This window comes from Ananas comosus, linkage group 7 (genome assembly GCF_001540865.1).
Source record: "Ananas comosus cultivar F153 linkage group 7, ASM154086v1, whole genome shotgun sequence".
Taxonomy (NCBI): Eukaryota; Viridiplantae; Streptophyta; class Magnoliopsida; order Poales; family Bromeliaceae; genus Ananas; species Ananas comosus.
This window is the reverse complement of record NC_033627.1, coordinates 6,108,310-6,164,861: the sequence shown is the minus strand read 5'-3', so window position 1 is coordinate 6,164,861 and position 56,552 is coordinate 6,108,310. Positions and strand designations below refer to the sequence as shown.

At 37.4% G+C, this 56,552-nt stretch overlaps 2 protein-coding genes and 1 long non-coding RNA gene across 3 annotated transcripts; 1 reads left to right on the top strand and 2 right to left on the bottom strand.

The window, feature by feature from the left end:
- Positions 19,683–52,104, bottom strand: LOC109712547 (fatty-acid-binding protein 1). The gene is made up of 4 exons (XM_020236154.1): positions 51,684–52,104; positions 25,438–25,684; positions 23,053–23,144; positions 19,683–19,994 (listed from the first exon to the last, which is right to left on the bottom strand). The coding sequence occupies exons 1-4, from the start codon at positions 52,051–52,053 to the stop codon at positions 19,849–19,851; spliced, it is 855 nt and encodes a 284-aa protein (XP_020091743.1). The 5' UTR covers positions 52,054–52,104; the 3' UTR covers positions 19,683–19,848.
- LOC109712546 lies at positions 34,299–38,604 on the top strand. Its single transcript, XM_020236152.1, has 5 exons — positions 34,299–34,480; positions 34,943–36,614; positions 36,708–36,838; positions 36,919–36,994; positions 37,074–38,604. The coding sequence occupies exons 2-5, from the start codon at positions 34,949–34,951 to the stop codon at positions 38,531–38,533; spliced, it is 3,333 nt and encodes a 1,110-aa protein (XP_020091741.1). The 5' UTR covers positions 34,299–34,480; positions 34,943–34,948; the 3' UTR covers positions 38,534–38,604.
- LOC109712548 lies at positions 49,630–51,675 on the bottom strand. The gene is made up of 2 exons (XR_002216871.1): positions 49,913–51,675; positions 49,630–49,807 (listed from the first exon to the last, which is right to left on the bottom strand). It is a non-coding gene; the product is annotated as an uncharacterized LOC109712548 (long non-coding RNA).

Genomic DNA, 56,552 nt, shown 5'->3' with positions numbered 1-56,552 from the left:
TTTCTCAATTTTTTTTTGTTTTTTAATTTTAATTCCCTTTTTTTTATTGCATTGAAGTTGGTGAAGATCGGGACCGAACTTAAAAAATGCATAAAGAGTTGGAACCAGTTATCAATTAATATTGTATTAATCAAGCATTCTTATTTATACATCCAAAAGTTGGCATAAGTGCCGCTTAACTTTCACACCACATTCACTGAAAAATTAATTTTCTCACACTAGTCTTATCACAATTCAACTTTTTTAATATTGAAAACTCCACAAGATTGTTTAAACCTTCGATGGGCAGGGATAAGATGTACACCATATTTTTTAATGCACAAATAGTTTTTTTTTTTTTCCTTCTTCTGATGCACACATAGTATTTCTCACCTTTGTTCATCTCTCGTAGCTTGGAGTATTTATATTTTAATTTCTATCCTCTATTTTGAGAAGTGCATTATATTTTACTATCCTCTATTTTGAAAAGTTGCACTTCAATCTCTTATCATTTTTTTTCTTTTGGCTTAGATACCTAATGTTAGTTGAAATAGCAAAAATATTATATTTTATAAACTGTAGCATGATTAAAAACAAATTATAGGATGATTAAGTATTATATTATAACATCTATGATTATAACTATAATAATCCAGTCTTTTAGCCAAATTATAGCATGAATAAATCGTTGATCCCTAATTTAGCCAAATAATCAATACAATTACATTAAAGGGTGAACCTTCAACAAGCTTGAAGGCCTCTCCTTGTTTTCGGATAAGTGGATCCTTCGTTTCAGTTTTACAATACATCAATTCAGTTTTCTTTTTCTTTTTCTTTCACCTTGCTCTCTCCCTATTTTCCCACTACCTCTCTCTTTCTCTCTCTCTCTTCTCTCTTCCGCCCCCTCCTATTCATAGTTTTATCACTACAAATCCTAATACGAGTGATTCATTCCCACGATTTTCAGCAATCTTATTTGGCTGCGGCCGCCGAGGGTTATTGGCTGACGGCTATAGCTGTAATCCTACCTCTACACGATCCTAGCCTTACTCTGTTCTTTGAAGGTCAATACTTATCTCTAAAAGGATTTAAAGCAAGGAAGAAGAATGTCACCAAAAAAAGGTTTGATTTGTATTATCTATTATTTTCTTTTAGGTTATCTATAATCTATAAACTATAATTAATCCACGTATCTATTGCTGATGTGGCATTACCTTAGTTTTTTGAAATTTTATTAATTTTTTTCTTTTTTTTTGGATTGGTGAATCTAATCTCTCTCTCTCTCTCTCTCTCTCTCTCTCTTTCTCTCTCTCTCCTACCCTACCGATTCATCTCTCCACGCGCCCCACCCCCTCTCAAACTCCCCGCACGCATCGTGCCCCCCTTCCCAAACTCCCCGCACGCGTCCCCTCATCTCCTCTCTGCCGTACTCAGGGACGGAGTTATGTTGGGACTGAGGGGGGCCATGGCCCCCTCCAAATTGTCATAATTTGCATAATAGTTCTATATAAAAAAAATTTAAAAAAATATTTTTATTTAATTTTAAAAGTATGATGAGTAACTTGTTATTTTTTAAAAAAATTTGGTGCTAATATAATGCTCTCTCAACTTTGAGTTTATTTATTTATTTTTTATTTAGTACTTTCATAACTTCAAATTATTTTCAATACTTTTTTATTTAATTAAATTAAAGGTTATATTAAAGTTAATAGCTCTATCAACTAATAATTATTTATTATCACAATTATATTTATAAAAATTAAGAAATTAAATCATTCACTAAATTACTATTAGATTTAGTAAATTTCAAAGTTATTTGAGTGAAATAATATAAATAAAATAATTAGAAGTTAAGTAATTATAAATAAAAAAGGGGTAATGCTTTTTACACTAATTATTTAGTCAATATATTTTATCAGTCAATTAAGAGATTTTATCGGTCCCTGGCAGCACTCCTTCCCTATCCTCCCTCTCCATCCCTTCCTTTGCCTATCACATCTCCTCCTCCCGGCCTCCTCCTTCCTCCCTCCTCGCCCTCTCTGCCACCCGCCATTGTCTCCACTGCGTCGCCATGCTTTTCTCATCCCGGCATCAGAGGTGGTGGAGGGCATGGCGGGGATCTACTCTCAGTTAATTCATAGGCTTAGAGATTCCTATTTGATAGGTGATGAAGCCAAACTGCGATGATGCGTTCGTGGCGCCGGCAGCAACTTGCGGCGCCACGAAAGAGGATGCGATGGTGGTGGCAGTAGTTGTGGGATGTGGTGGCGGTGCCAGAGTAGAAAATGGAGGTGGTGACAACGGTGGTGGGATGCAGCGAAAGAGTAGTAGGAGGTGGTGGCATCCATACGAGAGCGACACGGTAACTATGCGGGGATCTAACACGGTTGTATCTCTTTTCATTTCACTGTCTCTTGCCCACAAACGAATGATTTAGAAATCACAGAGCATGATCCTCTGCTATTGGAGACCTTTATGTTAACTAAAACTAATAGTTAAAAGATTATTTAACTAAGTTATTTGAGGATTGTGGTAGTTCAATCTCTCTCTCTCTCTCTCTTTCTTTCTCTCTTACCCTACTGATTCATCTCCCTACGCGCCCTACCCCTTCTCAAACTCCCCACACACATCATGCCCCCCATTCCCAAAGTCCCCACATGCGTCCCCTCATCTCCTCTCTACTGCACTCCTCCCTTCTCCTCCCTCTCCATCTCTCCCTTCGCCTACCACTTCTCCTCCTCCTGGCCTCCTCCCTCCTCGCCCTCTCTGCCACCCGCCATTGTCTCCACTACGTCGTCATGCTCTTCTCATCCCGGCATTAGAGGTGGTGGAGGACATGGTGGGGATCTACTCTCAGTTGATTCGTAGGCTTAGAGATTCCTGATAGGTGATGAAGCCAAACTGCGACGATGCGTTCGTGGCGCCGGCAGCAACTTGTGGTACCACGAAAGAGGATGCGGTGGTGGTGGCAGTAGTTGTGGGATGTGGTGGCAGCACCAGAGTAGAAGATGGAGGCGGTGACAGTGGTGGTGGGGTGCAGCTGCAGAGTAGGAGAAGGTAGTGGCATCCATACGAGAGCGATCAAGGCAACTATGCGGAGATCTAACACCGTTGTATCTCTTTCCATCTCACTATCTCTTGCCCCACAAATGAATGATTTAGAAATCACGGAGCATGATCCTCTGCTCTTGGAGACCTTTATGTTAACTAAAACTAATAGTTTAAAGATTGTTTAACTAAGTTATTTGAGGATTATGGTAGTTCAAATTTATTATTAGATTTCTATGAATATTATAACATACTAGCCTTTGGTAAATTTGTTTGTTTTGTTCTTTGGTTGTACTATGTAGTTGATTGTTTTGGATTTCGGTGTGCAATGTGGTTGTTTATTATTGATTTTCTAGGGGTTGTAGTTTTTTGTGCTTTGCTCTTAAGCGAGCGGCAACAGCAGTGGCCCTGCAGCGGTTCCTTATGCATCCTCAATAAGGATGGCGCTAGCTCCTTCACCGTCTTTGGGGCTGTTGCCCATCGCCCCCTCCTTGATGCCTTTAACTTCTTTAATCCTCCTCAAGTCTCTAATGATGAAGAAGAAATCGATAGTATAATATAAGCCAAATTCTTACTACTATATTGGCAAAGTCTACAAAATATTAAAGAGAAAAAAATAGTTACTTACACATATTTTATTCTAACCATTGTTTGAATAGGCTGATCAGTTGCACAACTAGATGGAGCAGGGCTATGATATTAGGCAAATTCTTTTCTCGGATAATTAATCATTTATTTAGCATCATGCTTTTCAAAAAAAAATATTTACAGAAAATCAAATCGTTTGTTTTTATTTGCTTGAATATTCACATATTCCTAGAGAAAAATTAGGCACAGGTTGGTTCCACGCTGTTATTCATATTGTAGATTCTGAATGCAGATTTTAGAATATTATACTAATTCGCTGGTATTCTAATCTGCAGGTAAACTATAAAAGGTAAGATCATTCTACATGTTGTTTCATCGTTCATGAGAGAGATTGTTCAAGGGCAAGAATTCTATGGCATAGAAGTGGGTGACGAAGATATTGTATATCATTTTTGGCCTATAAATACATTTAATAATGGTGTATTCACTAATTTTTATTAACTAAACATTCGGTATAACCATGTGCACTAATTAGCTAATTTTCATTATTTTCTTCATTTATTTATTTGTTAAAAGCAAATTAAGATATTGCATGTGCACTAATTAACTAATATATGTACTCCACAATGACACTTTAGTTGTGAAATTGTGAATGGTCTGTGTAAAGTTGAAGAAGTCATGAAAGTAAGCACTGATGAAACCTTGGCCATGTCTACTATTTACCTACTACCCCTTATTTAAATACATTATTTTTTATATGTGTGCATGTATATATGCTTAGCTTAAACTCGAAAAAAAAAAAGTGAACTTGACAAGCTCACGATAGAAACTTCAACATCTTACCACAGTAAATATAAATTATTTGATTTATTCTATTTCATAATTGTTTAGATAAGAGTTGACGTGAATTTTGTAAATAATTTTGTAATGCTTTGTTGACTTGACTTCAAATTTGAGGATTTGACAGCCTTTTTAGATAGAAATTAGGTTTTTTGTCTTTTTGTATAGGCATTTGTTGCAGGAGCTGTATCTTTAATGCGGAGTTTCTGAGGTCATGTGGGATTCGGCTCTTCCAGTTTGAGATAAAATTTTTCTATAATTTCTATGTTTTGTTACTATTTATTTTTATTATTTTGGCTACATGTTATAAATTTTTTTGTTTCTTTTCGTTTATAAATCATAGTCTCTATTTTATAATGATTTTGTTATGTTGGGATTTTTTTATGGACATATTTATATTAGGGTTTAGGGTTTTTGGAATGATTAACTACTACGTAGCCTAATGCCTCTAATGGATATGTTGGAATTGTTTTGTTAATTAATATATATGTGGTAGAAAAATATTTAATTTTGATAAATGATTTGAAATATTGGATTAACACCTATGAGAACAAAAATAATGGAATGTTAGATTATCAGTACCTACCAACTATTTACCTTTTACTTCCCATTTAAATACATTTATTTTTATATTTTTCATGTATGTATGTTTAGTCTAAATCGAAAGAAAAGGAGAAATTAACAAGCTCATGATATAAACTTCAACGTCCTACCACTGCAAATATAGATTATATGATTTTTTATGTTTCCTAATTGTTTAGATAAGACTAGACGTGGATTTTGTAAATACTTCTTCAGCAATTTATTGACTTGACTATGAATTTGAGGATTTGGGAGTTTTTTGAATAAAACTTTAATTTTTTTGCCTTTCTGTATAGTCATTTAAATTCATCTTTGATATCATGGAGGCATAGGCATTGCATTCCTTCAAAATAGAGCATGCTTTGATAGTACAACATATTGTCACACAAGGTGATAAGAGATAGTATGATATTTGATTTGTCTGTTATTATGTAATTTTTATATGGCTAAATTACATAAAACCCCCTTGTCAAAATCCGATTTTTTTTACTTTCCTCCCATGTCATTTAAAAACCTACATTTTATCTCCTTGTAAAATAAAAAATGTTCACAGGGGAGTACGGTGTGTAAAATGACCATTTTGCCTCTCACCACCTCCCTCATCTTCCTCAACCGCCGTCTCGATCGGCCGCGATTCACACCTCGATCGGCCCCGATTTCTCTCCATTTTCTTCTCCACTTGCTCCCCTTCTTCTCCTGCACCCTCGCCGCCCCTCGATTTCGGCGACAATAGGGAGGAAATCAAGATGGGCGTTGATGGAGAGGTAGGCAAGGGCAACGAGGGCGAAGGCGAGATGGCAGAGGAGGGCAAAGGGGATGTGGGCGAAGGTGAGGGCGAGACAGTGGAGGAGGGCGAGGCGGCGAGCCGCAGGAAGGCGAAGCAACAGGGAAGAAGGCGGAGGGATATTTTTGGCATAAAAAATATTTTATAACAGAACCCTAACAAATCACTAACGGTAGGGGATAAAGGCACATTTTTCATTTTACAAGGGGGCAAAGTGTAGGTTTTTAAATGACAGGAGGAAAAGTGAAAAATCGGGTTTCGATAGGGAGGTTTTCTGTAATTTAGCCTTTTTATATTTTATAATTTCTATGTATTTAATATGCTTCTTAATTAATACACACTTGCAACCAAACTTCTCCTTACTCGAGTGCTAGGAAACCAACTTTACTCTAGCTGTGAAAATAGGATAGCATGTAAAAGACAAATTAAGTGCAAATAGGCAAGACAAGCATACAATTGTGTTTTCTTATCTTAAAGGCGCAAGTATATGTAATGCTTTACTTTTGATTAGTATTGCAGTTTAGTGGCAAAATAATAATATACTTATTGTTCATATTAGACAAGAGAGGATTGAATAGGTTCGCAATTTTTCTTTTTTATTTTTTATGATCTTTTATCTATGGCTTTATAAATTATATGAATATTTCTTTCTTTTCTCTGTTCGTGAGAGTTCCATTTTGTTCTACATTTTTTTCCAAAATTTTTAAGAAATTGTTTGCATAATTATATATTTTACTTTCTGTGCCATTTGCTTTACCTAATAGGCTATGATAGTGGTGCACTCTTTGATATCACAATTATCCTTCTTTAATATTTTTTTAGAGGTCCGTACTCTTGAATTTAATGGAGGAGCTAGAGCTATGGTTTGATTTACAAGAGAGAAAACAAAGAGAAATGGTTTATTTTATGTGCTAAATGATTAGTTGTATACAGTAGTATACTACAAAGAGAAATGATTTGTTCTATTTTTTCCAATGCGCTATTTAAATATTGTAAACGTTTTCCTCTTTAGTGGTTTCTTATTCTTTTAGGTATAAATAGATTTCATTTTTTGCAATTAAATTTTTTACTTAATTATTGAGTTAGTGTCTAAGAATTAATATATCTTGAGCATATAAAGCATAGAAGTTTGTTCTTAGATTTCCCTGCATTCAATTTTATGCGTTGTATAAAGTTGATTTTTCATTTCGATTTACTTTTTGTTGTCTGAACTCATAAAACTGTTGAAAAGATTTAGAAATACTAAAAATATCATATTTAAGATATGCACTCTTAAATGAGGGTTTGGTGAGTTATATAGAGGGTTCTTGATATTAGCCCGAGCATCCGACATCTTAAAAATGCCTAAATATTTCATTAGATTAATTGATTTTTTTTAAAAAAAAATTCTTGAGCTAATGAATTTAAGATGTTGTGGTCAAATTTTCAGTTACATGCCAAAGTTGAACTGTGAGAGCGGTATTACTCCTCTTAGTATGCTAAAGGTTGGAAATACTTAGAAGGTTCAACATCCTCGGTGTATATGTAACTCTGATCTTTATCTTATGTATAGAATTCAAATGGAACAAAGTTTCTAAAGATGAGAGACTTGAGTGAGGATCAAAATGGCAACCTAAGAGGGGGGGGTGAATTAGGTTTCTAAAATAAAAATCCAAATAATCAAGCAAATTAAAAATCCGATGCAAATAAAAGAACTGCAAACTCGAAAAAGCACACGATCAATTTGTTTCGAGGTTCGGCACTTTGCCTACGTCCCTGCCAACTTCTCAACACTCGAGAATGTTGGATCTCCACTAGATGATGCTTTTGCGGGCAAGCACCAAGCCTTCACATCAACTCCTTCTTCTTTCAAGCTTCAAGAATTTGCTTTTCTCTCTTTTTACAAGATTAAATCTCACTACAAGTTTCACTCAAGTTTAGAGAGAGAATTGAGAGCTAAGAGTATTAAGATCACTGAAGTTTTTAAGCTCAAATGAACTATCAAGTTGTTACCAAGTGAGGCCTCAATACCATCTATTTATAGCCTCGGACAGATCTGTCAGTTGTACTTTCGGGCGCCCACAAACTGTTTCCGGGCGCCCAGAAGTTTGTGCACGCCAGCTGCTTGTCGGACCACGTGCGCCGCTTTTCTTGACTTTGTATGTTTGGGCCGTCAAAAATTTGTGGGCGCCCAGATCTCGAGGAACAGCTTTTCTGACACGCGCAGCTTTTCTTGACTTCGTAAGTTCTGGGCCGTCAAAAGTTGTGGGCGCACAGAACACGAGGAACAGCTTTTCTGACACGCGCCGCTTCCTCTGGATTTGGGCCGTCAGAAAGTTGTGGGCGCCCAGATCTCGAGGGACAACTTTCAAAAGTTGTGGGCGCTCAGAAAGTCGTGCTGACTTTCTTGCCAGACAGCCCAGATTGCGTGCGCCGCTGCTTCCACAAAATCTGGGCGCCCAGATTTTGCGCCGCCTGTTGTCGCAACCTGTCAAGTCAAATAGTCTTGGTGTTTCTGGATCACCCGAACAGCAAACAGGCAGGATCCAAAAGGTCTCAAAAGATTCGGATCCACTTTAGGGCGCCCAGAACAGGGTCCAGAAATTGCAACTTTACAGAACACAGAATTTGAGCAATTTTTGAATATTTAAAAGTCCTTTTCACCTAATCATAAATTTAGAATTTTGTTTAAGTGATCTATAAGGTGATAAGATGAATAGTTTAAACTTAACTCAAAGTTTCTCACTCTAATCATAAGCATAATATTAATCAATTAAGAATGGAGAGAGTGAGTTTGTCTATTTGACAAAAGAAGCAGACACAGCTTCAAGAGGTGAAGCTTGGTGCCAGAATATTGCCCATCTTGAATCCTTTTTGAAGATAGAGAGATCTAAAACACAAGACTCAAGATAAAAGATTAGTCCAATAATCGTGATTATTTGTTATCATCAAAATCTAATAGACGATTAGGGCCACTGGGCCAACAATCTCCCTCTTTTTGATGATGACAAATAATGTGATATAATATCCAAATGAGTAGAGAGTAAAAGAGTAGAATACTCCCCCTAAATATATGCATATATTTAACAAGCATAAAACACAATCATAGGCATAGCATATATCACAATAAAAGAAGTAAGCAATCATGTAGGCAAATGTCAAAATATAGACGAGATTCACATAGCCTAACATAATAAAACATAAGCAGCATAATAAACCATAACATAATAAACCACAAGCATAAAAGGAGCATAATAAACCATAACATAATAAACCTCAAGCATAGCATAGTATATCACATAGCACGAAGTATATCACATAGCACGTTCTCCCCCTTTGTCATCACAAAAAAAGCATAAAAGGAGACTAGCAAAAAATGGTAGAAACATAAGCTAATCATCATCATCGTCATCCTCTTCATCGTCCTCATGATCCGTAGGCGGAACTGGTGGAGGCATAGAGGAGGATGATGGTCGATCAACGTGGGGTCCATACGCGGCATAGAAGGCACTAGAAGGTCCAAAGATAGAATCTATGTATGCCTTGATGCCGGAAACATCCGTCTGGAGAGCATGCATATGGTCTTCCATCCTATCAAGTCGATCAAAAACCTGGTTTTGAAAATCCATAGGTGGAGGAGCATAGGGCGGAGGCACAGCAGGGGGTGGCTCAAATGGTGGAGGAGATGCTCGTGGCGGCGGCTCAACCGGTGGAGAAGGTGCTCGAGGTGGCGGCTCATAAGGCAAAGGATCATCCTCGGCGTCGTCAATGTCATCACCATGCTCGCTGGGCGAATCAACAACATGCTTTCTTACCCAAATGCCATGACGATTTTTCTTGAAGCCTAGGGTGGAAAAAGTGGCGGTAGAAATGGCGGAAGGGTACTTCATCGGCCGCACGTCGGAAAAATCAAACGACATGAACTCAAGGAGAGCGGTGAGCAAAGAGCCATATGGAAGTCAGCGCGAGGGATGAGAAATTGCGACGGCCATGTGGCGAATGATGATATACCCCAAATTAACCCGGATGCCCGCAAAAAGATGATGAAGTAGAAAAAGATCCATTTTTTGAACAGCGGTGTGGTGACCGTCTCGAGGAAGAACTACCTTAGGAAGTAAAAAGTGGGCGAGGCGATGAGGAAAGGAAAGATGAGAGCAATCTTCTCGTGAAGTAGATTCTTCACAAAGAAAATGATTGCAGAGTTGTGCCTCAAAAAATGCGGAAAAGTTCCAAGTGTTGGTTTGGTAGTAGCAAACGCCGTCATTAGGAATGTTTAAAACTGTATGAAGAAGGATAGGAGTAATGGCAAAAACACGTCCCCGGTAGTAGGAAGTAATATTAGTAAATTCGGGATTAAAAGTGGCATTTGCATAAAAAGTTCTAATTAGATCCGGATAAAATGGTCGCGAATTTTGAACAAAGAAATCCCATCCAACTTGTGTGAGCTTATCCAAAAGTTCATAACAATTTAGAAAACAGGCAGGATCCAAAAGGTCTCAAAAGATTCGGATCCACTTTAGGGCGCCCAGAACAGGGTCCAGAAATTGCAACTTTACAGAACACAGAATTTGAGCAATTTTTGAATATTTTAAAAGTCCTTTTCACTTAATCATAAATTTAGAAATTTGTTTAAGTGATCTATAAGGTGATAAGATGAATAGTTTAAACTTAGCTCAAAGTTTCTCACTCTAATCATAAAGCATAATATTAATCAAATTAAGAATGGAGAAAGTGAGTTTGTCTATTTGACAAAAGAAGCAAACACAGCTTCAAGTGGTGAAGCTTGGTGCTAGAATATTGCCCATCTTGAATCCTTTTTGAAGATAGAGAGATCTAAAACACAAGACTCAAGATAAAAGATTAGTCCAATAATCGTGATTATTTGTTATCATCAAAATCTAATAGACGATTAGGGCCACTGGGCCAACATTGAGATCTCTGCAGTAAATATGTACGAGCAAGAGAAGCGCACAATGTTTGATTTATTTGACTTTTGTTGAAGTGTCACACCCTCAGTAGATAATCAGGTAAGAAAAGCAAAGCAGGTTGCACTCATTGGTTTGAGATTTTGCTATTATTATGAAATTATTACTTTAAATCATTCTAACATATGTCAGAATAGATGGCATTTTGTCTTTTGTTAGGAAGGATGCCACAAAGTGATTGATTAGTCATATTAAATCCTTGAATTGTGTTGCTTTTCGTATGTATAACTTAGATTTTCAAAGCTTATTTGTTTCAGGGATTCAACTCTTCCAGTTTGAGGTTTTTTTTTTCTTAATAATTTCTAAGTTTTTTTACTATTTATTTTCGGGTTTAGGGTTTAGGGTTTTCAAAGCTTATTTGTTTCTATAGGATCTAATTGCATCTGATACCCTTTCCAACTTAGTGATAATCAATATTGACTGTCTTCTCCTTAGAGATGTTGGATTAGAATTCATAAACGATTTTAAATTCATCATTTAGTATTGTCTAGGAGACTAGGAGTTGAGCCTCCATGGTAGGATCGGTGAAGAGAAGGATGCAACCATAAAGTAATTGGCTGTTGCTGCTCATGCATCCAATATTACCGACTCTAAGGTGGTATAATTTCTTTTATTCTTGATTCTACGAATAGATGATTGCCGAATTACAATAAAGAGAAAAAACATGATAATCTCTAAATTGTAGAAAGATATAATATTTCTAGAATTGAGGATAAATACTGCTAAATTCTAAAGGTTGTAGAACTTGCAGGTTTGTATTTATCTTTTCTTATATTCTTATCACTTTTTTGATTAAACTGTTGAGTTTAATCACATAGATTGTTGAGTTAACAAGGATGGAAAGATCTTCTTTAATAATTTTTTATCAACTTTTGTAAACTATTTAAACTGATATTCCTCATTAAATAGCTATAGTACTGCTTTCTATGATAAACTGTATATTTCAAACTTATTTCTTCAGACTTGATAATAAATGATGATAGAATAAAAACTTACTTCGATAATATCTACCCGCCGCATCGCGTGGGTAACTACACTAGTTAGCATGAAATGGATAATATTGAACTAAATATGATTTTAGTTGCATGCTAGAAAGAATTAGGGTTTGCACCCTTTGTATGATAATAAGATAAATGGACATGTGCATGGATGCGTATTGAGAACCTTGAATATAGGTTAAACAAGTGACATTTAAATTTAGGTCAAATCCTAAAGCGAAAATATATCGACATGTGTAGATTACATGTGAACTAAAGATCAAGTTATGCGTATTGAACATGGCGGATACCTCTAAGGGTGCGTTTGGTTCGCACTATAAAAGATTACTAGGAATAAAAAAATGTCCGAGAATCTTATTCCTATTCATCCTATTACTAAGAATGTGGCATTCCTGTGTTTGGTTCGTACGGTCATATTATTTATTCATGTTATTTAATATTACAAAAAATATACAATTAATTAATTAATTTATTTATTTAATTTTAGATACTGCTATCAAAAATTCAACATCTCTTTAGAAAAAAGGGAGAGAAAACATATATTAGAGAAAAAGAGCATAATTAAATAAATAGAAAGAGAAATATAGTCGAGATTAGAGAGAGTGAGAGAGTTGAGATTCTAGAAAAAGAGGGAGAGAGAGAACTTACTTTAGAGAGAGAAAAAGAGTTGAAATTTATAAAGAAAAAGATAAGTTTAGAGAAAGACATGAGATTAGAGTATAAAGAAAAATAATACCAACTAGCCAATGGTAGGGAGAAAGAAAGATATTAAACATATTATGGTTACCCCAATCATTAATATGAGGATACCCACCCTCCCTTAAGGGAATGAGATTAGTATTTTGGGATGAATCTTATTCCCAAGTAAATCTAATATTACCAACTAGATTACTTAGTGCATTTAGCCAAACACCGTCATATTTTTTTTATTTATATTGGATTACTAGGAATCTTAAAAAGATAATGCGAACCAAACGCACCATAAAAGTCATGAACTTTTTGGGGTGATAGTATAATATGTGTGATCTTCCAGAAGTCTCAAATTAAAAGGGAGAAGTATGAGAAAAATTGACTCCTAATTAGGTACTTTGGAAAATTCGAGAGTATTCTACCCCAGTTACCTACCTACTGATTGGAGAGGAGTTTGATAGCAATTGACTCTCCATGAGGTGTAATAAGAAGTGAAACTAAACTACTAAGTTGGTTAAAAAAATATATATTTGAGAGGTATGAGATAGTTGAGATATGAAGTAAATTGGATCAACTTATAACCTATGAAATAGTTGCATCTAGTGTAATTGAAGCATTGTAGTTGTATTTCTATAATTAGATTTCTTTTTTTTAGAGAGAAAGGTAGCATGCTATCTACTTCATTTATTTCATTTTTTAAAGATAAACTTAGCTGGAAATGAAGCAACTAAGCTTCAAACCTAGGACCTCAGGTACCAACAACCAAACCCTTTACTACGTGCAATAGAAACGTCAATTCTATAATTACATTTCTATTATAGAAATATTTGTTGTTATCACTATCTGACTATTCATGCCTCTTTTATATCGAGTGAGTGTAGAGTGCCATTTTCGGCAGTTGCATCCACCGGGAACTAACTAAAGTTCTCATTCTTTTATTGTTTATCTTTTTTCAGAGCCTAGTATCGCCGGTGAGGTGCGTGACAGCGACAAAGGTGCCACAAAATAGTGGACCTCGAGAGAAGTCTAGATATACTTTATTGTTGGGGATAATTGTATATGGCTCCCTGCAAAGGTATCAAATAGCAAATATATCCCTACAAAACTTAATTTTATCATATTTATTCCTCCAAAAGTCCTCCCGTCTGCAAATATATTCTTCAGTTAGCAAAATTTAGATAATCATGTAGTGCACTGAACTTCTACAAACTTTGGGGTTTCAGTGAGATGTGGTATATGGAGCGGTAAAAATAGTACCGGCAAGGTTTGGGGAGTATTTGAATATTTTCGGCGCACGTTTCAAATACTTAAATCTGCCAAAACTGTAGATCTTGCATTGGGTACCGGTACTGGGTACTGGATACCGGTACGCAATACAGACAGTAAAAAACATGCTCTTAGGTATTGAGGTACTGAAGCATGAGTATTGGAACAAAATCTGTGGATTTTATATTGGGTACTGGTACTAAAGTCTGGGTACCGATACGTAATACAAATGCTGAAAAATCAACTCTCGAATTTTGAGGAATTCATGTTTGGGTGCCGGTACTATAGTTGTAAACTTTAGTATTGATTACCGGTACGTGAGATCGGGTACCGATATGCAATAAAGTGTCCGAAAATCCAATGTTCGGGTTTTGAGTAGACTTGGCAAACGGGCGGGTTGGGTAACCCGCGGGTGGGTTATTGTACCCGCGGGTTACTTGGGCATGGGTAAAATTTACCCGCAAATTTTTGGGTAGTTAATATCTTTACCCATACCCGCCCGTGGGTGGGCAGGTGGGTATGCGGGTTACCCGCAATTTTTTTTTTTGTTCTTATATTTTTTAAATGCGAAACACATTTATATAAGTTTTAAAAGCGTAATACAACTCATTGTTTAAAATACCATAACATATAATAAAAATATTTAAAGTCTTAAAGCAAAAATATTTCATAATATAAAAAACACGCAATAAAAAATTAGGATTGGAATTTTTAGGATGAGTAAATAAAAAATATATATTAATTAAGAAAATATATTTTATAATTAAAAAATATATGTGCGGGTACTCGTGGGTACCTGCGGGTTACCCAAAATACCCACTGCTTAATGGGTACCCACCTGTTTTACCCGTAATTTTTTGGGTTGGAAAAGTTGGTACCCATAGCCACAAATTTGTGGGTAACCCGCGGGTTTGGGTCAATTTTGCCAGGTCTAGTTTTGAGGGACTGGAAACTGGGCACCGAAACTGGAGGCCGTGTATCGGTATACGGGTATGAGTACCGGTACGCAGTGTCCCGAAGTGCCAGTTTAACTGGTTTGAGAAAGTGAAAGTTGGAGGGATTATTTGCAAAATGGTACCCCATTATAAAAGTGGGACCATAGCCCCTTTTTCTCTTTTGGGAACCAAAGAGAAACCCTTCCCTCTACTCTCTCACTTTCCTGTCTTCTCTCCTTCACCAATGGAGTATCTCCAAGCTTGCAAGTTGAGGGATTTAGCTTGGGAAAAGAGAGTTGGTGGTGGAGCTTCTTTTTCTTGACCAAGAAGAAGTGAAAGCCTGAGGCTAAGGTGAGATTTTTGGGATTTCCAACTAGGGCTTTGGATGTAAAGTTCCTAAATGAGTTTTTATCAAATCCTAAACTAATCTAAACTACAAATTGTAGGGATTAGTATGTGGAATTGGGTTTTACTATGATTCATAGGAAACCCTAGGTTAGAAGAGGGTTTTTGAATTTAAGGGTTATAAAAATTGTTTAACCCTTTAAAACCCAAGTTGAGGGATAGAAAATCATAGGGGACTATAATTTCACGAAATAAAAGTTACACTCTTTGAGACAGAAACTACACTATTTGGGATGAGAGTTACACTTTTTAGGCGAAAGTTACACTATTTGGGTGGAATTTATACCATTTCTCATTCTCTTCTTCTTTCTCCTCCTTCTTCCCCTCTGCTTTCTCGTCGTCCTCCTCCTTCTTCCTCCTCCACCTTCTCCACCGCTATCATTGTCAAACGCCCCTCGCGCCACCACCCCCCATTCTCCGTCGGCGCCTATGCGCGAGCTCCGGCTTGTTTGAGGTGGGGGACGAGGGAGCTGTTGATGTGGCACGACATCACCTTCTCCACCCCCTCCCATAAGCTTCCCGCCGAAAAACACCGCCAGCACCGCCGATACCGACGCCGATGCAGATCCCGCCGTGCGACGCCGCCTCACGGGGCTCGCGGCAGAAGTCGAGAAGGTTGATGAGGCGAGGGCTGCGAAGGAAAGAGAAGGTGTCGATCTCGTTCTCAACCTCGTCGCACGTAGGCGCCGACAAAGAAGAGGGGCGGCGGTGAGAGAGGTGATTGACGGCAATGACGGCGGAGAAGGTGGAGGAGAAAGAAAGAGGATGAGAAAACATGGGGGAAGAAGGAGGAGGAGGAAGAAGAGAATAAGAAAGTATAAATTTCACTCAAATAATGCAACTTTCACAAAGAGTGTAACTCTTATCCCAAAGAGTGTAATTTTTGTCTCAAAGAGTGTAACTTTCATCTAAAATAGTGTAATTTTTTTAAAAAATAGTATAACTTTATTTTAAAAGTGCAATTTCATCTCCTTTTTTCTTTTTCTATGATTTTTAGTCTTTTCTGTAGAAAAATATATTTTTTATTTTTATTTTTTATTATTCTTATTTTTTTTCTCTCTGTAATATTTTTTTGTCATGACCTCTCCCTTGCCCTCTATCGCAACCATCGCTCTTGCCGGAGTATAACTATTTTTCTCCCTCTTCCTCACCGACGTGCTTTTGTACCCCGAGAAGCACTTTGTCTTTGTCGCCGGTGGCGGCGGTGGGGACGGCGAGTGGAGGAGAGTCGGAGTGGAAAAAAAAAAGGAGGGTCGCGGCTCGGCCTCAACGGGATCGAAGGCTAAGAGGGCGGGGCGTGCACGGGAAAGGGCGAGGGCGTGAGGGGCAGAGGCGTAGGGGGGGAGGGGGGTTTCGCCTCTACCTCTACCGACTTCTTCGGCAAGAAAAAAAAAGAAGAACATGAGAAAAGAAAAAGAGAAAGAAAAAGGTATAAGAGTATTTTGGTTAATTTGTTGAAAATTCGGACCGAATCTGCAAAATCGTAAAAGGCGGCCCAGTTTTACAAAAGCTCAAAACTTGTGGATTTTTTTATGCAAATTGGCCAAAAATATGAGTATCCGAAAATAAAATATGAATTTATTGGCTATATATATTTTAGAAAATTTTGTATAATCTCATTAATATTATAGAGAAAAGAAAAGAATGAAAAAATAATATTTGATAAATGCAATACATATTCACAAAATTAGGCTACTAAATAAGAATTATGCTACTATACTATCAATAGTACCAAGTCTTTAGTACTATTGAGTTTTCGGCCGTTGGATAAAAAGATGTGTGGTTAGGATGATAGTAGTTCCCGGTTAAATTGATAACAAACCCCTAGGGTTGAGTGGGTGGTTGGTTTAACAGTGTAATCTAACGGGTGGAAATGATCAAAGGATAGAAAACTCAATAGTACCAAGGGCTTGGTACTATCGATAGTATAGTAGCCGAACTCACTAAAATAATATAAGAAATAAAATTTATTAAAGAAAATTTAATAAGATATAACTAAAAGAAAAGATTTTCTCAATAAGCTTTTCCTTGATACTTTTAATATATTGATTTTGTAAACAATGACTACAAAGCACATATTTATATATCAGTCCCTCTCACTCAAGTAATTTTAAGTGGCTTTTTTCACTTGTATACCTCTTGCTAACTATATATATAATGTTCTAATTTTTGGAGCATTTCTCATGCTATTATTTTTGACATATTTCAGTTCAATTATTTTTAATGCTTTTCAATATTATGGATTTACTTGGTGTAAAAGGATAAATGAAAAAAAAAAAATTTGTTTCAAATGTTCTTAATTTAGGTAAGAATAAAAATTTGAAAAAGAAGTTTGCAATTGCTACATCCCTTTGCAAGCAATTAAACAATTAAGTAACAAATATAATCTTTCATGCAATGACACATATAATTGAATTTACTCCAACAATATAAACATGAAAATTGCACTAATTATAAAATAGATAAAAAGCTAAACATAAACGACCTTCATTTAAAGTTTGTGTTTACATGAATCTAATCCCTGACAAAAGTCAAATTTTATATAAAATGAATATTCATAAAATTATGCTACTAAAAGAATATGAAAAGATAGGCTAAATTATAGAAAATTTTACTATCAACCCCGTCTTTTTCATTTTTTCTTCTATCATTCAAAAACCTACACTTTACCCTATTAAAAAATAAAAAATATTCACTTCGGCCGCAGCTGTCAGTGCTCCGTTAGGATTCCGTTTATATCCTATTTTTTATACCAAAAATATCCTTGAAACCCTCATCTTCTTGCTGTTTCCTCACCGACATCCTAGCCATGCTACCTCGCCCTACTACGCCGCCTCGCCCTCCCCCTCGCCCTCGCGCACTCCTCTATCCGCAACCAAACATACACCCTCGCCCTCCTCCGCCACCTCACCCTTGCCCTCGCCCACCTATCTGCCTACACCCACCACGAACTTCTCTCTTCAATTACAAAAATTGAGGTGCAGCGAGGGTGCTGGAGGAGTAGAGGAGCAGATGGAGGAAATAGAGTCGGAGCTGAGATCGAGGGAGGAGCGGCCGAGCGTGCGGAATGAGCAGGATTGGAGAGGAGACAAAGAAGATTAGGGCAATTTAATTATTTTGTGACACCGTATCCTCATGTGAGCATTTTTTAATTTTTAAGGGAATTAAGTATAGATTTTTGAATAACAAGGAGGAAAGTAAAAAAACGAGTAGATTTAACCAAAGATAAAATTAATAAGCTATAACTAAAACTAGTAAATGTTTCAAATGATCCAATTTGATGCTTGTGATCGCTACATATCTTTGTGAATATAACAATTAAACAATCAAATCTAGGATGCATATAATTGAATTCACTATTTCAACAATCTAATTATGAAAATATTTATCAATGCAAAAAAAAAAGCGTGGATTATAAAATAGATAAAAAGCTAGATAACAAAACCTTCACCCAAACTTTGTCTGTGCTTTGTATCAAATCCCCTGTAAAAGTCAGATCCCTTGCAAAAGTTAAATACAGGAGTGGAGGTTCTTTTTTTTTTTTTTTTTTTTTTTTTTTTTAATATTTGGAAGGTTATAATTTATGTAAATCAAAAGAAATTTTCATACGAACTATTATCATTTATATATCTCAAGATGCATTTAGTTTCTTTCATCTAAATTTCAACTCAAACATATTTTAAAATTTTAAATTTTACAATCCTCCAATAATGGTTAAAAAATTATGTCGCCGAATCGCACAATAGATCCATCATAGCTACTGGATTTTGATTGAGTTAAAGTGGACTTCACAAATAAAAAATTAAACAAATTAACCAGTAAACTATACAAACCATCTTTAAAAATTTGAAGTGTTCAAACCAGTAAACCAAACAAGAATTTTTGGTTTGATTTGGTTTGATTTTCTACATCATTGGTTTGGTTTTGATTTTGATTTTCTAAAACCGAATTAAATCAGTTTGATATCAATTTATCTTAGTCTGAACCAAACCGCAGGATGCCTACCTTTATTCTTTATGATATATATACTCTATCCGGTGTTCACTCAAAATTTTTGTATACTCAAATTTGAGGTGGTCTTATGGTTTTCATCAAAGCTTTCTTGCCTCATAGTATTATCTATGATGTACAGCATTTAAACAGGCATGTATCGAGTATCGAATAGATTCCTTTTAATGAATAGATCCGATCGCAACTTTGAATATGGAATTCAAAGGGGTCAAATAGGAAATGATACTACTCTGAATCATATAACTGTAATGAAATATACGATCAACCAACATTTATCGAATTTGAAAAAGAGTCAGAAGAAATGGTTCGATCCTCTTCGAAAACTAGTCAATGATGACCCTCCATGGATTCGCCTATATAAGCCGCGGCTAGCGTTGCAAAAATAAGAGCTTGAATACCACTTGTAAATAATCCAAGAAACATGACAGGTAAAGAAACTACTGAAGGGACGAAAGAAACAAGAATTAAGTGGAAAAAAGCGCTCTTAGTTCAGTTCGTTAGAACGCGGGTCTAAACAATACTACTGGTGTTGGCAACCTCAGCTTCACATTGCTACTTCAAACTAAGTCTAGGGCATCAAAACAGCATAAGCTTAATGGAAGCAGCGGATATTATTAAATAACAAAGTGCAACAAATGGCGTAATAGATTAAATGTTCATTCAGTAATAGATTAAATGCTCATTCAATTATTACGGAAAACAAGGAAGAAAAATGTTGAGCAGAGAAACATATTAGGTGAAGATTTTCTTACAGAAGTCTAATTGGATCCTTTGAGAATACTGGCCAAATTGAGCTGAATAACATCTTTAGCTTTCTTGTCAAACGGATCCTCGCCCAAGTAAAGATCTAATATTGATCGGCACAAGAGCTTGCTCTGGATGCGGCCCACTTCCTTTCCATCAACTATGCAGACAAACAAAAACCAGAAAACATCACTCACAAAAGCCACTTTCTGCATATCAATAGGAATTATTCCCAAATGTGCACGACCTGATGCATCTTAGTAGTACATGAAGAGTTTCCGCAAGAAATATTACAGGGATACCTAGATAGTAGAGCAGATTGGACTTGGATCGTGAACTAGATCTAATGTCCGCCTCGCATATAAGGTTTTATTGTTGCTGGTTAATCATACAAATTACTGAGGCAAAAGAACCACCAGATACAACTCATTTCTGTCAATAATTCTAGAATCACTATAGTTTCATAGCCCAAAAGAGTTGTGAATCTTCAGTGCAAACTGATGGATATTCTCATTATTGGTGGCTATGTTGTCACTTGACTTGTACAATGGTCTCCAAGAGAGTCGCAGGCTACTCAAAAAATATTTTACTCGAGAGGTGAAGGTTTGTCATTACTATGTTTTATTTAATATGGTCTATGAATCATGAGATACATAGGCTTTCTCATGAACATTTTACGAGGAACATGGATGTTAGAATAGATAAGGGTGGGTAAAAAGCCATGGACGTAGAGAGTAAGAAAGAAGAGGCAGATGAATATCTGTTATAAAGGAGCTCGATATGTTTAAAAGGAGGTACTCAAGGGCAGCAGTGCAGCACCTATATGAAGGCCTATAGAAAAGGGGACCAATTCATAGAATCATCTCTGGACAAACTCCTTAAGAGGCTACTGAAGTACTTGATGATAACCAAATTAATCACCTGCAGCCTCGATAATTTCTAAATGAATGAGAATGAGAGATTCATTCAGATAAGCAAAGGACATCATTGTAACTGAATGGATGTCAGTCGATAACTGGTTAATGTTAAACCATGTCAAATACCTAGTATGGCATCAGCAAATATTTTTTGATGGGCGAGAGCGAGCTGTACCCAATATGGAAACTTTGCAGTGATTTTTAGTTTCCCCGAGGCCATAAGTATTCAATATGTCTCCTAGTTGTCAGAATTGTCGCCCCTATTTTGTACAGGTTGAGGTTGTGAAGAATCTACAAAGATGAGACATCAAACTTCATCGACCAACGGCTTTACTTTGTTGTTCTACTTAAAACAATAAAATGCATGGTAACAACACCCTTTCACTATCAAAAATTCCTCCATAAAAACAAACAAGTCTTTCACTTCAAAAATCGTCTTAATTTTTACCATGGATGTGGTAATCTATTGGCCACTATTTTGCTATGTTTTTTTGGTGTTAATGAATGGAATTCTTGAGAAACTTGAAGAGCCCATCATTTTCATTAAGGGGCCATTTGGTTTCACATAAAAATGTGAAAAAAAGTTTCCGGTGGAAAAAATTTACACTCTTTAGTATTTGGTTTGTATGAAAAGAAAAATAATTTTCCATCATGGTTGTTTGGTTGAAAAGAAAAGAAAGGAAAAGATAAATAGAAAACTATTATATATATTTTCTTCTACTCTATATATTATATATTATTGATATATAATAATTATCATACTACATATATTATTATAGTTTATGTTTATAAATGAAATATATTTGAAATATATTATACAATAAGTATGCAATATAATATATAATAGTATATATTTAATACTATAAAATAAATTACTATATAATTATAAATAATATTTATAAATAAAGTGTTATATAATAACATATTTATATAAAAATAAAATATCATCTTTATATATATATAGAGTCCGGCAACGATACACTTATGAGTACGATAGCCTCCTTACTTATAAGTCGTTTTTGATGATGAAGCTTCCAAATTGATGATCTATTCCGTTAAACATAATTTAAAACATTTAAAACTTCTAGAAATCACATTTCATAATTTTTTGATGTCATTTACCTTAAGATCAAAATATTTTAAAATTGATAATTTTTAATGGCCAGTATGGAATACTTGCTAATTTAATGGTGTAAAAGAATCAGAATTGGTTGAATTTTTTATAGAAGATTCTATTCACTATCTAAATAAAGTTCAATAACTCCGACCTTAAGTTGAAGAACCTGATCATCTATTTTTAGGAGGTCGTTCAATTTTGACCGTTCATTTTATGCTTGCTAGATAGACTTTAATATAGTTTTTGAAAAATTACGAAATTTAATTTCTAAAAATTTCAAATTCTCTACATTTAACGGTATGAATCGTCAATTCGGAAGCTCCATCATCAATTATAACTTATGAGTATAAAGGGGTCCATACTCATAAGAGTACAGTAGTCCTACTCTATATCTATATATTGAAAGAGGGAGAGAGAAGTTCACAGTCCACCGTGGACTCCCTCTCACGCATTCCACGAGGTGAAGTGGACCTCGTGGACTGCATATTTCCCCCCAAGAGCCGCATGTTTTTCCCCTCAAGTTTTCTTCTTCCGCTCGCTTTGAGCAGAAAACAAAAATCAATTTTTTCTGAGAATCTGTAAAAACTTTCTCCAAAAAATTTTTGTTTACAGACAACCAAACATTTGAAAACTACTTTTCAAGGGAAAAATAGTTTTCGGCCTTGAAAAGTAGTTTTCGGGGAAGTTTTGCAACGAACCAAACATACCCTGAGTGAAAATTTGATGTTCTTTATTCCTTATTAGCCACAACCATATGGTTGAACTTAGGATAGAGAAATTACAACACCTTTTCTGTCACTGTTCATCATTCCCCTTGGGACAAAATATAATTCTACAATATGATGGTTTGCTTGCAATTTTAATACTTGAAATTTGACAATGCATTCAACTATGTTTGGAGATTTTCAATGTAGAAAAAAAAAAATAGTCCTTGGAGAACGTTCCCAATTAAAATTAAACCTCTGTTAGCCTAGTGTATGAAAAACATAGCAACTCAACATTGGTCAAGATCCGCCATGAATCCTTCTAGTATATCTGTGCTTGGGTAATGCCTTTTTGAACACTACTCAAGATTACTGATAAATGTAATTCCACTTAATAATACAATGAAAATGCCCAAACAATTAAAACAGAACTAAACAGCTCGAGCATACGAAATAGCAAACCATAATAAACCAACTTACTTCTCGTTTGAAGAACATAGCCTTCTTCCCTTGAAAGTTCGATAACTGATCCCTTCGGTAGCTTGTATTCGTCGCTGAATAGGGACACAAAACTGCAACACAGCAAAATTTGCCTATGAGCTTTAGACTTGTGTCCACTACTCAATTTGAAAATAGAAATTTATTTAGCTTAGCAAACAATATCATGGGAATGAATTATATAAATGGAATCTCAATAACTATCAAGTAACAAATCGATTAAAAAGAGTATAAAACAGAGAACTTAAAAAGTCTCTGAAGAGTGCCTACAGTCTTCAATCCAGCAAGGATAAAAAATGCATCCTCGTAGAGAACGTGTGGTCTCTGTTTTAAATGATGTTTGGTAATGATGTCAACTCTAGATGGTTAGAAAACTTGTTTGGTAGTCACACTTTAATAGATAGGATTAGGCCAAACTACAAGAAATGTGAAAATGGAAAATACTTCAACAGATATTATATAATATTAATATTTTGAACAGAAAATTATGTCAGAATCCCTTGAACATCATTAAAACAGTAAGTCATCACCTGAACCTCAAAATGGTAAGAAGAAAACTAACTGCACAAACACTTGTTTCAATCAATCACCTAGCCCCCCTTTCCATCCATTTTTCTTAACAGACGTGAATCACACAAGTCAAATGACTCAACAGTCCTTGTCTAGGAATCCAAAATAACAGGGGTAAAATCTCAACTTTTTGAGGAGCACATGATAGTTTAGTGCTAGTGATTGCCAAATAATTTATGGAAATGGATAATCTGATTGTTTGAAACATCCAAATTGTTCTGCAATTTTTTTTTTATTTATACTTACAAAGTTTAAGTGGCAATTTGTAGTTGTGTTAAAGTCTAATGGTGCCTGCAAAATTTTCTCTTATTTAAGTTTCAGCAGGCGAATCATATAATAAGTGTGCACATTTGTTATTTTCTATAACTAAATAAAAGTTTGTCGATGCAGTGTTAACTTACTCAATTTACTACAGTAACTGTAAGAAAAATTCTGAAAAATATATCCTTAAGCTCATATGATGCATATTTTCAAGCTTTTTAATCATGGTACAAGTTTTAATCATAGTAATTAACTCGTCAAATTTTTTTCATTTTTGATTCTCTTTCTAGATCAAAAAGAAGAATCACTAGGTGAACAAGAAAATCAGGCTTTGTGTGAAGATGAAGACATATGTATTTGTAAATTAGGTTTACTTTTAAAATCTTAATTTTTAAAGATCTCCTTTGGGCTGAGTTCATCTTTTACTCAAGAATAACAGGAAAGATTTCTAGAACAGATCTCATTTGAGTATTCGGCACTATAAGATATAAACTGGATATAGTTTACTCTAGAAAATATGTGGTGCTGTCTATTTTTTTATTTTGCATTGTAAAACCTGAGGGAGCATGTTTTAAAAAGTTATTGGTGTTTGTCCTGCAACCTGTACTGAAGATTTGACTCTTCAGTAAGTTATTGGAAAACAGAAACACCTACAAGTGCAACCGCACGCACAAATTCGGATGCACAATCATACATGCACACATACACATATCATACATGCACACATAGACATCACACATGCAAATACATATATAAATGCACACGCATAGACCAATTAGCAGACATACATAAGGAAAATATACGCATGAGAAAGAGAGGCTAAAGTGCTTTCCAAAGAACCATGGCCTTTGAGCTTCCACCCAAAATTTGATGTTAGAGCATCAGAATTGGAATTTCACATTATTAGACCTGATCAAGAGTATTGAAGATTTTGGAAACAAAAAAAAAGTCGCTATTTATAAAATAAATTTAAACCGCATCAAGTTTACAAGAAAAAATAAATGGTGTAAATTGAACAAGTTTATTAAGATAGATGTGTAGCATCCTTGACTTAAAATTCAGTCTTATATTCGGTTCTACAGGGTTAAAATTTGAAATGGTATCTAGAAAAAATTCAACTATTTAATAATCCTACACCATAAAACTAACAAACAACTTATACCACCCACTAGGCCTTGCGCCTTTTCGTATGTATGAGTTGATGAACATAACTGAATTTTTTTATCAAAAGTAGTAAGATGAGTTATTTGCTTCTCTTCACTAAAGATGCAGAGATTGTAGAACATATTGTGACAAAGTGATCAGATAGTGTGCAACCATTCATCCTATGAAGTGATAGTTAAGTTGTCCTTACAAAAGCCCTCCTATAGTAAGAGTTGGAAGGAAAAAAAATGTCATTTACAATTATAGACAAGCAAGATTCTGACCTTCTAAAGGTAAAGGAATATACAATGAGTGGTCCCTCCAACAGAATGGAAGTTGCTTGCGAGCATAGCAAAATAATACAACTAGAAAGAATTTAATGTACAAAATTACCTTTTTAGTAGTTCTTTGTTGTCTGATCTGCCAAATTTCTCAAGCCTGCTTCGTACACTTTTCTCAAACGCACTACGTACTGAACGAATACTTAGTTTTCCATACACTATTTGGAGCCTAACTGTCATGCATAGATCACTCTCCAAAACATCAGCAATGAACTCCTTATTTTCTTTCAGTTCAGGGACCGAGAGCGCTCCATATTTTTCTCTTAACTTTTTCACCTCACTATCATCAGCATAAACACCTGTGGTAATGGCAAACTCCAACATAACAAGAAAGATATATAACGATTGAAGTGGCGCAAGGATAAAATAGTTTAAATCAAACCTACCGGTACAATTAGAGGTTAATATAGGTTAGATCAAGTCACTTGAAGAAAGAATTAGAAGGTTATCACAACTTATTGGCAAGTAACATTAGTAACAGTATACACCGACGAAGAGGTGTAATGAGATCAATAATTGGTTGATGAGCATATTCATATGGTAGCGGTTGAGAAGCAAAATGAATAAATGATGGAACAAGAAAGGATCATGAATAGAAACAAAAACAATCTATAGATATATTAAATCCTGAGTTTTACTGTGGCCGACGTGTCGACTTCTCAGCGCCCCCCTCTCTACCGTTCCCTCTCACTCACCTTTGGTCCCTTCCCTCTCTCCCACCCACGATTCTCTCTCTCTCTCTCTCTCCCACCCCCGATTCCTGCCCCCTCTGGATCCGCAAAGCCCGCAAGGTGCGGGCAGTTGTCCCCTCTCCTCGCCTCCTTCCCCTGTCGCTCCGCAGGGCGCAGAGGTCCTGCAGATCCGCAGCTCGAGCGGGCCCGCCCACGCTGCCATGTGCGTGCGACCCGCGCCTGGAGCACGCTCACGCCCCTCGCGCGCCGCCCCATTCTAGATCTGCAGATCCTGCAGATCTCTCTCTCCCCAATCCCGCCTCTTATCTCTCTCCGATCTCTTTTCGATCTGCGAGGATCTTCTTCTCCTCCTCCCCCTCGCCATCACGCGAACGATCGGAGAAGCTTGCAGGCCCCCGCGCCCTCTTCCTAGCGCTTCTCTTCGGTGCCCTGCCGTGCATCTGCGATCCCTTCCCTCTCTCCCACCCACGATTCCCTCTCTCTCAACCCTGATTCCTGTCCCCTGTGCCTTCGCACAGCCCGCAAGGTTCGGGAGATGAAGCGAGAGACGTAAGCATTCTTCACCACTTAGCACAAATTACCTATTCACAGTTTTATAAATTAAGGGCTTTTTTGCAAATAGCCCCTTGAGCAATTTTTATTTTAAAAATAGCCCTATCAAAATTAAAATTACAAAAATGGCCCTGTCTCTGCCACGCAGGCGCCACGTCAGCGCCACGTGGGCAGGGCTGGGGCCAGGGTATTAAGTTGAACACGGTGAATTATTCACCGTGTCTAAATACTGTGAATGGTTCACCGTGTTTCTTACGTATTTTTTGTATATTGAAAAGTGGAATAAGGAGTAGGGATGTCAATAAGTATGGATATCCGAAATATTATCCGAATCCAAACCCGAATAAATTATATATATATATACGTAATTTATTTTTGTTTATTTATACAATATATAAAATATTTAATAATTTTTATTTCTTAGATCTTCATCCAACGGTATAGATTTTTAAAACCCGCTGGGTTGGATGAAGATCTAAGGAATAAAAATTATTAAATATTTTATATATTGTATAAATAAACAAAAATAAATTATGTATATATATATATATATAATTTATTCGGGTTTGGATTCGAATAATATTTCGGATATCCATAACTATTGACATCCCTACTCCTTATCCCACTTTTCAATATACAAAAAATGCGTAACAAAAAATACGTACTAAACATAGTGAACCATTCACCGTGTTTGAACACGGTGAATGGTTCACCGTGTTCAACTTAACACACGGGTCCAGCCCTGCCCGCGTGGCGCTGACGTAGCGCCTGCGTGGCAAGCCTAGGGCCATTTTTGCAAATTAAATTTTGACAAGGCTATTTTTAAAATAAAAATTTGTCAGGGGTCTAAATGCAAAAAAAGCCCATAAATTAACTGTTCACAGTTATATAGCTTTCTGCAATTAGTATTATCCCAAATGGAGGAATATAATTGTCGAACTGTAATAATAGAAAATATCTTTTCTCATATAGGTTATCAAGGAAAAAGATGGAAATGCTTCAGTCACTGAAGTTCTATGTATCAAGAACTAGACTTATTATCTGTAATCTGCAAAGACAATGACACCAGAGGAGGTGAAGAAACTTTGCAGAGATGCAGTCCTTTTGCGTGCCTCCAAACAAAACCCTGTCATACAAAAGGTATATGCAATTTTGGCTTTTGAATTTTTATATGTTGCTTATTGTATACTGACTTCTTTTAATACCTTAATCAGGTAAAGCTTTTGACGGACGAAAAGAAGGGAACAGTTTCTGTGAAGAAACATTCACGTGGTGTAGCTTTTGTTGAATTTAAAGAACACAAGCATGCAATTGTCTGTCTGAGGGTTCTGAACAACAATCCTGGTTATCATTTTCTTCTGTACCTTTCTTGGATTTTTGTTGTACTATCCATGCATAGATAGCTGCAATATGTTTCCTTGACTTTCCCCCCCTTTTAAATTGTTAATTTAGTTTTATGGCTTTCAACATGCATTAATCATTTCAATATTGAGGAAGATAAGCCAATGAAAAACATGCAAAATTAGTGAATAATGCATATTATTGCTGTTATTAGAGAATTTTTTGACGGAGATAGTTATGATTTTTGGAGCATCCGAGATGAAACCCTCTTTCTGTCACAAGACTTGTGAGATTTGGTAGAAGGCGGCTACGAAGAACTACCAAATCAAGAAGCATTTGCAACATGGACTCAAGCAAAGCAAGATGAACATAAGGAGAACAAGAAAAAGGATGCAAAAGCTCTACTTTTCATCCAACAGGGGGTAAGTAAAAACTATATTTCCTAGAATTTTGTGTGCAACTAAATCAAAAGAAGGTTGGAAAAATTTAAAAAAAGAGTTCCAAGGCTCCGACAAAATCATCACTATTAAGCTTCAATTATTATAGTGTGAGTTTGATAATTTAGCCATGAAAGATAATGAAATTTGAGGATTCTTATTTCTGAATTCTGGTAGTACTGTTGGTGCGATTATGGATTCTAAATTCGAACCTTTTATATGCATAAAAAATGTTGATGCAATTCAGATCAGAGTTGGGAATTCTGAACCTTTATATGCATCAAATAGTTCGACGCAATTCAGAATTCCAAATTCTGAAATCCAAATGTAGAATTAACGTAGGGAATTCATAATTCAGCTAGGCAATTTAGGAATCTCGAATCCAGGATTAAAGTAGGCAATTCAGAATTCAGCTAGGCAAATCCGAATTCCATGAAGAAGGTAGGGCAATTGCTCTTGAATGTTCCCATGCTATGATGACCTTCCTCTTAAATGTCAAATGGTTGTGATACTTAAGAGCTGACCGGACTTTCAATGTTAAATGGTTGCGATAATTAAGAGCGGACCGGACTTTCTTGGTTGGTGGTGGGTGTACTTTGGACGGCCTACTTTGTGGGCAACCAGTTGCTCTTATTTGTGCTAAGAATACTGTTGGTGTGCGTGTGGGTCCTCGCTCAGTTAGCACAACTGGCCAACCAGAGCTCAGTTTCTGGTTTATTGGATTGGAGTCCGGCTTCTACACTCTTACACAAAGTTTCTTCCTCAGTTTATGATCTGTTCCTACTTTGTTACTTCGCTATGTAGCTATGAAAAACCCGCTTCATCCTCCCAGAATTCAGAATCCTACCCTTTTATATCCATCAAATGTCTTGACGGAATTCAGAGTTGTGAATTATGAATTTCGATTCCAGAATCCAGCTAGGTAATTCAGAATTCAGTTATGCCATTCGGAATTCCATAAAGAAGGTGAAGCGGTTGCTCTTGAATGTAATGAGAGTTTAGCTTTCCTATTTTTATGCTATGATGACCTTCCCCTTGAATGCCGAATAATTGCAATAAGTGAGAGAGGTCTGGACCTTCTTGGTTGGTGATGGGGGTGCTTTGGATGGCCTACTCTGTAGGCAACCAGTTGGTCGCATTTGTCCTCGGAATACTTTCGATGTGCATACGGGTTCTTATGCAGCTAGCAGTACTAACATAGTAGGCTCAGGTGCCAACCAAATAATGTTTGATGACTAGGGGATTCTGAGCAAACTATATTTATTTTCCCTATATTTTTCGTGGGATTTCGAATTGTCTAGCTGAATTCTGAATTGCGGATTTCAAAATTTGGAATTCTGAATTGCGTCGAACTATTTGATGCATATAAAAGTTTAGAATTCCCAATTCTAATCTGAATTGCATCAACATTTTTTATGCATATATATAAAAGGTTCGAATTTAGAATCCATAATTGCACCAACAGTACTTCGAGAATTCAGAAATAAGAATCCTCAAAGTTTGGAATTCTATATAATAGAATCTTTTCGAAAGGAATTGCTAGCACGATCAAATGACTTGCGATATACAACCGAAGCCCATTGAATGAAAAACTGTAGAAAACAAATCGATGTGCAAAAAAAAAGAAATGCAAGTAAATTAAAAAACGAATGAATAAAATAAAACTTGGACGGAACCAACAGTTGATAGCAGTATAAGTGTGAAGGCAGCCATTCCTCTAGGCATTCAGAAGTGAGGATTCAGAATTGCAGCAGGATGTTTGATGCATATAAAAGTTTAAAATTTAGAATTCTGATTTCGACTGCATCAAGATATTTGATGTATATAAAAGTCTAGAATTGAGAATTCAGAATTGCATCAATGCTATTCCAGAATTCATAATTCTGAATTCTGAAACGTTACAATTACATAGAAAAAATTAGAATTATATATATTATAAAAAAAAAGAAGTGGTTAAGTATTTTCCCATAGTAGAAACTAATGCATTTGGATGAAAATTGCGTGTGAAAGAATATATAGCTTATCCAAAACTCATTCATGTAGACAAAATAGCATTTGGCAGATGTAGAAGTTGCATTGTTAGTTAAAATGTGGAGCACATTGGGGAGTTATATGTTCTTTATGTATTGGCTTATGCTCATAGGAAAGAATATAGGGCTTATCCAAAACTTTGTCCGCTGAGGCATGGCAGAGCAACGCTCTGTATTCCTTAGTTTGGAAGTATTCATATTCCTTAGTTTGGAAGTATTCTGCTTGCACAGTGGTTTTGGATGTGAATTTTGAAGTTTAATAGACTTTACTACTTATCATATGTGGCCGTTAATGTTGTGATTTATGATGTAACACTCTGCTTGCATGATAGTTTTGCATGTGATGACGTTCCTTGGGTTTTACTTTTTTGTCTGCATAGTTTGGAAATCATTGTACTATATAGATTAGTAGAATTCTTATTAATCGGTTCACAGTCGTGTTTTTTTAAAAATGTTTTGTTTTCGTCTCTTGCAAGATGGTACCTTTATATTTCATTTCATTTACTTACTCTGAGTACCAGTGAGATGAAGGAAGTCTCTTTAAGCTAGACATTTTACATTTTTTCCTTTACCTTACAGATTGAGAAAAACAATTATGTTGCTTCTTTGTTTGTTACCATGCTGGAATTAATTGTCTTGTTTTGGCTCTGTTGTAGTTTACATTTACACTCTCTACACTTTTTTTGCTATTACGATGATTGATAGGTAGTTTTATATAGTTTTTACCGATTTTTGCTTACTCAAATGTAAGGTCTTGATATTACAAAGAGCTCTATTATGAGACTATTTTTTATATATTCTATTTATATTTTCTGCTTTTTGCTCTTGCATTGTGTGGAAATCATTGTAGTATATAGATTAGTAAAGTTTTTATTAATCGGCTCGCAGTTGTGTTTTTTAAAAAAAGTTTTGTTTGTGTCTCTTGCAAGATGGTATCTTGATATTTCATTTCATTTGTTTACTCTGAGTACGGGTGAGTTAAAGGAAGTCTCTTTACACTACACATTTTATTTTTTTTTCTTTACCTTACAGATTGAGAGGAAAAGATATGTTGCTTCTTTGTTTGTTGCCATGGTGAAATTAATTGTCCTCTTTCGACGCTGTTGTAGTTTACATTTACACTCTCTACACTTTTTTGCTACTATGGTGATTGATAGGTAGTTTTATACAGTTTTTTTATTTTTGCTTGACTCAAATGTAAGATCTTGATATTACAAAGAGTCCTGTAATGACACTCTTTTTTTAATATTCCATGTATATTTTTTGCCTCCTTTTTTATTCGTTGGTTCTTCATTCACTTCCTGCCTCTTCCTATGTGAGTTCAAAGGTTATTGGTTATTTATAATAGAGTATATTTGGTTCTGAAGAAGAAAGGTATATTCGGCTTTACCTGTGTGTGCAAGTCTTCAATGATCAGGGCAGTTTGAGCAGACTATATTAAGTAGACCCACTTAATTCTACCTTTTATATACAGCGAATATCTTAATGCAATTCAGAATTCAGAATTTTGAATTCCAATTCCAGAATTCAGCTAGGTAGTTCAGAATTCAGCTAGGCCATTCGGAATTCCAAGAAGAATGTGAAGCGGTTGCTCTTGAATGTAATCAGAATTTAGCTTTCCTATTCTTATGCTATGATGACCTTCCCCTTGAATGTCAGATGGTTGATGATTGAGAGAGATGCGGACCTTCTTGGTTGGTGATGGGTGTACTTTGGATGACCTATTCTTTAGGTAACCAGTTGCTCTTATTTGTATTCGGGATATTGTCGATGTGCATGTGGGTTCTTATGAAGTTAGCAATCAAGGTTTAAAGTGCCGTGGCACGGGGGCGTGCCGTTACAGCCCTGGCACGGTACTGCACGGGCACGCTTGCGTGCCGACACGTGGCACGCTTGCGTGCCGACAGATACGCACGACCTCCTACTGGCACGCTTTGGCACGGATTTTTTTTCAGTTTTTTTGATTCCAATAAACTTATAATATTATTTTGAAAGATTTAAATAAATAATTATTTATATTTGCTATATANATTTGCTTTGACCTGTGTGCATGTGACTATGGGCCACACCAAACTAATCAACCAAATGCTAAAGAAAAAGACAAAAAAAAAAAGAAAACAAAGGCTGTGGGCATGTGATAGATGCCTACAGCAAAAATAGATCCAAAGAGAAAAAAAAAAAAAAAGCAAAAGCTCCTATTAATAAAAAAAAAAAAAAATACCTTAAAAAAAAAAAAAAAAGGTGGCACGGGGCATGTGCCGAGGCACATGGGGGGGTCCGAGACCCTCCCTGTGCCGTGCCCCCTTCTTGGGGGCACGGCACGGCACGCCCCGTGCCGCACGGCACGGGGCGGCACTGTGTTCCTTGGTTGAGAGTGTGAGAAATGAGAGGAAATAAGCTCTCTCCACTCCTATACACTCAACTCATGGCAAAATTGCCAAAAACCCCTCAAACAATGCTTCTTTGTGCACAGCCCGCGCAGGGCGTTTTCGGGCTACAGGGACCGGTCCTTGGATGAGGGAGGGACCGGTCCCTCATCCAAGGACCGGTCCCCGTAGGTATCAATTTCCAGACTTAGCCAAATTTCAGCCTTTTTCGTTTTCGCTCCGTTTTCGCTCGTTTTCGCTCGTTTAGCCTCCGATTCTTTTCAAATCGAACCGAGACTCTCCAAACATGTTTTCGAGCATGTTTTCATCATCTTTTCATCCACGTTAATGCCGGATTTAGTCCATGATCCAACATAGCCTTTCGGGTTCCGTTTTCGCGCCTACGCGCTCCGAAAACGCCCGAATGCTTCCAAACTTCACCGGAACCATTCCAATAGCTCTCCAAACCAATATAAACCGTAACTTCATTATTTTAGAAGTCCGTTACCTTACAGTCCCCTAGTCATAAAACATTATTAGTTTGGCGCCGAGGTCGGCTTGGCTAGTAGCATTAACTGCATAAGAACCCACATGCACACCGAAAGTATTCCTAGTACAAATAAGAGCAACTGGCTACCTATAGAGCAAGCCGTCCAAAGGACACCCATCACCCCATGACCATCCAAGAAGGTGCCTATAGAGCAAGCCGTCCAAAGTACACCCATCACCCTATGACCATCCAAGAAGGTCGGGCCTTCCTTAATTACTGCAACTATTTGACATTCAAGAAGAAGACTATCATAGCATAGGAATTCAGAATTCAGCTAGGCAATTTGGAATTACACGAAAAATATAGGGAAAACAAAATTACTGTGCTCATACTCCCCTAGGCATTAATTGCTAACAAGGAACACAGTGCCGCCCCGTGCCGTGCGGCACGGGGCGTGCCGTGCCATGCCCCCAAGAAGGGGGGGTCTCGGACCCCCCCCATGTGCCTCGGCACATGCCCCGTGCCGCTCGAGACAAAGCGGCACGAGTGCATGTGCCGCGGCACAGTGCCGCCCCCGTGCCACCTTTTTTTTTTTATTTTTTTTTGGCTTTTGTTTTTTTTTTTTGCTTTTGCTTTTGCTTTTTTTTTTTCTCTTTGGATCTATTTTTGCTGTGGGCATCTATCACATGCCCACAGCCTTTGTTTTCTTTTTTTTTTGTCTTTTTCTTTAGCGTTTGGTTGATTAGTTTGGTGTCGCCCATAGTCACATGCACACAGGTCAAAGCAAATTTTTTTTTTTTGTCTTTTTCTTTGCCATTTGATTAATTGGGTTGCTGTGGGCATCATATCACATGCCCACAGTGTAATTTACTTTTGTCGTCTTTTTGTTTGGCCTTTGGGTAACTCAAAGGCTGTATAATGCAAAGGCTCCGAGTGTGAGATTATAAATTCATGCAAACCCGCCTCCTAACCTCTGCACGAATCTTTCTTTCCTTCGTATTCTTTCTTCCCCTTTCTTTCTTTTGCCGGTGCTTAGCAACCTTAGCTATCTTCTCCTCTCTTTTTTTTTTTTTTTTTCAGTTCTTACATATCTTCCTAAAATTATTTGTCCTCTTTCTTTCGTCGCTTGAAAAGAAGTCGCTTGAAAAGAAGGCAAGGACATCTCATATCGCAGATTTGCTTATTAGGTAAGTCAAAAAAAATTATAATTTAAATTTTTTATTTATAAATATAGCGGCTAATTTTTAATTGACATATCTGATCCAACACAGACATCCACTTTCTTTGAGCAAATTATTTTATCAAAATTTCTCGCACTGTGAAGCGTTCGGCGAATCAGGGTAAACAACATCAATTATAATTTCTTTTTTTGCATCATAAGATATAAAATATTGATAAAATTAAAAGCCAAATGAAATCAATTGATATTTAAGTTTATTTAATTTATTTGTCATTTCGTTTTATCTGTTATAATATTCTATAATTTTATCTGTTATAATTTTTTCAAACTTATCAAAAAATAAAATAAAAACAAAAGAATTTTCAAATTTGGTACTTAGTAGATATGATACCTTTTTCATCATATCGTTCTTTTTTTTATTTTTCTGGAATAGATTTTATTTTATTTGTTTGTATGTCAATAATTATAGATCATAATGGCACCTAAACGATCAGAAGATTATGGTTGGCAACATGGACAAATGATTGATACGAATAGGTTTCATTGGAAGTGCAATTATTGTAATATGGTCGGAATGGGCGGAGGTGTCACTCGCCTAAAGAAACATATTGCTGGGGGTTTTTCTGAAGTATCAAACTGCCCTAAAGTCCCTCAGGAAATAAGACATGCAATGAAAATTGAGTTAGAATCTTCAAAATTAGCAAAAAAGAAAGTAAGAGATGATCGAGATGAACTAGATAAACGAGCGGCAGAATATCCCCCTATTGACCCATATGAAGGTATAGGTGATGAATTAGATGCTGATACTAGAGCTGCCATGGAAGCATCTGCACAAGAAAGATGGCAGCAAGATGAAGTCCAACGACATAGAGCACAATTTGGACGGTCTCAGTTTGATGCCGGTGGTGGGTCTGGGTCTGGGTCTGCACAATCTGGTTTAGCTCGCAGTGGTTCTGTTAGCCGTTTGTTCGACAGATTTAAAAAAGGACCAAAAGAAAAAAGTGGAAGACATCCAAATATTATAGATATAGACCCAATGGCCATTCCACACTCAGATGCTCAACAGCAACGTATAGATACAATGTTAAAAAAAGATAAAAAAGGTAGAATTGGTAGAGCTATAGCAAAGTTTTTTCACTTTAGTCATATTCCTTCCCATGCAGCAAGTACTCCATATTATAGATCAATGATTGCTACCATACAAAAAGAGGGTCAAGGAGTTGAACCTCCAACACCGTATGAGCTCTCTAACAAATATCTTGACGCCGAGGTCAATGATATTCATGAATGGGTAAAAAACTTAAAACAACTGTGGGAGATGTATGGTGTGACATTGATGTGTGATAGTTGGACAGGACCAACAAAAATGAGCATTATAAATTTTTTAATTTATTGTAATGGCAAGGTGATATTTCACAAATCAATCGATGCAACCGGTCGATTTGAAGATGCTGACTATATATATGCATTATTGGAACAAGTTTTACGTGAGGTTGGTGAGAAATGTGTGGTACAAGTTATATCGGACAATGGTGCAAATTTTAAGAAAGCTGGCAAACTATTAATGCAAAGGCATCCCCATTTATTTTGGACTCCTTGTGCAGCGCATTGCATCAACCTAATGATGTCTGACTTTGGTGAGATAAATCGGGTGAAAAAAACTGTACATACTGCACAACGTATATCTAAGTACTTGTATAATCATCTTTGGGTCCATGCTTTAATGGTGAAATTCACAGGACGAGAACTCGTACGTCCTGGTATTACACGATTTGCAACAAATTTTATTGCTCTAAACAGTATCCTTCAAAATAAAAATGGATTAAAGTCCATGTTTGCATCAGATGAATGGCAAACATCTCGTTATGCCTCCACGGCTGATGGAAAATCGATTGAGCAAATAATTATGTCTACCAAGTTTTGGGATTATGTGAAAGAGATTGTTGATATTGTGGAGCCGCTATATGTGGTCCTCCGTTTAGTGGATCAGGAAAAAATACCTCAAATGGGACATGTTTATTATAAACTGAGGATGGCTAAAGATAATATTAAAAAAAATAATCCACTACGGTGCCAATCTTTTCTAAAAATTATTGACAGACGTTGGGACGTCCAGATGAGCCGGGATCTACACTTAGCAGGTAAGTTAGATAAATTATAACAAAACTATTTATTACTGATTGTTCATTAGTAGTCTTGTATTGATGATGAAGTGATTTCTTTCTTAATGATAGGTTATTATCTTAATCCGTCATACCATCATCGTTATAATCTTGGATTTGATGATGAACTGTTGAAGGCATTACGAAACGTTATCAATAGATTGGAGAGGGATCCAACACATGCTGCTCTTGCCATAAGTGAGGTATAATATTTTTTCAATGTATTATTAGTTTGCTAGATGTTAATATGCTGATTTCTGATTATTATACTACCATAATAAAGGGAAAAATATTTCGTGAATCCTCTGGAACTTTTGGTGAAGCGGGTGCAATTAACGGAAGACACAATACCGATCCCAGTAAGTAACTCCATAATTTGGACAGTTTACAGCTGATGATAAATCTTATTTGATATATTTTTAACTTTTAATTGTACAGCTGAGTGGTGGCTACAATATGGTGGATCGGCAAAGCACTTAAAAAAGATTGCTGTGCGTGTCTTATCACAAACAACAACGTCTAGTGGATGTGAACGCAACTGGAGCACGTTCGCACTTATACATACCAAAGTGCGTAACCGATTAGCGTACGCTCGATTAGAGAAGCTAGTTTATGTCCACTATAATATGAGGCTCCGTTTAAGATGCATGCAAGAGGAGTATGATAAGGAAAAGGTATTAAAAACTTATGATCCCTTGGATGCAAGTTTTATCAATGATGAATCAGACCCCGTACTTGATTGGCTACAAGATAGAGACAATCAAGAAGACCCATTACTCGATGAGCCTGGAGATCCACCACGACCATTCAGAATAATTGCTGATGAAGCAGGAATTAGTGATGCTGAAAGATGGGCTGACGAGAACATAGGAAGCTCTCAAGGTAATGTGCAAGAACAAGCGGCTTTGGACGAAGAATCCCAAAATCCTGCACGTGACTCTGATGCGGAATTCGAACGTCTTATGCAAGGACCTGGATATGGTCGTTCACGTCGTACTCAGAGTCAATCTGGAAAGGAGAAAACGTCTTATACTGCAAAAAGGCCTTCAACGACAGTCCGAAGTGGTAAGAGTAAAAAAAGTATGACATCGATGGATCCATTAGATGCAGCTGATGCACTCCCACAAGATAATGATAGTGATACATCGACACCAGCAGATTCTGGATTACCACAGTCTAAAGATGAATGTAGTGATGATGATGATACCACTAATAGCAGTGAGGATGGTGGCGACTTCATTCCACCAACACAACAGGAGAGTGGAGGTGGTGGTGGCCTTATATTTACTGAAGAGCAAAACTTCACACATGCCACTCAAGATGCTGATCATGGGTCTCGACCACGTCAAACATCCGGAATGGTATATGACCGTCGAAAAGGTAGGAGGTCCTCACAACAAGATTATGGGGAGATGAGAGAAGGTTTGGAGGCAATATCAACTAGACCTCCACGAAGGGATGATACTTTGCAAACACAGTTTGATAGTACTTCAATATCATCGCATCCCTCATATCGACATGGTCTATATGGAGAGATATTTGATTATGATTCATCAATTTATGGCACTCAGAGTGAATCCCAATCCATCCCTGGACATAGTGAAAGCTCATACGGCGAATCTACATCCACTCATGCATATCCACATTATGGTTCTTCTTTTCCATACAATCCATATCCTTATGATGCTTCAGTTTATATGCCGCAGATGACTGTTGTCCATTATATCCACGATCCAGTTGCATATGCAAATTATCTCCGACAATACAATGACCTATATCGGGAATATATGACTTTCTCACAATACCAGCAATACTTATATCAACATTGTCATATAAATCTTGTATCTGCAACTGACAGTATGCCATATGATCAAGCGCGACAATCTATGTGGAATTAAGCAGTCATCTCTATGTAAAGATGTAAATTTAAATAATTATTATACTTGTGAATTTTATTATTGTATTTTAATTTTTATTCTACATCAGGTATAATTGTATTTTACTTACAAAAAGCTTATATGCATGTTAATTGATGAGTATAATAAGGTATATATAGCAAATATAAATAATTATTTATTTAAATCTTTCAAAATAATATTATAAGAGTTTATTGGAATCAAAAAAACTGAAAAAAATCCGTGCCAAAGCGTGCCAGTAGGAGGTCGTGCGTATCTGTCGGCACGCAAGCGTGCCACGTGTCGGCACGCAAGCGTGCCCGTGCAGTACCGTGCCAGGGCTGTAACGGCACGCCCCCGTGCCACAGCACTTTAAACCTTGCTCTCAACCCTAAGCAAACATCTCTCTCTCTCTCTAAGCTCTCCCTCTCTCTCTCTAGAAGTGGATCAAGAGGAGAGGAATTTGGAGGAGATTGAAGCAAAGAAGTTGGGCTATCATCTTCTTCACCTCCTTCTTCACCATTGGAGGAGCTTAAGAGGTAAGCTTTGGTAGCAACAATGGTCGATCTCTTAGGGCTTGGTTTTTATACCCTATAAATGGATTTAGATGAATCCTAGGATGCCAAATAAATGATAAATGCATGAATCATGAGAAGAAATGGTGATTTCTTGGTTGTGTAGCATCTAGGGCTCATAAAAGGGGGTTTTTGTAAATGTTAGGGTTTAATCTAAATTAACCCTACATAAACCTAATTGCTAGGTACACGAACGCGTTGGCGAAGTCGGTTCGGCGATTCGTCGAGCCGGTGCGAAGATATTGAAGAAAGGACTATTTAGCTTCGTTTCCGCCTGGAGGGCCGAAGTGATGTCCAAAAATTATGAAAATGGATGCCGAGCGCCGTAGCACATAATCGAAGACCTATAATTTCCGGGGCTACGAAGCGGCGCACAGTTGGTGCGCAATTGCGAGTTCGGGCCAAACCGGGCGGCGGGTGCCGAGGGAGGCCGATTGCAAGTTGCTACGAGCAATCGGAACGCGATAACAGGTGGGTTGTGCTTACCGAAGCGACTAGGTCGCCTACATGTCAAAGTGGACTATGAGTTCTCGTTGATGCATATGTATGGATACAATGGCATTGTGATTATGCTAGATGGAATCGTATGCATGTCAATCTAATTACTTGGTTTAGAGACCTATGCATGTGAACTTAGATGCTAGATGGGGAATATGTATGCATGATAGCATCATGTGAATCATAATAGACGATAATTGATCATGCTAGTTGATAATAGCATAATGATGCATTGGAATATGTATGCTAGTGGATAATTACATGTAGATGCATTGAGAAATACATGCTAGATTATAATGGCATACTAGCATTATGAAAATGTATACTAGATGTATATGCATGTTAACATGTACTAGAACATGCTAGAGTATAGAAATGAATGTTATCCTATTGCTAGATTATGCATAGGCATGTGGCATCTAAACCTAGTGTTGTGAACCTAGGATAGATCGAGTGGCATTAACCTAGTGTCGTGAACATAGGTTCAACAAGTGAACCTAGAATCAAGATCTAGGTAGAATGACATTAAACCTAGTTTAAGGAACATAGGTTGAGGATTGAACCTAGAGTTAGTTAAACCTAGGTTATGTGATAAAGGTGTTGAACCTATTGTTGATTAAACCTAGGTGAGTGGCATTTGAACATAGTGTAAAGAAACACTTATGGCATTGAACATAGGGAATAGGTGAGTTTCCCTAGTTGTGGCTTATTGCATGAGAATTTAGTGTAGTTGACATTACGGCATTGAACATAGGGATAGGTGGATTTCCCTAGCTATGATTCGGGTAAGAGAACCTAAAGTGTTGTTGTTGTTGTTAACCTTAGATGGTAGGGTATCCTCAATTGACGAGGATTGGATCGAGCTCACATAGTCTGTTCAAAGCTTGAGGTGGTCGCTCCACACAAGCAGTGCACTTTGGAGTTGTCACACTACAGGGATAGCCTTTTTAGGTCCCGAGGGATAGTCTTTTTGGGTCCCGCAGACGGTCTTGGGTGAGTGAGTAGATTCTCACCTTGAGTGAGCGGTTCCTCACCTACGAGACGTGATTGTGAGTCGGGTGAGTGAGTAGATTCTGTGAGATTGAGATTGAGTTGTGGCACCTATGTTGAGAGTTGGGCGAGTGAGCAGATCCTCCCCTTTGAGATTAGATTGAGGGATAGCCTTTTTGGGTCCCGCAGACGGTCTTGGGTGAGTGAGTAGATTCTCACTTTAAGTGAGCGGTTCCTCACCTACGAGACGTGATTGTGAGTTGGGTTAGCTCTCCCCCTTTGGCATTGAGACTTGAGTCGGGCAAAAGCGAGGTAGCTCTTTTACTATGACCTTTGAGTTATGAGTTGGGTGAGACAAGGACGGGGTAGCTCTTCACCTACAGGATTCGAGATCTTAGGCGGGTTAGCCTAGGTGGATTGGGTAATGACATGAATAGCATAGTGGATTGGCATTCATACCATAATTAGACATAGTATATGTTGAGTGGATTTAAGGCCGAGGTGTATGTGAGGGTTCCTTCACCTCGAGCCGGACAGAGTGCGGTACTCCGCAGTTGATTGACTCGAGGTAGAGTCAAGTAGCTAGCTTGGATAAGGTAGAGGAAACCTTAAAGGCTAGTGATAGATGAAATGGATCTAGGGTAATAGAAACCTTAGAGAGTAGTTTGATGTGAACTAGATGATGAGATAGAAAGTAGTATTGGGTGATCTACTAGTTTTTGCATTACTTGCATGATTACATGAGTATATTGTTGCATAGCATGGCATTGTTGCATTTGTGAGGCAAAACATGGTATTGTTAGCTGCATAATCTAGATATTGTATCTATCTGTTTATTAAAGTAACTTGCAGTTTGCCTCCTTCGGGCCTGTTGGTCGAGCTTTTCCCTTGGGTGGCCGTACCCACTGGGAATCATGGAGTTGGTTCTCACCCCACGTTGTTTTGGGGTATTACAGGTTCGCACGTTAGCGGCGCGAGGCGAGGGCGTAGCTCCATAGGTAGCGCCCAACCCCAGAGACCAGAGATAGCGGTACCCTGAGTTGGTCTAGCTTAGGGTTGGAAAGGAAATGAAATAACAAAATATATCAAGTTGTAATAAATTTGTATAACTCAGATTGCATTGGGATGAAGAAAAAAAAAAAGAATTGTAATCGAGATGTAAAAGCATGTATGTGAATGCTTGTAATAGCTAGATGTTTTATATTTTTGATACTTCCTTATGCAATTTTTGCTTGGATATTGTTCCTGTTTGGAACCTCTTGTAATTGTATTAATTGCGACGCCTAGGACGTACAGGGGAAGCTCTGTCCGTTCGGCGGTCTGTCGGCGTACCCGAACCCGCCCAAATAGGCGGGGCACGGGGCGTGACAGAGACTGTGAGCAAGGTATATTAATTTTCCCTATATTCTTCATGGAATCCCAAATTGCCTAGCTGAATTCTTAAGTACCTACCTTGTAACACACTGGACCTCTGCAAATTGCGAGGTTCGAGTGCTTGGATGTATTTCGAGCTTTTCCACACTTGGTGGAGGGTTGTAGAATATTTTTCGACCTAAAAAGTTCGAAAACTGGAATTCTGGACAAGTCCTGAGAGTTTTTACTCTCGGGGACCGGTCCCTGGAAGGAGAGACCGGTCCCCCAGTGAGCAGTGTTGCGGCAGCCCTGAGGCAACCGGTCCCTGGCGGGCGAGACCGGTCCCCGAGCTCATCTTCGCAGTGAGAGACCGGTCCCGCGCAGGGAGAGACCGGTTCCCGAACGTTGGTTTTCCGGGTTCGCAGCGAGAGACCGGTCCCTGCTGGGGAGAGACCGGTCCCTCTGGGCGAAAACTGCCCAGACCGGGCTGATGCAATATTGGATTTTTGAGGGGCCTCTCGGGATTTTGTTACAATAGAGGGTCTATATGACCCCTCCACCCTCTCTTCTCCTCATTTCTCTTCTCTCAACTCTCTCCACACCCTTGGTAGAGGAGAAGAAGAAGAAGGAGAAGGAGAAGAAGGAAGGAAGAAGAAGAAGATTGAGAGCTTTTAGAGGACTTGGAGCATCTTCCTCACCCTCTCTTCTTCCTTGGTGCTTGGAGCTTGGTCTTGGAGCTTGCATAGGAGGAGATCTTCACCCTTGGAGCTAGGATTGGAGCTTCTAAGGAGGTTGGTTGCTCATTTCCCTCCTCTAGATCTTGTTTTGCTAAGTTTTTGAGATGAAACCCTAGATTTGATACTTAGGGCTTATTTTTGGGCATTTTTGATCTAGGGCTTTTGGACCCAAATTAGTTGGTTTAGAACCTTCCTTGGGCTTGGATTGGAAGGGTTCTAGCTCTCTTTTGGAGCTTTGGAAGAGATTTCTTCTCTTGAGGTGAGTTTTGGCCCTTTTTGCTTCTAGGTTAATGTTTGATCTTATGGTTGGTCGTAATGCCCTCGTATCTCTTCGCTGATCACTTTTAGGGTACTTTGAGACTCGTGGACAACTCCGTTCGGCGAATCGAAGGAGCACGCGACGGTTCGGTGGGTTTGACCTAGCCTATGATATGAGAAATGCTCATATTTGGCAAATATGTTTCGTAAAATAGAAATTCATGCATTTCCATGTTAAATGTATTTAATATGAATTTTAGAATGCTTAACATGCATATATTATGTATAGTGAAATTTTAGACCCCTATGTGGTAGAGTGCATGCATGTGAGACTTAGCATTCTAGTTATGATTGGGAACCATGATCCCTATTATGAAAACGGATCTTGCTCTCTTGCATTTAACCTATATGCCAATTGGGACATTAGGAATTTTAGAAGCCTAGAGAGGGCTTGAGAACTTGGACTATTTGAGAATTGGGCCAATGTCATAAAGAGGCATTGGGCCCGGGCTATAGTAGTCATTAGTATTAATGTTTAAATGAAACATAGAACAAGAATTGAGCTTGATCAGTGTGATGCTTAAGTGTCATAAAGAGGCACTAAGCAAGTGAGTGTTGGGACATCACTTAGAGACATTGGGCTAGATCCTTGGGATGCTAGTGACCTTGCCATGTTAGAGACATGCGGATAGAGTATTTGAGACAGTGACCTTGCTTGTTTGCCATTTGTGCTCATTCGCACATGCTTGTGAGGGTCGCTCCCTACAAGCCGGCACTCCGGAGTTAGCCTACGCGACCTATGTTCGCTCGTGCGGTATTGAGAAGCCTACGGGGTCGAGTGGGACAGACACATTCCAAGAGTAGGGATGTCGGGCTACCACAGGCACTTAGGCGGCACAAGCTGGACTACCTTTGGTAGGTCCTTAATTGGAAATGGAAATCGACACGGTGTTGAGTTTATTATGAACACTACTAGTCAGAGAGTAGTAGTAGGATTACTTGGACTTACTTCTAGCATAGTTGTGGACATTTGGGTATTCATACATACATGTAGTATGCTAGGAGATGTTGTTTATTGCATCCTTATATGCATTGTAGTCATGACCAAGTATTACTTTCATATCTGTATAAAGTAAAGCATGATATTACTTGTGAACATATATATCCATGACAAGATAAAGTCGCATTAGGAATGCCATGTTTAATTGCAAGTTGTAGCTTAGCATCCTAATTATTATGCTTTCTAATATGCAATTTACTCGTTACTCTTATTGTTAGACTTACCCTTTTCTTTGGGGCCTAGTGGTGCACTGAGCTGAGGTCAGTAATTGCCCACTGGGAACTATAAATTATAGTTCTCACGCCCTCTGTTTTATGTTTTCTTTCAGAGCCTTCCACGCCGGGAGAGGCTAGGGACCGCGGGAAGGGAGTTGCTTCGAGCTAGCTTCCTTCGAGGACGATTTGATAGGTGGTCTACCTCTCGTGGTTTTATTTTGTGAGAGGTTGTGAGTTGTACCCGTTTATGTATAGAGACCACCCTTCTTTTGGATCTTTGTTTTCCTTTTGAGGAGATAGTATTGTACTACTTTATGGCTACTTTTATTGTTTAGTTATGTTTCTTTTACTCTGGTTTAGATGATAGAACTTTACTCGCTCTGATATCATTAGTTATCACTATGCTATTTGTTCTACTACTTACTTTACTTCCGCTTTTGTTGTAGACGCCTTATATGTGTAGACATATGACGGGTCTGGGCCCGCTACCGGGAGGGCCTTCGCCTGTCCCGGGGCATGACATACCTGAATTCTGATTTATCTTATTCCTCATGGAATTCTGAATTGCCTAGCTGAATTCTTAATTGTCTAGCTGAATTCTGATTTATCTAGCTAAATTCTGGTGTGTGAAAATCACATAAAACTCCTTTTGTATGCCTTCTCTGAATTGCCTAGCTGAATTCTGAAATGCCTGGCGGTAATCTGAAATCGGAATTCAGAATTCTAAATTGCATCAATTAACCCAAACATTTTTAGAAATGCCAATCTTTGCTTTGGTCAATTGGTGATTCTTCTATACATACAAGTTTTTGTCGGAATCTAACTGGTCCATCCAATTTTTTTGGGCCTTCTTTGCATACTTGAGAACTTTGGCAATTTTTTGTTTATAATGTAATGCAATTATGGCAATTTGTGTTGCTGTTTGTTGTTTCTAACCTGCACCATAGTTCTATCGGCTCCTTTAATGTTGCCTTGGAACAAGTAGAAGTTTGGATGGCCTACTTATAGGCAACCACTTCCTATTGTTCTTATCAATGGTGGCTATTGGTTATGTACTTATTTGTGGGGGACTGCAGCTATATGTGTTCGGCTATGGTTCTGGTTGCACATTAATCATTCTCAGTAATCGACTGCTCCAAATACTATGTATTTATGACAGGCATTGCCAATCCAACTTTCTTATTGCAGATTTTAGGTGTAATCATATTGAGATCATTGCAAGATGATTTTGGAAATCATATCGAGATCATGTCAAGATTAGGCATGGTGTTCCTTCGTCTATAAAACCGACCTGGTATAAAACAGCTTGAAAATAGTTTTAATAAGAACCATGGCCAAAATACCCTAAATTTTATCTGGGAGGTACAGGGCTCCTTTATTTTCTGTTCACATTATTTTGAATCTCTCCTTACTTTGTAATTGTCCTTTATGTACTTAGTTTTTATTGATAGGTAACTCTTAGCTTTTTGAATTTTTGTATGTTATTTAGTAATAAGTTTTTCCTGCGATCTACTTTGTTCTTCATTAAATTATTTTGATTATTCTTGGGTTCATGCGATTGTAGTTATCAAACAGTTTGTATAAAAAACTTATCAAATAGTTTGCTTATTTTGATTAGAAGAGAACTTTTGTTTTATTTGTTATTTTGATTGCTTAAGATATTCAATCATTAAATTTTAGGAGAGAACTTTTGTTTTATTTGTGGCTTTTGTTTTATTTGTGAGTTTAGAACCATTTTACCTGGTTGCCTTTTGACTGATCGATTAGCTATCATTTCGCTTTTGTCCCAGTCCTTTAATGCAGTGTGATTTTTCAAATGTTACGTGATTTCCTTGATTTCTTTATGCTCCTGCTCATTTTCTTCCTCTTCTTGAGCAAAGTGTGAAAATATTGTCTTGGAACAAGCGGAAACTTCCATAACAATTCTGCATAGTGTGGGATTGCATGCTTTTTGCATTCTTTCCATACTCTTTTCTTCAGCAGTGATGACTCAGAGGGTAAAAGAAAAAAGAGGCGGGCCCGGTCTACATACTCAACTCATTTGCTCTTAGGCCAAAAATGAATTAGAAGGAATAGGCTTCATTCCAGGTTTTCCTATTGCTGGTATTCTATAACTTATTTTCCAACTCTCGACTTATACTGTCTTGATATTTTTTCCCTTTTCCCTTTCAATCCACAAAAATTTATTTAGATTTATGTTTGTAATACCCTTTTTCTTTAATTAATACTAATTTCTTGAATGTATTTTTTTGGGGCAATTATGATAGATGAAAGAAAAGGAATAGCTTTGGAAGGGATAATCCCTACGCAACTGGCTTCAAATGTCCTCTAGGTCCATAAGGAGGCCTATTTTCCTCCTCTCGACTCATGATTTGCTGATATTTTTCAAGACATTTTTCTTTCAGACGACACATATTTATTTAGATTTATTACTGTAGTTTTTTTTGGTAATTACTGTGTAAGCTATTTTTCCATTTAAATTTTCCTCCAGTTGATAATTGGGTCTGCTTTTAGTGAGGCGTATACATACTAAGATAGAATAATACATAAGGGTACTAATTTGTTTTACATTATGCTTTGTTTGATGTCAATATTCCTGCTATGAAGTTAACTTTGTAAATAAAATTTTAAATAAATTATAATGATCTAGAAGCTAAAAAGATAGGGGAATATATTTGTTTTTGCTATCCGGTTCCCTACCTACATCCATGCAAAGAGAGTTCAAGCCGCTCATACCCTCTCTCTTTTGTTTGCTGTGATGACCTTTCCTATGAATGGCAAAAGGTTGCCACCTGCTATAATGACCGTTCCCTTGAATGTCGGATTCTTTCCAATAATTAGAAGGCGTGCTTCTCTTCCTAACTAATGACGAGCAAACTTCGGATGGCCTGTCTACGGGCAACCAGTTGCTCGCATTGATTCTGTGATGTATATTTTGGGCTCGCATTGATCAGAGGGCTCAGAGTAAATATAATGACGCTCAATTCATAGGAAAGTCTGAGCAAAATATATTTTTATCTTGACACTTTGGTAAATGATACGAATAATACTGAATAATTGGTAGATGTTATCCCAAACATGCTATTTATTTGACTATTGTGATATTTTCGAATTTATGCTTTTACATATTCCTCAGTTCCCATGTTACTTATTTCTCAACTCTTCCCTTTAGTTCTATTGCTACTCCCTACAATCTCTAAATGTAAGACGATGATGATAAGAGACACTCTCCTATGAGGTCTCCTATTTTCTACCAACATTTACTACGATGCCTGCAACCTCCCCCTTCATGGCCTGCTCCTTAAATGTCACAAGTTCCGAACAAATTTTAGATGATAGTCTATTTTGGAAGTAAGTTTGAACTTCAACTCTTTCATGGTGCTAGGCCAAAAATAATTGGGCTGAACATACTGATGCTTGGTTTGTGGGGTTCTCAAAGAAAAATATATTATAGTTCAGTTCAGGTTTTGCTTACCTGTTTTGCTATATATTATGTTGGTCACATTGGTAAATGACAGTGAATAATATTGAATAATTGCCAAACTTGAAGAATTAAACTCACGATATCTTGAAATTAAGTAGGTTTTTGACTAACTCTATTATTATGTTATTAGAAGCTCAATCTGGTGGAGCACAATCCGTGAACAATCTTAACATCTTTGCTCTCAATTGTATAATGGGATTTACTGAATCAGGTTTGCTATGTAAATGATGAGAATATTCATTGAGTATTTACTAAATGGACTAGGTTCAAAATCATGTTACTAATTAGATTGATTTGGTTGGAAGAGATCAGAAATAGTCTGATCAATTGGTGTGTTTTTTGCCTGATTTTGAGTGTTGATTAATTTTGCAGTGCATTACACTCGGACGCTTATTGATGGGACCAAGTTTGACTCAACCCGGAATCGTGGGACGCCCTCAAAGTTTAAGCTTGGTTAAGGTGAATTTTGAGAGTGTAACTGTTGATTAGGGATGAAATTTGTAACGCAGCTTATTATAATGTAAATCCGATCAAGCTGTTTCAATTTGTACATCATCAATAAACTGACAAATTCATAATGATTTGTTCTCTGTGGCATAGTTTTTAATTGATTGAGCTGATTTTTTCATCCAATGGAGCATGCTAAACAATTTCAATTTGTCCTAATCGAACTCAACAGGCTCACATTGAGATAGGTATCTATACGATCACGATGCGAAATTATATTTTTGATATTAATGGTTTATGCTCTATTGGTGCATAGTTTAATCATGTATAGGAGAATTGATTTCCTGCATTATGAAAACACATTAACTAGATTATTCTTTTGTCAAAGAGACTATTTACTTGACTAATGTGATATTTTCATATAGGTATTTACATGTTCTCCAGTTTTCATGTCACTTATTTTTCCTATATTGTTTTGTACGAATTCTGAACCGCTATTTTACTACTGAAGTATTCATGCCCTGCTTCCTTCGTCTTTTCCTGAAATTGCCTTTATAGTTAACTGCTATTTTTGGCCGCATTAACCACTACCCCCTTCCCTCCTAAAACCAAAAAACTATTTTCAGGTTTTCAGATTACTTATTTTTTAAATGTTATTTCCCATGTTTTCTAATTCTTTAAATGAATTGATTGCTCTTTTTTTTTTTCCTATTGGTTGTTAGTGGTTGCTTATGTATCGGTTAGTTTCAAGTATCTCTTTTACTCTTTGGCTCATATTTGTATTAGATTTATTTACAAATTTACTCAGTCTTACACTTGATCCCAATTTCATTCACATAGGTTATATTATGACAACTTAGTCCCTTAAGTTTGTTTTGCAATAATCAGGTTCTTTGTTGATCTACCATTGCCATCTTAACGGGGCCAATGCTAGCCTTACCTTACTTGCAATTGAAATTTTGATGGTAAAATTTAAATTAAGGGCACACTTTAAGATGAAATTGTGAAATTTAAGTGGAGATTAGGCTTCAGGGATTGGATGGAAACTTGCAAAGCTGATATTGAATAAGAATTATATCTCAGGATTTACATTAGGATGAGATTAGAATGAATATTATATCTTAGGATTTACATAATTTAAATTTTAAATAATATAAAATGTTGAAGTTTAAAATTTAAATTTAGATTTGAAATTTAAAAATTTTAAACTTAAATTTAAAAATTTAAATGATAACAACGGAAACATAGAAATATATTTTTATATACTTTTATCCCAACTTCAGTAAATAATATTAAATAGTCTATTCAAAATATTTTAGAAATTGCGTAAATTTACCGCCGTGAAGCGCGGGCCTTCACTAGTAAAATATGATAGCAAAGGCAATTTGACCACCACAACTAAGTTCAACGTGATTATTGCCTAGAATAATAAGCTACGAAAGCATTAAGTTACTTGTGAAACATCTGAGATGGTAAGGGGGATAACGAAATAAAAAGTAATCAAATAAATGTGAAGCGACATAATGGTCCATCGATCTAATCGTGGCAATCCAGTATACATATTTTTTCCTATTTCCAAGCAGGATGCGGAGGCCAACCATTCCTCTGAGAGAAGCCATACAAGACGGATTTCCTGACAGCAATAAGATCAATCCATGTCCTATAATATTTGAACCATCCACACATCATATTCATAGGCTCTACCATAATGGCATACAAAGAGGATAAAATGGGCGCGCTATTCAGACAGAAGAGAAGAAATTACCAAAAGATGCAAGTAATATAGACACATGCAAACTCAGATACAATGCACCACCAATGGAGGAAGTATGACATTGGCATTGCACTACGAAAGGAAAAGCAAATTGGTTACAATGCTATCGACCAGAAGCACGTTAAATGCTCATAAATAGCAGTTTTAGACTCTCAAATAGAAAAATGAGACAAAAGGAGATAAAGCTGTAAAGGAAGAGACCACATGTAGAGAACTAGAAATATCAAGTTTGTCAACCGCGGTTTGATATTGAATAAATTATCAACATCATCCTATTTCATAACATTGATCGCCATCTTATAGAAGAAAAAGGTCAATTTTCTGCTGAAATGGAAGATTAAAGGCTACCAAAGATGACACACTTAGGATAATCAAGAAACATTAAGCTGACGAACAAAACTTGTAGACAAACCAGGATTCTATGTGGATGAAGAGGATGAATTTGGAAATTTCTCAAGAAAAATAAAAAAGCAAAAAAAAAATAGCGCGAGCTATGTATGCGGACAGACTAAACTAGCAAAGATACGATCACATCAGAAGAAAACCAAATGATTTGGTATACTCATCCAAATGATTTGGTATGATGAGAACCCAGGTAGAAAGCACAATCAGAAGAAGCAGTGTGTATACTCATCCAAATGATTTGGTATGATGAGTGAAAACAACAAGAAAAACAAAGGACGAGAATTAGGCATCAGTAACGATAGGTCAAAAACAGAATAGACATAACTAACATTTTCAGAATGAATCTGAAAATTGGAACCAATGAGATTACACTGAATGAACAGCACTTGAGCATGTTCACCAACCGACAGAAAACAGCTTCAAAATGCTCTGACGATCCTAGTTATGCACACGGTGGATATTAGCTAAACCACGCCACATGAGCTGACAAAAAATATTAACAGTAAAGACATCAAACATAAATTTACACTATTTAATAGCAGATAATATTGCCAGAACCTCTTAAAATTGAGAGGTCTTAGAGCTGCATACCATATTAGTATTGAAAATATAATGCTAAAACACTGTTCTTTAAAAGTCAAAGCAAAAAGTACTATTCTTAAAATTGAGAGGTCTTAGAGCTACATACCATATTAGTGTTGAAAATATAATACCATTCTTTGAAAGTCTACTCCAAGAACTTTTAGGCCTAGTTTAGTAACGTGGTAGCTAAAAAGTATTATTTTTATACTATGGAAGAGTAAAAAAATTCAAAAGTGCTTACAATTTTTCCTTCTTTTACACTAAAACTGCGATTGCAATCGCTACTAGAAAAGCATGTGGCTACATGCTTTTCCGGCGGCAGTTGCACCAGCAATTGTAGAGCATTGGAGAAGGAAAGATTGAAAGTGTTTTTAAAATTTTTAAACCTTCTATAGTATAAAAATGATGTTTTTAGCCACCACGTTACAAAATTAGACCTTAATAGGGTAAAGACATGGACTGGAATTAAACGAGTAAAAATTAGAAAAAACTAAGCAGCTAGTGGGATTTGAAATTAGAATTATATAAAATAATTATTTATCTTAACTTTTAGCCTAAAGACTAAGAGATTCTGGATTCGTATTCTGCTAGGCTCCTAATCTTTTTTCTTTTTCTTTTTTTTTTCAATTTAATTCAAGTTCATGTGTTAAGCCTACCAAATAGTCTCAAGCCCAGATGTGACCATTCTCTATTATCTGACGGTTGGCCAAAGTCTTTTAAGTCTTAACACAGGCACAGCACAGAAAAGGGGGGATGGGATGGGCGAGGACAGTACCGAAAGCGTAGACGTCAATGGTCTTGAGGCCCAAGATGTTGGTCTTTCGCAGCCCGACTCCGAGCAGGCGCCGGCCATCCTCCAGCGCGGTGGGAAAAGCCGCGCCGCTCTTCGGCTCCACCGACGTCGGCGACGGGGCGTCCGCGAGGGAAATCGACGCCCACGCAGGCGAAGCGCCGCGCGGTGGCCCCTCGAGCGATGGCTCCGCAGTTCGGACGAAGATGGCGAGGCCAAAAGCGACACCGGCGGCGGCGGCGGCGGCGGCGGCGGCGGCGGCCGTGGATGGAGGGAAGGAGTGGGAGGCGGCATTGGAACGGCGGGGCGGCCTAGGGGGCTGAGGAAACGAGAAGGGGAGGCGGAGAGACACCATCACCACGTGCACGCACTCGATCGGCAGCCCCGTTTACAAAACGAAAAAAAATAATAATAAAGAAAAAGAGCCAATTTGCAAAAAAAAAAAAATATATTAGTTTTCAGCTTCTACAAAAATAGCCTGTATTTTTAGATTTTACAAATTTAGAACAAATTTTAAAAAAACTGACTAAAATACTCTTATTTTTTTTTCTCTCTTTTTTTTTTTTCTTTCTTTCTGAAGGGGATGACGAAGGCAGTGATGGAAGCGGAGACAGACCGCCTCGTCTCTGTCTTGCGCGCCCTCACCCTCATCCGCGCACCCTCCCTCACCTTCGACCTCATCAAGGCCGCGTCTCGACTCTTTTTTTTTCTTTTTTCTTTTTTTTTTTCTCCCTCTCCGAAGAGAGCAGCGGAGGCGGAGGCGGAGGCGGCCCGCCTCGCCTCTGTCCTGCGCGCCCTCGCCCTCGCTTGAGCACCCTCCCTCTGTCTTCCTCGTCTCCAACCCCGCCAAGACCGCACCTCAACTTTTTTTTTTTTCTCTTCGACCTTCCTCCAACGCCTCTCTGGCTCTTTACAATAGTAAAGAAGGCAGTGTTGCGTTCTCTTCCTCTCTTTTTTTTCTCTCGTTCTTTTTTCTTCTCTTCGATCCTCATCTACCGCCTCCGCGACCTTCCGCGACAATAACGACTATAGCGCCGCATCTTCTTCATCCGCCTTTGCCGGCGCAGGCACTGATGTTGGTGCCGGAGAAAGAGAACTCGGAGCGAATACGGATGAGAGCGGAGCCGAAGAAAAAATATGCAGAAAATAAAAAATAATAATAAAATACATAATAAAATTTATAAGAAATATAGTTTTTTTTCTACAAAAAAAATAAAGAATTAGAGAGAAAAGAAGAAGATGATGAATTTACACTGCTTCTAGTGAATGTTGTACTGTTTGAGAAGAATGTTGTACTAGTTTAGAAAAACGTTGCACTGTTTTAGAGAAAATTTATACTCTTTGAGGAAAAAAATATAATTTTTAGATGAAAATCATACTCTTTAAATAAAAGTTGTACTTTTTAAACGAAAATTATACTATTTGGGCAAAAGTTACACTATTTATCCTCTTATCCTTACACTATTTTTCCTCCTTCTTCTTCTCCTTTTCCTGGCCAAATAGTGCAATTTTTGGTCAAACAGTGCAATTTTCATTCAAATAGTGTAATTTTAGTTCAAATAGTGCAATTTTCATTCAAAAAAGTATATATATTTCTCTCAAAGAGTGTAACTTTTCTCAAAATCAGTATAACATTTTCTTAAAATAATGCAACATGCTCCTGAAATAGTACAAATTCATCATCTTTTTTTTTTTCTGAAATAGTGCAAATTCATCATCTTCTTCTTTTCTCTATGGTTCTTCATTTTTCTTGTAGAAAAAAAACTATTTTTTTATGATTTATTCTTTATTCTTTTTATTTTTTATTTTCTGCATATTTTTTTCTCGGCTCCACTCTCACCCGCACTTGTTCCGAGTTCTCCTTCTCCGGCACCGGCGTCGATGCCTATGCCGGCGAGAGTAGAGGAAGAGGATGCGGTGCTATCCTCGTTACTGTTGTGGAGGGTCACGGAGGCATTAGAGGGAGGTTGAAGAGAAAAAAGAAGAACGAGAGAAAAAAATGAGAGGAAGAGGACGTGACGCTATCTTCTTTTCTGTTGTAAAAAGTGGGGGAGGCGGTGGAGGAGGGTAGGAGAGAAAAAAAAAAAAGGGTCGATGTGCGGCATCGACGGGGTCAGCGGCGAGGAAGGTGGAGAGAGGGTGTGTGACATACCAGATTTTGATATAAAAGTAAAAACAAATAAAGATAGTGTGAGATACTATTTTTATTGAATTTAGATAAGTAAAATATAAGTCGGAAATGACTTGTGCTGAAATCAGAATGAAAACAGAAGATTTAGAATTTTCTGTGAGAAACGGAGCTGATATTTTAGCAGAAAATATATAGTGTCAAAAAATTATAAAAACTGGAGAATATGTCAGAATTATTTTTATGAGGCTAGATTTAAAGTTTCATATCATTCTGACACCCGGAAGATGAAAAATAAAATCCGACTGCTATCTACTAGAGATTAAAGTTCGGTAGAACTTTCGGTAACCAAATGTGGTCGAAACTGAAAGATTAAAATTTTTTTCATTAAGTTAAGTAAAACCGAGCTTAACTGTCAAATTTGAGCTCAAACGGACATTCAGAAGGGCAGACGAAAAATATCTGTACCTGAGTTGCTAAACTGAGTGTGAATAGTGTATTGTTGAGGGTGTTAATTATAAAAAAAGCATTTGCTTCTTCTTCTCCTTCAACCGAACACACACACCCACAGCACATACACACGCACACATAGAAGGAGAGAGAAACCCTTCCTTTCTCTCTCTAAATATCTCTCTCATTTCTCTAGATCACTCTCCCAAAATTTGAGAGTTGGTGGAGAGCGAGCTTGCGAACGCATTGGGAGCGTCGGATCAGGCCTTCGTGCGCCCGATCGAGCGGCGTGCCTTCGTCTCGACGTTCACGTTTTGGTAAGCTTTTGGAATTTGGTTTAATCCTTAATGCTTAGAGTTCCAATAGCCTCTAATGTGTTGCTAGCATGTTAAATTCTTAATGCTTGGGTTAATTAGAGCATGTGTAGAGGCTAGGGTTCATAATAAGGGTTTTGTTTTATATGGGGGTTTGATCTAAATTAACCCTACACAAACCTAATTGAAGGTATTTCCGACGCGTTGGCGAAGTCGGTTCGGCGATTCGTGGAGCCTATGCGAAGTTATGGAGGAAACGGACGTTTCGGCTTCGTTTCCACCTGGAGGACTGAGGCGACGTTCAAAAATCACAAGAACGGATCTAGAGCATTGTGGCATCAAGTTATAAACCTTAAATTTTCGGATCGTAGATTGGTGGTCGTTTCGTGGTCGAGTGCGAGTTCGGGCCGAACCGAGCAACGGGTGCTGCGGGAGGCCGATTGTAAGTAATTACAAGTAATCAGAGAGCGATATTGGTGGGTTATGCTTCACCGAAGTGATTAGATCACTTCCATGTCAAAGTGAAGTGTGGTTCATAATTGATGCATATAGTGGTAGTTAATTGTGGACATAAATGTATGTAATTGATGCTAGTTGAAAGCATAAGATATATACTACATCTATTGACTACCATTGGAGAACTAAAGGATAGATGTATGTTGACATATTGTTAGAATATGTTAGAGATAATATGCATGTTGATATTGTAGAGTATGCTAGATGAAATAATACATGCTGGCAAGTTATAAAATGTGTGCTAATTGAAGGTGAAAGACTCGTACTAGTAATGGATGCATATGATAGATGTAAATGAATGCATAGAGTATATGCTAAGTGAATGCATGAGTTAAATGCTAGATGCATGTATAAGATGTATACCAAATAGATACATAAGCTAGATGCAAGAACTAGATGTTATGTAAATGTATGATTTAGATATGAATGCATGATTGAGACGCTAATTATGAATATATAGGCATGTGCGTGAGATGCTAAAGAATATATGCGTGATTCATATTGCGAGATTATGCTAGAATGACGTGAATGTGAACTTGAGTCAATGAACTCTACGTATAATAAAGAGCTCGACAAGTGTGGCATGCCAAATATGATTCCTAGGTATGGACAGCTAGGAAAACAAGAACATGAGTGGCATTGAAACCTAGTGTTATTTAACATAGGTGAATGACGAGTGGCATTGAACCTAGTGACATTGAACATAGGTTGAGAATGAAACCTAGAGTTAAACAAACCTAGGTGAGTGGCATTGAACCTAGAGTCGAGTAAACCTAGGTTATGAATATAGTGACATTGAACCTAGAGTTAAATGAATCTAGGTAGTAAAGAATATTGAACCTAATGTTAGTGAACCTAGGCTATGAGCATAGAGGCAACGAACCTAATGTATTAAACTTAAGTTGAGTAAAGGCTTGGACCTAGATAGGTCGATATTATAGGGTGAGACCAACCCTAGAGTTAAGAAAGTGGATTCCGGAATCCCGGCTGCGAGTGCAGCGGCTGCTAGTGCAGCGGCTGCTAGTGCAGCGTATGAGCTCGACAGTTCTTGGTCGCGGGTGCGTGTGACATATTCCCCTCCCACCGGAAGAACTTCGAGGATTGGATTATGGAAGATTCTTGGCCGCAGGTGCGTGTGGCATATTTCCCTCCCACCGGAAGAATCTTGGACCGCTAGGATGCGTGTGGCATATTCCCCTCCTTATCGGGGGTCTTGGGCCGCGGGTGCGTGTGGCATATTCCCATCCCACCAGGAAGATCCCTGACCACGGGTATACACAGCTCTGGGCGACCCATTGGGCGATGTGGTTTGTGGATTGAAGGCTGAGGTGCATGTGAGAGTTCCTTCACCTCGAGCCGGACAGAGCGCAGATTATCTGAAGTTGATTGACTCAAGACCGAGTCGAATGGCATAGTTGGTTAAGGTAAGAATAACCTTAGGAAAGA

What these genes read in the sequence shown, in the direction of transcription:
- LOC109712546 (XM_020236152.1), top strand. Translation starts at nt 34,949, where the DNA reads ATGGCACCTAAACGATCAGAAGATTATGGTTGGCAACATGGACAAATG. An exon ending in CCGGGATCTACACTTAGCAG is followed by an intron (nt 36,615 to 36,707) that starts GTAAGTTAGATA and finishes TCTTAATGATAG; the next exon opens with GTTATTATCTTAATCCGTCA. An exon ending in CTGCTCTTGCCATAAGTGAG is followed by an intron (nt 36,839 to 36,918) that starts GTATAATATTTT and finishes ACCATAATAAAG; the next exon opens with GGAAAAATATTTCGTGAATC.
- LOC109712547 (XM_020236154.1), bottom strand. Translation starts at nt 52,053, where the DNA reads ATGGTGTCTCTCCGCCTCCCCTTCTCGTTTCCTCAGCCCCCTAGGCCG. An exon ending in CATTGACGTCTACGCTTTCG is followed by an intron (nt 25,685 to 51,683) that starts GTACTGTCCTCG and finishes CCATTACCACAG; the next exon opens with GTGTTTATGCTGATGATAGT. An exon ending in CTATGTTCTTCAAACGAGAA is followed by an intron (nt 19,995 to 23,052) that starts GTAAGTTGGTTT and finishes TTGTCTGCATAG; the next exon opens with TTGATGGAAAGGAAGTGGGC.